This window comes from Triturus cristatus, chromosome 1_2, assembly GCF_964204655.1.
Source record: "Triturus cristatus chromosome 1_2, aTriCri1.1, whole genome shotgun sequence".
NCBI lineage: Eukaryota > Metazoa > Chordata > Amphibia > Caudata > Salamandridae > Triturus > Triturus cristatus.
The window spans coordinates 793,050,545-793,122,633 of NC_140580.1; positions in this window are offsets into that span (position 1 = coordinate 793,050,545).

Consider the following 72,089-nt stretch of genomic DNA (forward strand, 5'->3'; position numbering starts at 1 on the left):
ATGAAGACAACCTAAAGGAATTTATCATGTGGCTCAATCTTTGTGATGTTAACTTAAAATTCACATCCCAAATAAGTAACACCCAAATAGAATTCTTGGACATATTCATTAAACATGAATTTGGTCACCTGTATGTCGATTTGTTTACCAAAAGTACTGCTCGCAACACTTTGTTGCATTATGAAAGCTTTCATCCCACAAAAAAAAAAAACAGCATCCCCTTTGGCCAGTTCTTGCGCCTAAGGCGTAATTGCACGAGGTTGGAAGATTACGACAAAAGATCAATTGTTATGAAAAAGAAATTTCTGGACAGAGGCTACCCTCACAGACTCGTGAGAGAGTCATATAAAAGAGCAAGGTTTTACGATCGCCAGCTTTACTACTAGGCTCCAAACATACACAGGGATCTGACCTAGTGTTTGTCACTTGGCATTCACTTCTAAACGAGCAAATTCGTCAGATTATCTGTTCCAATTGGCACCTTTTGAATGTAAATAAAACAAAGGCAAATAATATACAAAAACCTCTTTTTGCCTACCGAAAAAACAGAAACCTTAAGGATCATATTGTCAGATCTCGCCTGCCTGTACCAAAAGAACCAATACAGAGAAGTATTGAAGGCATGCTCCCCTTAGAGGGCAACTTTAAGTGCGGTACCTGTAGAGTTTGCCCATTAGCAATTGAAACAAAACGATTTGTTTTCAATGGACAAACCATTCTGTCGAAAGGCATAAGTAACTGCAAGACAAAGAATATCATTTATTTACTGATATGTCCTTGTAATAAAGGATATGTGGGCGAAACATCTAGGTCCCTCAACACCAGACTTACTGAACACAGGTCTGCTGTCAGAACCAAAAAAATAACTTCCCCCATTGTTTCACATTTCCTGGAGAATAACCACACTGAGGATGACATACAATGGTTCATCCTGGAAAAAATTCTGGCCAAAGAAGGCACGAATTTGGATAAAATAAGAAAGAAACGAGAAGTATTTTGGATTTTTATTCTGGATACTGTCAGAAATGGCTTGAATTTGGAAATACCCTGGGATCAGGCCATCATCTAATTTCAGTTTAGATTTCTCTTTCGTCCGTGTTTGATATTAAAGTCTTCTTTCTACAGGAGTTCATCTTCTACATCACTTTAGTTAACCCTTGCGTGCCCGCCCTACCGTGTGTCTATCTTATCATATGTCCTTATGTACGGACTTCTTGACGCACGCATAGCTACATTCTTTATACTCACTGGTGGGCTTTCTTCATTGTTTGGATACTTTTGTTTCGTGTAACCAATGTTTTGGCTAGGCTGGTACTATTACCTTCTGTTATAAATTCAAGCTTATCTTGCTATGGCTGCCCCCTTCTTCAATTTTGAATTGATCATTAGTTATTAGTATGCTCTCGATGTCATTTCATCGATGTCGAGCATTACTGTCTGTATGGACTCTCTCCGATACCGTTGTATGGAGGGATTATTCATTTTCATTCTATGGTCCCCTTTCTATTTCATTACCGGCGCTTTCATCTGAAATGCCATTTTAAGAATATAAGTCTAGCGTCCCCCTGCTTCAGTCCGCTTTCTATGGCCATTCCTTTGCCATTACGTATCCGAGCGGCAGCTAAGCATTGCTCCAGCTGAGCTTGATTAGCTCATTTAACTAGAATGTTTGGCGCGTTTTCCGGCCGGTATTTAAACAGGTCATAGCCCCAGTACCTTTTGACAGCGTCGTCCATACTCGTATCGTGGGAGCCATTTTCAGCACCATAGAGCACTGGGTAAGTAACTATTGCTATGTCCATCAGCCAGTACTCCACATTGATAGCAATTTGTATTATTTTAAGTTATATATATTTTCTCTTCCTATTTAGATATACTTAGGCCAGGCCACATTTGCGTAACTGCTTACATCTTTGAGTTTTCTCTGCATTTACGCTGACAGACGCTATTTTCGGACAGCAATCAACAGAGGCACACCTATGTGAACATTGGATTTATATATATCTTTAGTAAGTAGCCATCGGGGGGTTTTGTCCACCTACTCCCATAAGTACGCCTTGGTTGGAGTCATCATATATAAGTATATATGTATGACTATTATCTTCCTCCCCTTTTTTCTTTCTACTCTTAGTCCCTGCGGTATTCCAAGCTGGTATGTACTGGGATAGTCGACTGTGATAGAGAGAGACAGCTGAGCACTCGGGGAGTGCCGCGCAACTATTCATTCAATCTGTATCTACCTTAGTGAGTATCATATAAAGCCGTTCTAGGCACACGTAGCTGTTGGGTATTTAAATGTACTTTATGCTTTTTTATTTTCTCTCTCCTTCAGTGAGACTGTGTTGTTGAAAACTAAAACAGCGATATGATTAAGCATTCACTAAAGACATGAATTCTCTCTAGTTAAAACATGTTTCTTGTCTTATGTTGACTAATGTCCGGACTCCATTTTGTATTGTTGTGTCTCCACGTGCTCAGCACATGAAGAGTCCTACCTTTTCGCTAGTTGCTCTTTATATGCCTAGTAAAAGTCTATAAATAGCTCCTTTGTCCGTCTGGCGCATGCCCAGACTTGACCACATCTGTAATCAGTTAGTCCTTGCTTGACCATGTTTTCGCGGACTTAAGGAGTGTGTTAACTCCGCCCACATATTGGTTCTGTATCGAAAATGACCATAAAAGGTAATGAACTCTGCTTCATGCTGTATCCACCCACTTATGAGCCCCTCTGTTGTGTATAAAAGGGGACTGTGTATGCAAGTTCTTTGTGCTACTCTATGCAATACTGAAGAGTGTTGTATAGGTTGTAGGACCACCCTTAAGGGTTAATAAACTCTGTCTTTGTACTTTGCAGTTTCCGTGCCAACTTCCTTCTAGCTTTTGTTACAGGAGAGCGAACCCTTGTACTCTGTGGGCCTAGCTGGGGCCTGTATTCATCAATTGGCGCCCGTCACGTGGGGCTCATCGGTGACTCGGATGCTCGAAGGACTGGTCGTGACGAAGGTGAGGAATTTTACCGGGGATGTGATCACTGCCAGTGGCGTTTTAGTCCTGGCATCCCGAGGTTTTCTTCCTTCCCTTCCGAGCTGACCTTCTGGGTGGCGCCGGTCCTCGACTGAGACCTCTTCTGTCGGTTTGCCGTGACAGCCGTTTGGGCGAATTTTGGAACTTGGCAGTTGGAACCTGGACACTCTTGATTGGTAAGAACCGTTGTACGGTACTTGCTCCGAGTTTTGATGCCTGGGTTGGCTATTTGAGTTTGATTTGTGATGACCGGTCATATTTTGTATTGATTACTGTGAGAATATATGCGTTGCAACACATATAGGTAGGTAATGTGGAGATATTTCTCCGGAGTTGTTTAAATCTGAACGGCGCAAAGTTTAAGTGCCATTTTTTTGATAATACTGCATATTTTGCATTATTTTTGAGCATGCCAGCTTTTAGCGCACTCCGTAAGTGGTGCTGCTGCTTTGGAAACCGGTTAAATCTTGAGGAATCTGCTCCAGCCCCCCCAGAGGTGACTCCTAATAGGGATATGTATGTGAAGCATGGTCTTTCCTCTATAATGTACAGCACAGTGTGGAGGAAATACACCAAAAAGGATCCTGAGTTACGATGGCCTTTGTATGGATCATTTGATATGCGTAAGATTGAGTATGTGGAACAGTGTATGTGTAAACGGCGTGCTCGGCAAGACATGTTTGAATGAGTACGGTTATGGGTGAAGGAAGTGCGTGAGCGAGAGAAACGTGAGAAAGCGCTGTTTGATAAAGAGCAACGGAAAAATGATCATGTGCGAGCACAGGAAGCGAAGCGTCGGGAGGGAAGAGAACTGGCGGAGAGACAAGAGAAAGAGCGTAGGTTGCAAGTCTCGGGTCAATATGCTGTCCGCCAGCCACATTATCCTGTCCTTACTAATCTTGAAGATGATTTTTATTTATTAGATCGTTCTCCGCCCCCTTATGTTGGCGCTTCCGCCCCGAGATCACAGGAGTCTGGATTGGTTTCGGATAAGGTAGACACGCGGTCTATGTTGTCAGTCGAGCGTATGAGTGAGCTTCGGAAAATTTCTCTTCGTGCACTTAAGGGCAAGTTATCCCTTGCCGAATTGTTGGACTCTTTGGAAAAGTGGCGGGATAGAGAGAAGTTGTATTTTCTTGAAACCTTTTCTGATGAAGTGATTACTGCCTTTCGAAAATATTCAGAAGTTTTTGAGCCTGAGGATGTAGTATTAGATGCTAAAGCATTGCGTAACGGTGTTTTTTCTCCCTCTAAGGCATCTGATGCGGTCCGGCGACTGTTTGCATTGCGGGACGCGGCGAGTGACCTTAAAGAGAGAGCGCGCCTAAAGGCAGGGGAGGAGGAGCAGTCGGATCCACGTATCAGCGATGACCAACCATCTACCTCCCACTCAGATAAGAGCGAACTAGTGCATGCTAAACCGATGCGAGAGGCGGCACCTTTGTATGTTCCTCCTAAAGGAGCGGGAACTAGTTCAGATATTACTTCCGCCGATGCTAAGGGATATTTTGTGTATAATTGGGTCTATACTCCCTGGCATAGGGCTGATGTTATGGCATTAAAGAATGCATTGCCTGACCCCCGCAAGAATCCAGCGGCCTTTTATGAAGAGGTCGAGGGGGCCTTGAATTCTTGTACCATGACTTTAGCAGATATAGACTTGTTTTTTGGGCTCATATTACCACCGGATATGTGGAGATCTGTGCGGAAGGTGGATGATGTTCCCGCTTTTAAGGCTAGGTGGTCCGAGATTGAGGATGAGGATAAGGAGAGAAAACCCGTGCAAAAACCACCGCGGATTATTTTAGATCTTCCTGCTGCTATTTTGACTAAGCTGAAAACGATTATTCCCCCTAAAAAGATTGACTGGAATATGTTAGCATCGTGTAAACAGAAGGTTGATGAATCAGTCTCAGATTTATTTAAGCGCTTTGAGGAGACATTTCATGATTTCAGTGGTCAGTCACTTACGGATGATACGGGTCGCCATCTTTTTGTGGATAAATATGTGGCGAACTTATTACCGGGAATAGCAGCTCGTTTAAAAGCGAGTGAAAGTTCTTGGTCCACTTCGTCTCCGGCATCCCTCCTGACTATGGCTCAGTATTATGAGCGTCAGGAGCAAGAAGCGAAGGGGCAGGAGGAGAAGAAATCGAAAGATTTGAAAACAAAGGTGATGTTAGCGCAAGTGTATGGTCCGCCTCATCGGGGTGTCGATAGAGGTAGGGGAGGATTCTATGGTCCCCCTTCGGGTCGGTCAGATGTAAATAGAAATCAATGTGCGTATTGTAAACAGTCGGGTCATTGGGCCAGAGATTGTCCGGTGTTGTATGCATCTCGTCCGGGACATGGTCAGGGACCACCGAGAGGTAGAGGGGGCTTTTCGAATTATAGAGGGAACTCTAATGATCGTACTCGATTTGAGCCTAGCGTACAGCAACGGGATAGGCCTAATGTGTTTGATAGGCAACATCATTATCAAATGTCTGGGAACGACCGTTCTGGGTATCATGACTCACACCATGCATAGGATTGCGTTGGATGGGGGTTAGAATCAGTTGAAGTGCCGGTTGATCAAAAGGGTCCTTATGTTTCAGCAAATGTTTTGGGTTCTACTGATCGGTTCCTAGTTGATACAGGAGCTACCCGCAGTGCGCTGTCCAAGCAATTGGTTCCGAGGGCTCCCCCATCTGGCTTAATGGTTACATCGGTAGGGTTTGATGGTACACTCTCTCGAAGCCCTCTTTCCCGACCCCTTGCATTCCATGTTGCTCCCTTTTCTGCACCCTGTCCGTTTCTGCTTGCCCCGCACACACCTGACAACATTATGGGTCTTGATATGCTCAAGCATTTCAGAGCTACGATCCGCTGTTCCCCCGCTGGAGTACGGGTGATTTTAAACGATAATCACCCGATGACAGACCGGATGTGTGTGGTTGCGGAGGATACTGCATTAGCTTCCCTCCCTCGTTCTTTGTGGGCCACTTCGGATACTGATGTGGGACAGATGGTGATTTCGCCTGTCCACATTAGTGTCCAGGAGGGTGCGGTGTTACCACGCCTCCCTCAGTATCGTATTTCCCAGGAGGGGGAGGAGGCACTCATACAGATTGTGCAGGATTTGATTAAGGTGGGGGTAGTGGAAGAAGTTCCCTATAATGTTTGCAACAGTCCTATCTTACCCATTTTGAAGAAAGATATGGATACTAGGGTTTATCGGTTTATCATTGATTTAAGGGAAGTGAACAAGATTGTGATACCTCAGTATCCAGTGGTTTCTGACATCACGACGTTACTCACTTTGGTCCCGCCAACGGCGACCACGTTTTCAGTTATTGATTTGAAAAATGCCTTCTTTTCGATCCCTATTCACCCTGATAGCCGATACCTTTTCGGTTTTACTCTGAATAATAGGTCTTGTAGATTTTGTAGAGTCCCCCAGGGCTATACGGAAAGCCCTAGCATTTACAGTCAAGCATTGAAACGGCAATTGGATTCCTTTGTTCTGCCCGAGGGTGTCGCCCTTATACAATATGTCGATGACATCTTGTTGGCGGCTGACACTCCTGAGCTGTGTGAGAAGAGTACGTTATCCTTGCTTTCCTTTTTGGCATCTCACAATCACAAAGTGTCGAAGAAGAAATTGCAATTCTGTAGACCAAAGGTGACTTATTTGGGTCACCTTTTGTCTAAGGAGGGGCGTGCACTCACACCAGATCGTATTCAAGCAATTTTGGACACGCCAGTGCCTTCCACATAGAAGGACGTGCGTGCATTTTTGGGTCTTGCTTCTTTTTGTAGGCAATGGATATTGGGGTTTTCACACATAGCTAAGCCATTGTTAGCACTTTTGACAAAAGACACACCAATTCCTCTTCCCTGGTCAAATGAGTGTGAAATTACCTTTCAGCAATTACGACAAGCCCTTTGTTCAGCTCCAGTGTTAGGGACCCCTGATTATACGAAGCCCTTTTCACTGTATGTGCATGAGAATGATGGATGTGCATTATCAGTTTTAGTATAGATGCACGGCGACAAGCAGCGCCCTTGTGCATATTTTTCGGCTGTACTTGATCCTGTTGCCCGAGCGTTGCCTGGTTGTTTTCGCTCGGTTGCGGCGACAGCTGTGTCAATACGCCAAAGCGAGGGAATTGTATTATCCCATAAGCTGTTGGTATTAGTTCCCCATGCTGTTGATGCCCTGCTTAATCAGACAAAGACGCAGCATTTGACCAGTGCCCGTTTAACGGGATATGAGTTGACGCTTTTGGCTCCTCATATTACGTTAAAGAGGTGTGCAACGTTAAATCCAGCCACATTGTTGCCGTTCCCGGAAACTCAGTCTGAAGCACGAAAAGCACATGATTGTATTCTTGTGACTGAGGAACAGACAAAGGGTCGTATTGATCTCCAGGATACGCCCTTTACAGATTTAGATGGAGAACTGTGGGTGGACGGATCATGCCTGAAGCTACCAGATGGTACGACTTCAGCAGCGTATGCAATTACCACATTACAAACAATAGTGGAGACTGCACGCATACCGCAGAAATCAGCTCAAGAAGCGGAACTGATAGCATTAACACGAGCATGTGAGCTCAGTGCAGGATTGTGTGTGAATGTTTATACAGATAGCCGCTATGCCTTCGGAGTAGCGCACGATTTCGGCCTACTCTGGAAGGAGAGAGGCTTTCTAACGTCCCATGGAGCACAGATAATGTATGGGGAGTTAGTTCGCAACCTTTTGACTGCATTAACATATCCAAAGAAGATTGCTATAATTAAATGTAGTGCCCATAAGAAAGTGGTTGATAAAGTTGGAGAAGGGAATGCTCTGGCAGACCGGGAGGCACGAGAGACTGCGATGCAGCCTGGTGCTACTGCAATGTATGTTGTGAAGTCACAGGCAGAAAGATGGCACGATGCTAGGAGAGAAGTGTTGGAAATACAGAGGACCGCTTCTGATAAATAACGGGAACAATGGTCCAATGATGGAAAATTAGATGACGAAGGGTGTTGGAGAAATAAGCAGATGGATAAATGGAAGTTACCCACAGCCTTCGTACAACCTATGGTTCAGATGGCACATGGACTAGCGCATGGCGGAGCTTCCGCAATTGTTAAATTACTCACACGAGTTTGGGAGCATCCGGAGATCGCTAGTACGGCAAAGAGGGTAGTGCAGACTTGCATGATTTGCCTGAGGTATAACCCAGGAAAGGGTACACGAACTCCAGCAGGAGGATTTGCAACACCTACTGCACCCTTTGAGGTTTTGCAGATGGATTACATTCAGCTTGAGCGCTGTAACAATCTGAAGTATGTTCTAGTAGTGGTTTGTGCCTTCAGCAAATGGGTTGAGGCATACCCTACGAAAGACAATACTGCAATGACTACAGCCAAGATGCTATTGAAGGAGTTCTTCCCTCGATACGGTGTTTGCAGATTGTTATGGAGTGATAACGGACCTCATTGTATAGCAGACGTTATAAAGTATATCCTGAAGGGTCTAGGCATTACCCAGAAGTTCCATGCAGTATTTCACCCTCAGTCTGCGGGATTGGTAGAGAAGTATAACGGTACTCTGAAGCTTAAGATCGCTAAGATCCAAGCTTCGACTTCTTTGACTTGGCCAGACGCTTTACCGCTGGCATTATTGTCAATTAGATCGATACCGCATTCTCGGACCGGTCTCACACCTTATGAGATCGTCTTTGTACGCCCAATGAATATTTGGGGTCCACCAAAACCTAAGTCACTGCATGATGTACCTTGTGTAATGATGAATGATTATCTGGCACAGTTAACGGATAATTTGGTTTCTATTCATCAACAGGTTCGAGAAGCGCTCCCTGATCGGTCCACAGGTGAGGGTCATAATCTCCGACCTGGGGACCAGGTGATGCTGAAGGTTTTTGAAAGGACGAACAGTCTGGAGCCGAGATGGGTTGGTCTGGAGCAAGTCTTGCTCGCAACGAGGACAGCTGTGCGGGTTTCTAATCGGAAGAACTGGATCCACTCCTTGCACTGTTGTAAAGTGCCGCCTGGATTGGTGGAGCCTGCTGTGTTGACCGACCATCGAGAAATCTTGACTGCGGAGAAAGGCCGTGCTGTGGAACCGAACGACACTGAGGAGCTCTTCCCGAACCAAACGATTTCTGGAGGAGGAAGATATCACCTCCGACCAAGAAAGTGATTGCTGTATCCAAAGTTGTCAGAACGGCCCTTAGGTTAGTGAAACGGAGAGTCAATGTGGCAAGGGGGGGGGATCAGCCCTGCATTAGTGTAGCGACACCCGTCTTGGCCCGCTGGTGAAGAAATCAATGGCTGCCTAAGGGGAAGAGTTCTGACAACCTTTTTAGTTTCAGGAAGATATTGACTTCTTACTACAAGATGGAGTAGAAGAAGATTCTTTGTGCGACAAGCTTTATTATCATTGTGGCTATTGTTGGTATAACCACATGGTTTGTTGAGGATGTGACTCCTGCCCGTGAGTTGCTTGTTTTGACCACCCCAGTGCCTGAGGAGCACTACTTTTATACCCTTCCGTATCAAGAATTGAAGCATCGTCAGTCTTATTTGAATAACACTTTCATCCAGATGTTGCATCACACCCATGTTGCTACTAATGCTACGAACTGTTGGATATGTGGTATGATGCCAGCTCATCAGAAGAAAGGAGGAACGCCATTCATACCTCTTCCCTTTTCTCATAATGGCTCTTGTAGAGCATGGTACACTTTGCTTTTTGCCACACGGAAGCCTACAGTGGGACGATTACTCTTTAGACTTAATAGGGAATGTCATCAAGATAAAGATGGTTATCCACAAGCGAATGGGACAATATGGGAATGGGAGGAATATCGACCAGACAATGAATCGATCCCCTACATTTTTACGAACACTAGAGACACTGTAGGGAGAGAACGGTTTGTGATTCAAGTGGCACAAGCTCAAGCGGACCTGTGTGTCCAGAGTGTGGGTTATATTCCTGTTGGTGTTAGTGACTGTATCATTATCCTGAACATTGACGGGTTGAATAATAGTACTTTCTTAGCTTCCCATAACACATACTTTGTATGTGGGAATAAGGGTTATTATCGTTTGCCAGCCGGTTGGTCCGGAGTATGCTATGTAGCATTCCTATTACCTCCTGTATTTTTGGCACCTGCATCTTATCATAAAGATTTGAAGTTGTTGAACAATGTGACTGTAAATAGGTATAAACGTACTCTATCTATTGATGATGTTGACCAAACTGATACTAGTTTGCAGCAGTATATTGATTTTAATTTAGGATTGTTTTTCTTTGTTGGAGCTGCCCTAAATAGTAGGAAAGTTCGAAGATTAACAAGAGTTGTAGAGGCTGTGACAAATCAAACCGCTGCTGCTCTTGGGAATCTTACGGAAGAATTACAAATTACCCGAATTGTTGCATTACAGAATCGTATGGTATTAGATGTTATGTTAGCTGACCGAGGTGGAGCATGTAAAATTATCGGAAGTAGTTGTTGTGTGTTTATTCCTGACCATATGCCATCAGTTTATAATGCTATCAATAAACTACATAAAATTGCAGCTGAAATCCATACAGAAAATGGCACTTGGACGTTGTCTGGATGGTTTTGGGCAATGATCCCCACATGGGGGTGGAAGGTTTTGACTGGTCTTTGTATTATTGTAGCAATTCTGTTTTCTTGTTGCATCTGTGTCCAATGTGGTCCTTTACTTTGTTCCCTATGTGTGTCATTCTGTATTCCTGATAAGAAAGCTATTGCCAATGTCACCTATCAGAAACATTTAACTAAAGAGGTAGAAGAGATGATGAAAATTGACATATATGATGATTATCCTAATAAGCCGAATGTCTTCAGTAAATGCTGAAAGGGTCGTCTGTTGAAAACTAAAACAGCGATATGATTAAGCATTCACTAAAGACATGAATTCTCTCTAGTTAAAACATGTTTCTTGTCTTATGTTGACTAATGTCCGGACTCCATTTTGTATTGTTGTGTCTCCACGTGCTCAGCACGAGAAGAGTCCTACCTTTTCGCTAGTTGCTCTTTATCTGCCTAGTAACAGTCTACAAATAGCTCCTTTGTCCGTCTGGCGCATGCCCAGACTTGACCACATCTGTAATCAGTTAGTCCTTGCTTGACCATGTTTTCGCGGGCTTAAGGAGTGTGTTAACTCCGCCCACATATTGGTTCTGTATCGAAAATGATCGATAATTAGCATTGGTGCTAATTGTATTCCCTTGACTGTGTGACTTTGTGTTTTTCTTTTCATTGTAACCGTGCCCGTGTTTTTGTTATAATTTTCTGGTAACTGTGCCCGTGTTTCGCTGTCTCCTCCCTGTCTGTCCGCCTACCTCGCCGAGCCCCGCTCACCCTCCCCGCTTCCCGCCACCGCCGCTTAGCCCCACCCCTTTTTCCTTCTGTATCCCTCCCCGCTCCCGCCTCCCAGCTGCCCCGCCCACCCGCGCACTTGGCCTTATATGGCGACCGTGCGACGCAGGTGAGTGTGACCCACTTGTGGGACACCCCCGCGCCGCACGGCCACCAGCTGCTGCGTGTGCTCCTCTGCCCTGCCTAGCTGCCTCGCTGCCTGTCGTGCTGCCGCTGACCACGCCCCCTCCTCCGAGAGGCGCGGTCCGTGCCTGCCTGCCGGCTGATCGTTTTGGTGCTAATTGTATTCCCTTGACTGTGTGACTTTGTGTTTTTCTTTTCATTGTAACCGTGCCCGTGTTTTTGTTATAATTTTCTGGTAACTGTGCCCGTGTTTCGCTGTCTCCTCCCTGTCTGCCCACCTACCTCGCCGAGCCCCGCTCACCCTCCCCGCTTCCCGCCACCGCCGCTTAGCCCCGCCCCTTTTTCCTTCTGTATCCCTCCCCGCTCCCGCCTCCCAGCTGCCCCGCCCACCCGCGCACTTCGCCTTATATGGCGACCGTGCGAACGCGCAGCGGTCACGCGCAGCGGGCGCGCCGATTGTGCGCCGAAGGCGCGCCAAAGGTAAGCCCGTCTGCGCCCGTCCGCGACCGGATCGCGACCAGCGCCAGGACCCCTGGCCCACGAAGACCCCGACCTACCCGCCTGACGTACTCCGCCGCCACCCTCATCGCACTCAACACCGGCCGACTCCCAGACTGCCACCAAGCCACACCACGACTCACCCACGGACCTTTCAGCTGCCACGCCTGCAAGTTCTCCTGCATCCGGACCTGCCCCGCACCAGCAGCCGCCAAGCCAAACACCAGCAGCACCCACCTCAAGTGCATCCTGCTCAACACCCGCTCCGTCCACATACACGCCGTGGAACTCTGGAACCTCCTAGACGCCACAGCCCCTGACGTTGCCTTCCTCACGGAGACCTGGATGAACGCCTCTTCAGCTCCCGACATCGCCATCGCCATCCCGGAGGGCTACAAGATCATCCGGAGGGACCGCAACGCCAACCAGATGGGAGGAGGCATCGCCATCATCCACAGGAACACCATCCGTCTCACGACCAGCACCGACAACTCCCTGACCACCGCCGAACACCTGCACTTCCAGATCCACACCGACCCAAACACCACCCTCAGAGGCACCCTGATCTACCGACCCCCGGGACCACGCACACAATTCAGCGAGGACATCGCCGACTTCGTCAGCCCGCATGCCCTCCCCTCCGCCGACTACATCCTCCTGGGGGACCTCAACTTCCACCTGGAGAACAACAACGACCGCAACACCAGCACCCTGCTCGACAACCTCGCCAATCTTGGACTCAAGCAGCTGGTATCCACCCCCACCCACCTCGCCGGACACACACTCGACGCCGTCTTCTCATCCTGCAAAGACATCGTCTTCAGCCACGCCACAGAGCTTCAATGGACGGACCACAGCTGCGTCCACTTCACCTTCAAGAGAACGACGACCCACCACCACCAACAACAGGCCGCCCGCAGAAGCTGGAACAAGATCACAGCAGACCAGCTCGCCACCTCCCTGAGCCAGCACCCCCCTGCCAGCTCAGCGAACCCCAGCCAGGCCGCCAACAACCTCACACAGTGGATCAGCAACTGCGCGGACGAACTCGCCCCGCTGAGGACCCCGCCCAGCAGACCCGGCAGCAAGAAAGCCCCGTGGTTCACCGACGAACTCAAGAGCTCCAAGAAGAACTGCCGAGCCCTCGAGAAAGTCTGGAGAAGGGATCCCACACCGGACAACAGGAACACCTTCAAGCTGGCCACCCGGAAACACCACCAGCTGATCCGCGCCGCCAAGAAAACTGCTTTCAAGGACCGGCTGGACAACAACGCACACAACTGCAAGGAACTCTTCAACATCGTGAAAGAGCTCTCCAACCCCAGCGCAGAAAACAACGACATCACCCCATCGCAAGACCTCTGCAACTCCCTCGCCTCATACTTCCACAACAAGATCGCGGACATACACAACAGCTTCAGCAACCAACCAACGCACACCAAGACCGAACAACCACCCCTCACCACCACCCTCCAAGCCTGGACTCCGATCAGCACCGAAGACACCATCCGCACGATGAACTCCATCCACTCCGGATCACCGACCGACCCCTGCCCTCATCACGTCTTCAACAAGGCTGACGCTGTCATCGCACCCCACCTGCGAGACATCATCAACACATCCTTCGACACCGCCACCTTCCCTGAGAGCTGGAAGCACGCCGAACTCAGCGCGCTACTCAAGAAACCCACAGCGGACCCCACCGAACTCAAGAACTACCGCCCCATCTCGCTCCTCCCGTTTCCAGCCAAAGTCATCGAGAAGACCGTCAACAAGCAGATGGCCGCCTTCCTCGAAACGAATGGATCCCTCGACCCTTCACAGTCCGGCTTCCGAGCCAATCACAGCACCGAGACCGCCCTCATCGCCGCCACCGATGACATTCGAGCCCTGATGGACAACGGAGAAACAGCGGCCCTCATCCTCCTAGACCTCTCCGCAGCATTCGACACTGTCTGCCACCGCACCCTAGTACAGCGCCTCAGCAACGTCGGAATCCAGGACAAGGCGCTGGAATGGATCATCTCCTTCCTCGACGGAAGAACACAGAGAGTCCGTCTACCACCGTACAAGTCAGAGGCCACCGATGTCATCTGCGGCGTCCCTCAAGGATCCTCGCTGAGCCCCACCCTCTTCAACGTCTACATGAGCCCCCTCGCGGCCATCGCACGGCAACACAACCTCAACATAATCTCCTACGCCGACGACACCCAGCTGATCCTCTCCCTGACCAACGACCCCGCCGCCGCCAGAGCCAACCTACACGAAGGGATGAAGGACGTAGCGGAGTGGATGACGACCAGCCGCCTGAAGCTGAACTCGGACAAGACGGAGGTCCTCATCCTGGGCTCCTCACCCTCCGCCTGGGATGACTCCTGGTGGCCTCCCGCCCTGGGCACCGCACTCAAACCGACAGACCATGCACGCAACCTGGGCTTCATCCTGGACTCCTCCCTCTCCATGACCAGGCAAGTCAACGCCGTCTCCTCGGCGTGCTTCAACATCCTACGCATGCTACGGAAGACCTTCTGGTGGATCCCCACCGAGACCAGGAGGACCGTCACCCAGGCCCTCGTCACCAGCCGACTGGACTACGGCAACGCCCTCTACGCCGGCACCACCGCCAAGCTCCAGAAGAGACTCCAGCGGATCCAGAACGCCTCAGCCAGACTCATCCTCGACATCCCACGAACCAGCCACATCTCCGGACATCTGAGACCTTCACTGGCTCCCCGTCAACAAAAGAATCACCTTCCGCCTCCTCACCCACGCACACAAAGCCCTACACGACCAAGGCCCGAGCTACCTCAACAGCCGAGTCAACTTCTACGCTCCCAAACGCCACCTCCGATCAGCGAACCCCGCCGTCCCCCGCATCCGAAGAGCGACTACAGGAGGAAGGTCCTTCTCCTACCTGGCCGCCAAGACCTGGAACTCCCTCCCGACCGACCTGCGCCTGACCCAAGACCACCTCTCCTTCAGGAAGAAGCTGAAGACATGGCTGTTCGAGCAGTAGCGGCACCCCCCCACCCCCAGCGCCTTGAGACCCTACGGGTATGTAGTGCGCTCTATAAATGTCACTGATTGATTGATTGATTGATTGATAAAAGGTAATGAACTCTGCTTCATGCTGTATCCACCCACTTATGAGCCCCTGTGTTGTGTATAAAAGGGGACTGTGTATGCAAGTTCTTTGTGCTACTCTATGCAATACTGAAGAGTGTTGTATAGGTTGTAGGACCACCCTTAAGGGTTAATAAACTCTGTCTTTGTACTTTGCAGTTTCCGTGCCAACTTCCTTCTAGCTTTTGTTACAGGAGAGCGAACCCTTGTACTCTGCGGGCCTAGCTGGGGCCTGTATTCATCAGTGTGTCATTCATCATTGTCATCATGTTATGTTTGCTCGGAGTCAATCACATATACGCTTGACCGACAGCCATTAGCTACACAGTTTCCCTCTCCTTTACCGTGCTACTTAGTAAGTGTCTTTCTCTTCTTTCAATCCATGAATGAAGTAATATTTTGTGAGCTTAGCAACATCTTTCGGGTATATTTACCCTTGCTGTTACACATTCACCTCTCTTCATTTTTCTCTCTCTCTCTACCATCAATTTCATCTATTTTCTTTTCTTCATTCATTTGTTTCTGCTTTTCTCGTTTTGGCTAATAACCGGCTATGTATAGACAGGACCTATGTACTATGGTATATATGAATAGTTAGCCATGTATGACTAGAAGATTGTATATATGTATAAATATGTAGATATGTATATTGTATTATCTATGTAATGTCTTTTGATTTATATCTGTTGTATTGTTTGTGGAACTAATTAGTCCTTTCCTTTTCCTTTTCGATAGGTTTTTTGCACCATTAGTTAGTTAAATTATCAGTATTATCTGTTCAGTGTTTATCCTATACAAGCAGCCATATATGGACTGTTTTGTCCTAAACCCTTTAAGGTTCAACCGTTCTTGTGTATGTTGTATATAATTTGTCTAATAATATAGTATGTATATTAACTCTTTGAATGTAACCACTTTTTTATATGTTGTATATATATTTTGTTTCAGTGCCAGCGCAATAGACGGTTTTTCCTGATGAAGGCTGTCATGCCGAAACGCGCGTAGTTCTCATCTACCGCATTGTGTCCCTTTCTACTACATTGTGTCTATCTTTTTGTGCTGTTGTTTTGTGATGTATATATAGTGTGCATATTTCTTTTCATTTTTTTGGATCAACTCTATCACAATTTGTCTATCGATTTGTATATATTGTTATATATATCCTAGAACTGCACGCTATATCAAATTTATAATGAATACTACAGAAAAAAACATCATTATATCAAGAAATAAAAGTATTTTTCTAATCAAGGTTTGTGTCTACATGATTAGCACTGAAGTGGTTACATTGCATGAATTATGGTGGATATATATTATTTTGGACATTCATCTACTTGTTATAGCACTTTACCTACCTGGTCTTCTTTTCCCTACGTATAGCAAGTTTATTATTTGTAGGGGTCCCCTTCTTCCCAAAGATTAAGGACCTTCCTCACAGAGTAATTTCATCTATGCCTCTTAGGCGTCCATGGAGAAAGCTGAAATTAGCTGACTTTCATCGGCTTCTTGGCCAATATCCTCTGGGCCCTTTTTTGGATGTTGAGTCAGGATATGACCTGTTTTGCAATTGGCTGTCTGGAGCCTTGGACTGCCTGATCCCAATTGCGGAGAGTAAACGCCGTCGTGCTGATCCTAGTCCTTGGTATGACGATTTGCTTCGGCTCCTTAGGAAAGCATGCAAACAAGCTGAAAGAGCCTGGCGTAAGTCTTATTTGCCAGGCATGAAAGCGATCTACCGTGCCAGGACGAAGAAATATCATAGAGCGGTTAACAAAGCTCGGGCTGCCTACTATTCTCGCGAATTCAACACCAGCACCAATCCTACTAAATTAGTATTTAAGGTGCTTAAGGATCTTACAGCCAGTAGAGCTCCAGTCGCTGAGATCTGTTCTGCTTCGCACTGTGAGGACCTGGCTGCCTTTTTTGTGGAAAAGGTTGAGGCCATTTATCGTTCCTTTTCTGTTCCATACGTCTCTGTGGGGAAGTTGGAACCTTGCCCAATGACTACTATGTCTTTGTGCTCTTTCCCAGAGCTTTCGATGGAGGAGTTTAATAAAATTGTGGCGAAAGTCAAATCTGGCTCTCCTAGTGATCCTCTTTGGCCTGCCCAATTTAGAGATTCAGCGTTACTTTGTCTTCCTCCCCTGCGTGATGTTGTCAATCTATCTTTGACGTCTGGTTCTGTCCCTGCTAGCTGGAAACAAGCTCAGGTGATGCCTATTTTAAAAAAACCTGCCCTGGATCCATTAAAGCTGGAGCACTATCGCCCTATATCTCTGCTCCCATGGGTCGCAAAACTGACTGAGGTTCATGTTAATGCCATTCTATCTAATCATCTTCATTGCGCTCACAATTTGGATCCCTCGCAGAATGGCTTTCGACCCGGCCGCAGTACTGAGACTGCTTTGCTCTTTATGGTTGAGCACCTGCGTACTCTGGTCGACTCGGGTCAAACGGCGGCACTGGTGCTTCTCGATCTCAGTGCCGCCTTCGACACCATCTCCCACGCCCTTCTAATACAGCGTCCGGGTGAGGCTGGTGTCGATAACGTGGCACTCGAGTGGTTTTGATAGTTTTTATCTGGTCGCACGTTTAGGGTTGTTACTCCTCCTTTTCAGTCTAAACCGTATCCTATCACTCAGGGTGTGCCGCAAGGGTCAGCTCTGAGCCCCACACTTTTCAATCTCTATGTGCAGCCGCTGGCTGCTGTCGCCAAGCGTTGGAACCTGACTATGGTGTCCTATGCTGACGACACGCAGCTGGCGGTTGCATTAAGTGGGGCGTCTGACCTCGAGGCTGCTGAGTTCCGTGAGGGACTGAGCTCAGTGGGCCGTTGGATGACAGATAATTGCCTGCAATTGAACGCTAAAAAAACCGAAGTGCTCATTGTCGGCAAGCAGAGTCATCTCTGGGGTGATCATTGGTGGCCACCCGAGCTTGGTTCAACTCCTCTTCCTGTCACCGAGGTTAAGAACCTTGGGGTCTGGTTGGACTACAAACTCAGTTTTGCCTGTCATACTAAGAAAACCGCTGCCACGTGTTCTGGGATTCTACGTAGGCTCAGACCTATCTTTAAATTCTTTGATGCTCCAACCAGACAGCTTATTGTTCAAGCTACGATTTTGTCTAGGTTGGACTATGCGAGTTCTCTTTTGTTGGGGGCTAATTTGGCCAAACTTTCTAGACTTCAACGCGTTCAAAATGCTGCCGCCAGGGCTCTGGTGGGCTTACCGCGATTTTGCTCGGCCAAAAATACCATTGTCAAACTTCATTGGCTCCATGTCGCTCAGAGGATTAAGTTGAAATCTCTGTGCCTTGTGTTTAAAATTCTGAAGCACTCTTCTCCTCAGATTCTGGAGCACTTTATTCTGCCTTATGTTTCCTCGCGCTCTCTAAGATCCTCGGGTCTTCACTTGGTCACAGTCCTGCGCTTTAAGAGAGCTAGGTCCGGCGGCCGCTCCTTTAGAGTACTTGCTGCCGGGCTCTGGAACTCTCTTCCTGTCCATGTCTGTGCAATTAACGAACTTTTTGCCTTTAGGAAGGCTGATAAAACCTTCCTTTTTCCTCTGGATTCTTAGTGCTGCTGTGTTCTTGTCTTTGGTATTACTTGTGTCCGGTACTTTGTCCTTTATAGCGCCGGGACGCCCCTTTGCTGGGGCAGCTGTGCGCTTTATAAATCCGGATAACATAACATAACAATGTGCATGGGGATGTTCTTGGCTAGGTCCCTCAGAACTGAGCCACAGAGTTCATTGAAGGTGGCTGCAAGCAGCTTTATTTGCTGAATTCTTTCCCTTACTTTAATCTTCATTGCAGTTTTTTCCACTGTGTCACCAAGAGTAACTGCCCTGCCTTTGCAATCGGGTGAAGAATACTCAACACACCACAGAAGCCCCCATGGGTACAGGTAATCTCTCTTTGCAATCAATATAGCAACCATACTTTAAGAGTCGATTGCCACATTTTGATTTAATATAACTAGCTTGTCTTGCATTTTTGTTTTACATTTTCAAAAGAGACAGAAAAAAAATATATGAGTATAACGTTATGGTATTGTGTATTTTTTTCTTATTTCTGATTGTTCCTGCTGAGAAATGAAAAAACTGTGATTTTAAATGATGGATTCTGTTTAGAAAAAAGTGAATTTGCACTGTTGAAATCTGATGAAATAAAAACAATGTTAGTTTCTTGTTTTTTTTAAATGTGGTTATTATTTTACATTTATATTTTATGTAAAAAGGTTTACTTGTTTAATTGTTCCTTGTTCTATTGTCCTCAGGGTTGTTTAGATGGTAGCCTTGGCTTTTTAGAGGTTTTCAGATCTGGTGTGGTCTTTGTTTCTTGGCAGTGTATCTAAGGATAGAAAGATATTTTAAAGCAATTTCTTCTTTTTATGTATTTCTGAAATTAATGTGTTTACTTGGAACTTTTAAATTGCTTAGCTTATTTTTGGTGCTGTTCTTTTGCTATGGATACATGTTTTTAGGTCACTTTCTGGAGTGTAAAAAGATTTTTCGTTTTCTAAGATTTGTTTCTGTCTTCTATTTTCTAAAAAACAGAAATACATCTTTAAATTTGCTCCCTAGCCACGGTCCAGCACCTTCCCAGAGTTAACATTTGGTGGAGTTAGAACAGTGAATATGACTTCAGACACTGTCCAGCACTTTACCTGAGTTTGCACTTGACGATCTTAGAATGGTAAATCTGCCTCCAGACACTGTCCAGCACCTTCCATGAGCTAAAACGTGGCAGTGTTAGAATAATAAATCTGCTCCCAGACACTGACCAGCACCTTCCCTGAGTTTGCACTTGACAGAACTGGAGGAGTAAATCTGCCCACAGTCACTGTCCACCACTTTCCCTGATTTTGCACTTGGTGAAGATTGAATAGAAAATCTGCCCCCAGCTACTGTCCACGACCTTCCATGAGTTTGCACTTGACGGAGTTAAAATAGAAAATGTGCCTACAGAAACTGTCCATCACCTTCCCTGAGTTTGTACTTGGCAGATCTAGAATAGTACATCTGCCCCCAGAGACTGTCATGCACCAACCCTGAGTTTGCACTTGGATATAGAATAGTAAAAATACTCCCAGTCACTGTCCAGCACCTTTCCTGAGTTTGCACTTCGAGGAGTCTGAATAGTAACTTTGCTCCAGTCACTGTCCTGTACCTTCCCTAAGTTTGCACTTGGAGGAGTTAGAATAGTAAATCTACCCCCCATCACTGTCTAGCCCCTGCCCTGAGTAGACTGCAATTCTTCAATCTGTATTTTAAAATGTTATCGATCTCACTGTTCAGGAAATATTACCATTATTTTTTTTTTACAAAGGACTAAATATGAAGAATAAAGCTGTCCCCTTGGATGAGGGAGCATTTTCCTCCTGTCGTCCTTTGCAGGCCTGCGGTCCAAAAGTAGACTCTACTGAATGGCTGGTGTAGGACTTGGCCCTTTTTGGCAGGTTCACCCCTGAACTTTTTGCCTTAAGCTCTGACATAGTGGTAGTGATTTGTGGCCTCTGCTCACTTTAGCACTGGGGTCCAGTATAAAGTGCCTGCACTCTCTGAGTGTGTGTGGTGAGATTAGCCTGCCCTCCCATAGGAATGCATAGGGGATATGTGTGTCCCTGGTAATTCCTGGTATGAGAGGAGTGCAGGGTCGAGTTTAGTATGTGCGGACTCGTTAGAATAAATGCTGCGCAATCGTGTGCACAGATTTATGGTGACTGGTGGAGAAGTGCCACTTTTAGAAGTTGGCATTTCTGTGTGCTATGTGTCTGCCTGCCTGATGTGGAGTGCATGTTTGGCTTGTGCTTGACAGGAGCTAAGAGGGCTGGGGAATTCCAGTAGCCAGGGTGAGTCTGCCCAGTGGTGAATAGAGAGATCTGCATCTAGATGGGAGGGAGGAGTTGCACCTGGGACCTGAATAGAGCTGTGCCTTCCCTCCACAATGCTGGCTCTTCCCCCTGTGGTGCGTCTGAGCACCTAGCCCCCACCTGAAAAAGGAGAGAGGAGCTGAGCACAACAAAGTGCTCCAAAGTTCCCGTAAACCAGTTCTGAACGGTATCCCAAGCCCTGTGCTGTGTCACAAAGGAAAAGGGCATATAAATATAGGGGCTGTGACCCCATAAAAATTTTCAGTGTTCTGTTCCTGATCCTGACGGAGGGGGGCTTGCTGCTGCTCTGGCCCAGGAGGGACCGCCATGGGGGCTGCCTCCCTGCTGGAGGGCCCTGTGTGCTGGCCCCTGCACCCAGCTCTGTCCCTAAAAACTGTCCTGGACTTTTGCTGTGGATCTGTGGCTCCTAAACCTGGGAGAGCGCTATATTTTGATGAGGAACCGGAAAGCCTGGGCTGCGCAGCGCTGAGCTGCAGCCCTTCAGAAGGGGATCCCCATGGTAGGGATTCCCCCGTGCTGCCTAGAGCGGCGGGTGCACACCCCGCTTATTTGGATATTTAATTGGTGGGTGCCCACCCTGCATATTTGCGCTTTTGCGGGTGCCCACCCCGCTTCAAAGAGAGATCACCGCCGCGACCCGAGCCGCACATCGAATCTCATCCGGGCCACTGCCCAGCGCGATCCGGAAGACAGGCAAGGCTGGGACTTCATGGTTGGGGCTTCCGAGACGGATGGGAAGCCCCGAGAGAAAGGATTCTGGCACCGGTAAGGCTCCCATGAGCGAGGGTGAGCCGCGTGGTGGCGGCCGCCGGAGAGGAAAAGTCCCGGGTCCCAGGAGGGGGCTCGGGTGAAGAGCAATGTGGTACGAGCGTCGCGGGCTCCACAATGAAGTTCCGGGTCCCGAGAGGGGGCCCGGGTGATAGAGGCAGAAGCACCGGTCCCGCCTACCAACGTGAGACCTCCGCGCCAGTGAGCCCCATGAGTGTGGGCGAGGGACATGGCCGCATTTCCCTACCGCTCCCACGAGAGGGGCAGCTTCTATTTTCAGAGCCAGTGGTTCCAACGAAGGGGGTATATTTGTGTTAAGGGCCAGATGGGCCTGTGTTCGCTCCCAAGAGGGCCCAATAGTTTAGGGGTCCCTGAGGGCCACAGTGCTTGGGGGCATTATTTGTTTACAGAGCCCTGTGTGGCTCCAACGTTTGGCATATTTGTTTTCAGAGCCCCGTGTGGCTCCAACGAAGGGGTCACATTTGTTTTAAGTGCCATTGAGGGCCCATGCCTCATTTTATCATTCCCAGCTGCCCAGCAAGTAGTGGACAGCTGCACTGTTTAGGTTATTCTTTACTGGGGGACATGTCTTCTAAGCTAGGAGTGAGATACACTCCTTCGCCCCCATCCATTCACAGCTGCGCAGCACTTAGTGCCAGCTGCAACGTTTAGGCCTGCGCAGATTGCGCACCCTTGACTTTCGCTGCAGAGGCAGCGCGCCCTGACTCTTGGGACATAGGGCATTTGAGCCCCTTTGAAATGGCCAGTTGGCCGGGGGACTATTAGATTTGTAGGGTGCCAGGCCCTGATGTGATTATGTGGTGCTAGGAAATGTGATTCATGTAGTATGATTTACGCACCCTGTTCTATACCTCTAAATGGGTTTCTATGATTATGAGGTTGTTTTGCATAATGTGTTTATAGTGGTGAGGTTGGCGCAGAATGCCATTCGCGCCTGATGTGATACTGTGCATAATGTAGTTTATGTTACAGGCTGATGCTAAGTACAGTGATTACCAGTGGTTACTGGTTGTGTTCTATGTTTATGATAAGTTCTACATCTACTAAGTTCACTTTGTGATGGTTCTGACAGTGGTCCAGTTGGCCCTGTCAGGTGTAAATAATCCCTTGTAAATATGACCTAGTGCCAGGTGGCACCATGTATAATATGTGTTTACTATTCTAATGTGTTATGAGAATACAAAGGCTATTTATGATATAACCTTGTGTGGAGTTCCTTTTGTAGTGTGCCTGGGATGTTGTTGCTGTGTGGGTGCGCAAATGCTTTACACATGGCCACCGGGATAAACATGACTGCTCGTGTCAAGCTACCAAGGGGGTGAGCAGGGGTTATCTTTGGCGTGTAACTCCCTTGCCCTGACTTGAGTGGTGGTCTCTGCGTGGCTTTGGCGCAAGCCTTAGCCAACCAGAGAACCCATTTCAAACAGCTGGCTTCAACTTAGAATTTTCTCTTGTGGCTGCCATTCCAGGATGCAGGGCATCATCCCCATATCCCCAATAAAAAGGCCACTTATGAGAGTAGAGTGAGCACACCATGACAGAGACCAAAATGGGTGGACCCTCTATGAGCCCTCTCCCCCAAAAATTGGAATGCAAAACAGCATTCTTCCGTATGCCAATGCAGCCTGAAAATTGCCTGGGGTTGCTGACTCAATGATCTAAAGTGACATAGTTGTCAAGGCTGAAGACTGCAATCGCTATTTTGGATGTGTCAAGTCCACTGCTTTCAAAAGTATTACGCAGACCTCCTACACATGTGGTGGCCATATACAATTTTTAAATCTCCCTTTGTGTACATTTCTAATGTCCTTCTAGGTATGCCATTGCACAAAATCCAATTATAATTTTTTAATGAGTGCCTAGTACACAGCTTCTCTTGTGAGACCATGACCCTGATGTCTTGCAGTGAGGGCTATACTTCCTTTGTGGTCTGCAGTTACCCGCTGACTATTTTACATTTTAAAGACCCTTCTTAGATTCTAATTGACTGCTAGCTCAGGTAATTGCTCCACATGAAAATTGGACTTTCCTTCGCAAGAAATAAAAGGAGTACCGTTCTATAAAAAGCAACAGACCAGAGAGGCTGTTTTTTTTAAAGTAGCTGCTCCATTTTACCCTGCCATGGCACAGTTGGGCGAGCCAAATCTGCCTGGACCATTGGTTGTAACTGCATAGGAGGAGGAGAAAGGCATGCAATGCCTTGGCATAGATGTTGACACAAACAAGCAATCTGACATGGAGAAAGGTTTCACCCACCCAGAAGGGGAGATGAAGGTCAATGCATAGAGAGGAACATGTAAATTCAGTAAAAGGAAGCCAAGCCAGAGTACAAGAGACCAATCCTCTGTCAGCACATGAACCTGGCAATGACTCCTAAGTCTGAGTATGAGAAGGAGTTCACCAGGTGGAAGAGGAAGAGATTGTGTGTGGACGTGTAGGAGGGCACAACATTGCTGAGCAAGTCTGAAGAGATGCTGCAGAAACAGCAAGATGAAACCGATCCCCACAAGAAAGTGTTCACTCCATCTTCCATAGCTTGCAAGGTGCAAATCTGCACTGGGGACAGAAGAAGCGGCTTGGTGAGGAGCAGATGGAGAAACACTTCTGCATTTCCACCAATAAAAAAAATTGATGTCATCAATGATTTCACTGCTGATGTCATCAGCGGTGCAATAAGTGATGTCATACACAATCCAAGGGGGTGGTATGTAGTATGGTTTGTGGTGTAAATCATAGCTGGTGAATTTCAGGGGTTTCTTGCGTGTGAGTCATAATTATGAGTAGTTTCTAAGACAGTGTTTTTTTTTCTATTGAAGATAAATAATCTACTTTGATTAAGCAAAGGAGCTGATGACTAGTGAAGCACCTGTCTGCTCACTTACTAGAGATTACTGGGAGCTCATTTTGTTGGTAGAGAGTCAGATGCTGTGTGAGGCGTGAAAAGCGTCTTTTTTTGTGCTAATAGATGGTGTCCAAAGGGCTCTGAGTGCCACTGATGGAAGAGCCTATAGAGAACATCTCCTGGACTCAGGTAGCTGGTAGTGAGGGGCAGGGGGTCTGTAGGAGTGGGCTGAGGGTCTTTGGTTTTAGCAGAGGATGTGTGATGGTCAGCTGAGGGTTCCTTGAGGGCCACATTTGGAGATCTGGAGGACAGCTAAGGGTTTTGCCTGGTTTGGAAAGAGTCTCTCGTAGCAAGCTATGTTTCTTTGGGGTCCTCTGAGGGTCAGCAGAGGTTTACAAATGGTGGTCTGAAAGCAGGTGGAAGATGTTTACGAAGAGGCTGAGGACTGGTAGAGGGGGTAGGAGAGACTCAGCTCTGGGTGAGTGGTTCTTGAGATCTGACAGTGTGGTCTCACTACAGTGTGTGTGTGAGGGAAGTCTGAATGACTAATGATTGTATGGTACCTGTTCAATGAGCGGGGAGCTTGCCTGCCTTGCTACTAGAGGACACACAGCACTTACGTTTTGAAGGGGGAAGTGGCTGCACTCACCAATTCATATCATATTTGTTATGTTTTTTAGAGCTGAGTCCCATGCAAACCTCCCTTATCATAGTGCCAATATCGGTAACACTTCTCAGTTCTCATACCACAACATACATAAATAAACCACAAGACACCTTCTCAGTTTTCGTACAGCAAAATACATAAATAAACCACACGACACTTTGTTAGTGGAGAAAATTGCTGCAGGTTTATTTGCATCACAAATATACCAACATGGTGGGTTATCTTACGGGCGATCCAAGGGCAGGCCAGCCCTTATGCCTCCTGCCTGCCTGATGAGCCAAATTCACCGTGGCCATCGCCAGTCGGTGGTTACCAATTTTTGGGATGGGCCACCCCTCCCATTACACTTACTCACGTCCCCCAAAAGGGGGGCTGAGCGTTCCAGGCAGCCCCCGGTTGCTCAGGCCCACAACTGCCCGTAGGACTAACGGGGCGCCGTCGATCTTCCAGGGGACAATGCTAAGACATCCCTGGGTATACTTGGCTTTGCACCCTTATTGTGCTGCTGCATCTAGCACCCTTCTGTACCTTGCAGACTCTGGATCGCCCTGTAACTCCTCCTGCAACACAAAACAATAAGTTAGATTCTTCCCCTTCCCTTACCACCTTCTGGCCGTCTGCCGGGTAACCGGTAGGGCGGGAAACAGCGAAACAGGCAGCAGACAAGAGGCTGCATCGTGGGCGGGGGAAGGTATTTGTACCCTTGCCTTCCCCCACCACGGCCGGAAGTGACGCGGTCGGCTGACCCCCTGGTCCATAGGCCAGGGGGCACTGGTATGCTGCTTAGTGTGCCTTCCTGTGGCACTAAGGAGGCCGCCCTGTGAGGTGGGTCCCCTATGTGGACCCCGGGCAGCCTGTCATAGTGCCAATATCGGCAACACTTCTCAGTTCTCATACCACAACATACATAAATAAACCACAAGACACCTTCTCAGTTTTCGTACAGCAAAATACATAAATAAACCACACGACACTTTGTTAGTGGAAAAAATTGCTGCAGGTTTATTTGCATAACAAATATGCCAACATAGTGGGCTATCTTATGGGCGATCCAAGGGCAGGCCAGCCCTTATGCCGCCTGCCCGCCTGATGAGCCAAATTCACCGTGGCCGTCACCAGTCGATGGTTACCAATTTTTTGGGAGGGGTTTCCCCTCCCATCACACTTACTCACATCCCCCAAAAGGGGGGCTGAGCATTCCAGGCAGCCCCCGGTTGCTCAGGCCCACAGCCGCCCGTAGGACTAACGGGGCGCCGTCGATCTTCCAGGGGACAACGCTAAGACATCCCTGGGTATACTTGGCTTTGCACCCTTATTGTGCTGCTGCATGTAGTACCCTACTGTACCTTGCAGACTCTGGATCACCCTGTAACTCCTCCACAGCTCTGGGGGTGGCCACCGTCACAACCAGGGCCCCCCACCAAGGTAGGCATCTTTACCTTCATCCTGCTGATTATCGGGCCTCTCCCCGGTCCAGCCAAAACAAGTCTAAGCCCATACAGTACCAGAGGCCAGCATGCCTCTTCTGGACAGGTGCTCCCATCCTTTCTAAGCTCCCTGTGGAGTATAGACTGATAAAACCGAAACCCCTCAGTTCAGGGATGGATGCATAACTTACACTAGGGGGAATTCAATTCTGGCAGTAGGACCCTCCTACCCTGGAAAGTCAACTCACTACCTCCCAGCTGTCAGACCCCAGTGGTGAGAGGGGAGACACATCCCCTCCCGTCCGGTCCGCTCCTTCTACAGAAGCTGTTCCAGTGCCTGCTCAATTACACCATCCCTCCCAGGCTGGCTGACGGCCGGCTGTCCCCTCATACGCCTTGGGATTCCCACCGCCCCACCTGTTAGCATGTCCTGCTGAGTCTGCAACTCGGAGGGGGACACAGTATCCGTGGTACCCGTCTCGCCCAGCCCTTCATGTATATGCACCCACGATTGGTTTGGTGTTGGTTCAATGTTAACATTGCCTGGCTGAAGAGCAATACCTTCGACAAACCATTCCTGACAAGAAGTGCCAATGTGGGTGGAAGTAAGAGTTATCAAGCCCGCCTTACTTCCTCATTCACCCAGTTATCTGTGTATAGCACTTGTCGGAGTATGTCCATCGCATTCCGCCAGTCACCACCCTGGGTGACGCCTCGCCCTCCCAAACTTCTGCTAGTATACCAGGGAGAAAACAGGACAGTGTGAACCCGAGGGGAACCACAAGTATAAATGCCTGCTCTTTTAGAATACTGGGAATGCCAAGTGTTCTTTAATACTTTGTAGCCCATTTGTGCTTAACCTAGGGGTTTCCCCAATCTTATGGCCCATAGCACACTTGTTGGATGACAACTTCCACAACTTGCATGGCTGCCAGCCAAGGCTATAGGGTGGGAGAATTTGCCCATGTTATTGTTACTCAACTCAATGGTACTTGTTTCATTGACCTCAGAAGGATGAACAGCTAAGAGGACCTACCAGGATCTGAACCTGTGACCAGCGGTCGAACCCAAGCCCTTTTCAGTTCGCACGCTCCACCTGCCTGTGAACTTATATCCCAGGGCAGACTTCAGGCCCATAACCCATACTTGGACATGCCTGAGCTAGAAACACAAATCTAAAAGGCCTGCCAACCGGCTAACCACCAACATTGCAGTCCGAATGTTCGCTGACAACTCCCAAGGAAAATTCGCTTAACTGAAGCAAATGGTAACATGCCAACAATTCAATCAATTTAACCTTAAATATTATTGCAAAAAGTGCTCTGGTAGTTTGTCCGTATTAGTGCTCCATCCCCTCCATATCAACAACAACAAGGCAACCCGCACCCTCTTGGGAATGGCACACTAACGCCCCAGCTGACAGAAAGTGCCTATTCGTGTGTAGCCCATGACCTTACGTTTATCACTGACGGTATACCAGGATTATGTTGAAACTTACCTGGCTCTACTGCTGAGTGCGCGTTGCCCCATCACAGGTATGTCTTTGCCTCTTCAATTTCTTGGATGCAAAATTTTGATGACATTGCCAGCCCCAATTCCAGGCGAAATAAAAGGAAGCTTACTGCTACCCATGTGAGCCTCTGCTGGTGCTAATGAGGTACAAATAGCACCGGTAAACTAGATGCTATACTATAGCATTAGAGGTCCATTGTAGCACTTCTTAAAGTCCATGGCTAACTTACTCATAGTATGGCTGAGACAAGAGAGGCTGTAAATTTAAAGCCCAAAGAGATGATCATTAGATAGACCCAACAGGGAATGATCCTGTGAAATGAGGTAGGGACCACCACCACCACACCCCACCTGTGAATCAGTCCCGGTTTACTTAGTCATGTAAAGTAGAGTAGCCACAATTCGCCGGCATCTAACCTGTGCAGTGTCCTGTTCTGTGCAATCCCCCTCCTCCTTCCACTGGTCACCTCTGCCTGATGTGCATGACCTAGGTACATAGTCCCCTTGCATGGCGGACTGCCATTGAGACAATACATCACATATCCCATAAGTACCGCCACCTGCCTTCGCTAGAATCTAGCCTGGCATCCCTTCATGCCCAGATATCTCAAGTGATAATGGTTCAACTCGGTCAAATGACCCGACCACACATAAAACCCACAGAGACAGATGCGGCCCGTTAACCTGCACCGCTAACCTGTGGATAAAAGCACGCAAGTCATCAAAGTATCTCACACTGTTGGAACGTAGCCGCAGCTCCCTGATATTACTGCAAAGAAATATCTGACACCCCCCAATTCTTCTTAATTGCTGTCTTTACTGCTAGGTGTGCCCAGTTCCTACACTGCTATTCCTTTACAATTCTTTTCTTTCTATAACTGCAAAATTCAAGGAGATTGTATGCCCCAATTCCCACGTTGAAACGACTACAATGCAAGCCGGACTTGTCAGGAGACAGTCAACCTCTGTCTATGAAGCGCAACAACGTGGCCAGTCCAATACAGAGTTAGCACGCCCCCCCCTAATTACCCTGAACTTAGATGCCCCAGACTGCTTGCCCTATTACCTGGAAAAGTGGGGTTCTTCCCCCCACTGGTAACATGTGTGTGCCCACCGACCCCTGCATCATCTAACATGTGAGGCCCAAGCTGTTTTAGCAGTCCACCCCTAGTTTGCCAAATATACTTTACTCAAGGTGTCAGGCTCTTCTCATTGGAGATGCTGCATATCTTTCTATAACTGCAAAATGCCAGGAGATTGTAGGCCCAAGTTCTAATGTTGAAACAAATCTAATGCAGCCGAACCTCTCAGGAGGCATTCACCTGCCTTAGAAGCGCAGCAACATGGCAAGTCCAAACAGAGTTAGAGCGTCTGCATCATCTAACACGAGGCCCAAGCTGTTTTGCAGTTCACTCTAGGTTTGCCAACTATACTTTAAAAATCAGAGTCAGGCTCTTCCCATTAGCGCGGCTGCATATACCCTTCAAGCATGCCAAGGTTGTTGAAAAGCTTGTAGTACTCCCAGCCACTGGGTGCCACCTCCCCTTTCATCCTTACATTCCACACGTGTCACCACCTATGCACTTGCACAGCGTATCCTCTTGTGTGCTTGCAAACAGTGTCACTTCCTGAGTCCTGGCACCTCGTGTGTACCTGCACCGTGTCCCCTCGTGTGTAACTGTACCGTGTCACCTCGTGTGTAACTGCACCGTGTCACCTCGTGTGTAACTGCACAGTGTCACCTCGTGTGTAACTGCAGTGTCACCTCGTGTGTAACTGCAGTGTCACCTCGTGTGTAACTGCAGTGTCACCTCGTGTGTAACTGCACACAGTGGTAATAGCACACAGTCACCTCATGTGTAACTGCACACAGCGCCACCTCATGTGTAACCGCACACAGCGCCACCTCATGTGTAACCGCACACAGCGCCACCTCATGTGCAACCCTGCACAGCGCCACCTCATGTGCAACCCCGAACAGCGCCACCTCATGTGCAACCCTGCACAGCGCCACCTCATGTGCAAACCCCGCACAGCGCCACCTCATGTGCAACTGCACAGCGCCACCTCATGTGTACCCGCACAGCACCACCTCATGTGTACCCGCACAGCGCAACCTCATTTGTACATACACAGTCACCTCATGCGTAAATGCACACAGCGTCACCATTTTAGCGAACAAACTGAAGATGCCCGGGCTGCGAACCAAACAAGCGTGCCCCTGTTGTAATGGAGAAGTGTCACCCCTAGTCGTTGAAGCGTCACATATTACACTGAAATTTGGAGCATGTCACACATAGCGCTCTGCCTTGGCAGCTGTGTTGAATCAATGAAGCTTACACGCAGTACACACCAGGCGTTGGCAAGAGAGGCCCGTGTAGGGCGGCGTGTGCACCAATGTTGAAAACATGGACGGGCAATGCGTGTTGGGAACTGTAGTGCTCTCCGAAGTGCCCTAGTCCAATTGCCAGTTGAGCACCTATTCACCCTGTGCCTTTACCAGCGAGAACATTATCGCTGCAAACGTACCTTCAGTGTTTCCTGGAGAAAAACTACCCCTTCCCAACCTTCTGATCAACGTATCCTCCCTATCGCTGTGGGAACTGAACCAATATGGGCAACTTTACAGCACCATGAGGCCCTGATACTCAAGCGTGCCCCTGTTGTAACGGTGGAAGTGTTGCGCTTAGTCGTTGAAACCTCACATTATTACACTGAAATTTGGAGCATGTCACACATAGTGTTCTGCCTTGGCAACTGTGTTAAATCAATGTAACTAACACGCAGTACACTTGTTGTCATGCTCTTGTTGAAAAGCCTTCTGCATTCGGGCCAAGTCCACGCTATACAAGACTGCAAGTAAATTAAACCATCTGGATGCACTCATTCAAGGGTAACCACTCAGCCAGCAGTTGCCCAGCTTCAACTGGCGCTAGCAGCGCGCCTGCGCATTACAGGTTCTACCGGGCCAGTTTGTGCAGAGACTTGCGACTAACCTTCTGGGCCTCGTCCCCTTGCGAAGAGTGGACCTCGGGTCCCTGGCAACGCTCGCCGCGTGCTCCTACGAAACAAAAACTGTGCAAAGAACTACCAGCACCTGAAAACGATGGAGGGGTGAGGCCTTTGCCCCCATGCAGTCCAGTGCCAATATCCTCACCCACACCGACGACAGCCATAAACACATAAGCCTGAGCCCATCAGGGAGTTCATTTAGGTTATTGTCTGGCATGGACTTGGCCCATCTAGATTTGGGTGAAGGAATATTAATTAGCTGGAGCTGGGACTGAAACCTCAGCCCCCATTCCAGGACAAAGGACCGGCCCGTGGGACACCTATACCTCTTCGAGATTTGGATCATGGTGCTTTACGCGCAGTACCCTATGCATGGAAACACGCAAAATACTATCCCCGCATAACTGGGAATCTGCACCGTAAATCTGCCTTAAAGAAGGGGCCTGCAACAACAGACTGTGAAGTGCCCTTGTTTACTTGCCAGTTGAGAAACTGTCCCACCTGTGCGTTTACAAGCGAGGACATTATCGCTTCAGTCATGGACCCTCAGCCTGTGTTTCTTCGAGGAACACTACCCCTTCCCAACCTTCCAATCAGGGTTACCTTCATATTGCTGTGAAAACAGAACCAATATGGGCAACTTGACAGCACCATGAGGCCTTGGTATGAGGAGGTGATACGGTGTTCATCGGAGGGCTTCCCCACGCACAACAGGAGCACAAGAGTTTGATACCCCAGGGGGAAAAAAACACCCTCAGCCTTATGACACTGTCTACAATGGGGTACCTGTGTTGGTATGATGTGGTCAATTACCACGTACGATCCGGTTCCTGGGTCTTTGCATGCCTTCAGGGCTGAACTAAGAATATTTATTTATTTTAGTTCTTTGTAGAGTTTTATATAGCGCAAACTAAACCGAGACGTCGGGCATCAGAGCGCGAACATGAGCACCAGTTCCGTTACAAGAGAACACATTCATTATAAGGACCTTGGAGATTAATTGATTTGCCCAGAATCACAATATGTTGAACTCGATGTAGAGACTCAAACCCGGTTTCCCAGCTTTGAGGTCGACCGCTCTAACCATAAGGCTTATCCACTCGCCTTGTCATTATAAGTTTTCCTGACGGCGGGTGTTCCCACTCCTTAGCGATCACTGGGAACACCAAACATAAATGAGACCTGCACATGGGGCCAGTAACCCCTAAATGCTGCTGGTAACCCAATGCCCCTGATAGAAAGCATGTTGTATCCACTCCCGACTCCATAGTAGAGCCCCTGTGAGAGGGAGAGCCCCCAAACCACAACAATAGGCGTGGATGCCGCCACGGAGCAATAATGAAACATTGTGGGCAAGGAAACATAACGGATCAGAAAACATACCCAACCCCAGTTAAACAAATTACCATGCTATACCCCTGAAATTTGCGAAACAGAAACATTGACTTCGGGTAGCAGAGCGCTTACATGAGCACCAGTTCCGTTACATGAGAACACATTCAATTTGTAAGGCACAGGGAGATAATAGATTTGCCCGGAAACACCGTAAGTTAAGCCTCGTTGCCAAGACTCGAACCCGGTTCCCCCGCTTCGCGGTCGAACGCTGTAACCGTAAAGCTTAACCACCCGCCTTGTCAATCTAGGTTAGTAGCTGATCCTACGGTCACGTCAGGTGGTGATTGTCCAGCTCCATGCTGCCCCGTACCCCCATGACCGGCAGCAGCGCAGGAGAGTTGCGCGGTGCCCAACCGCTAGTTGCTAAGGCAGAAATGCTCCTGGTAAGAGTGCATGGGGGCAAGCCACGCCTCTGCATTCACTGCCAAGCGGCCGGACTCGCGCCTCAAGGTACCCGGGGCTCCAGTCTCTGCCCCTCACCGCGCCGCCTTCAACAATGAACTGGCTCGCCGCAAGGCGCCCTCTGGGGTGCAAACCCCAGAGCCACCCGGGGAGATGAGAGATAGACCAGAATTGCAGGATGAAAACGGACGCTGTGCTCGAACCTGGCATTCTGTTCCCAGTTGGCAGCTCACAGCAAGACATGGGTATGAGGCGTAAACATTATAGCTGCAGGACGGATTCCTATGCAATGCTCTATACAGTGCCTATGGTGCTAGACTTGTTGAAAGCGGCCCGGCCAGAACGCCGCACATCAGACTGTTGTTTTGCAAGCAGCCCCTGCAATGCGAGCATGCGAACCCAGTCGCCCAGTGGAAGGCGTAGATCCGGACAGCAAGCGCACCTGTGACCCCAACTGAGCCGGCCCTGCCAACCGGTAGTGTCGCCTGTCGTGGGCAGCATAGGGAAGACCTACGCCCAAGCGGTTCTAGTGCCTGATGCCCTCCCCAAACGGAGCCCAGCCGCCGAAGGCACCGCGTTTGAAGGCCCCATGGCCTGCTCCCTCCGCCGAAGCCGTCGGCTCCCAAGCGCTAACCGGGCCGGGAAGGGATCATGCTCCCGAAGCGTGCGTCCCAGACAGTGGAGGTTTACAGGTCTGCCTCAGCCCCCACGAGCTCCATTGCAACCCTAGAAAGAGGGGGGGGCGCAACGGTGCTACCTGCTCTCCTCCCTCTCCCACGCATTGGGAGTCCCAGGCCCTGATAATCCCAACCTGGACCTGGCTCTAGCTACACCCCAGGGGACCCCAAGACTTGGATGCCGAGGGTCGGCTGCTCTCTTCCCCGTTGGGGAAACCCGCCAGGTGATCCCCCTCGCCAGCTGGCCAGGCCAGTCTGACGGCTGCCACATGGGGGCCCAATAGGACAGACCCCACTCCCCCGCTGCCCCCCAATGAACAACCACTCGGGTGGCCGTGTTAAGGGAGTAAATTACCCTGGGAGGCCGCGACCTCGGCTACGGTCGGGCAGCGCGTCTGCTGCCTCGGGACACACACGCACTCAACCCCCCCTGACACCCGTCCCCTTCCTTAGCCTCAAACCCCACCGGTACCGGCAACGCGGACCTCGCAGGGGCCGAGCTAACTCCAGGGTGGGACGGAGTCCCTCCCGGGCATAACCCGGGTGGTGGGACCCCAATAGGGGGGAGGGGGAAGGCGACTAACTTCGTGGTCCGCAGCAGTCCCCAGCACGACCGAAACAGCGAGACGAGCAGCAGACAAGAGGCTGCATCGTGGGCGAGGGAAGGTATTTGTACCCTTGCCTTTCCCCACCACGGCCGGAAGTGACGCGGCCGGCTGACCCCCTGGTCCATAGGCCGGGGGGCACTGGTATGCTGCTTAGTGTGCCTTCCTGTGGCACTAAGAAGGCCGCCCTGTTAGGAGGGTCCCCTACGTGGACCCCGGGCAGCCTGTCAGAGTTCACTCTAAAACATTTTAGCAGGTTTTTTTATTCAACTAATGCTCCTTCTGCAGGGAGGGAGGAAAGGAACGGACATTAATGGAAAGGAAAGGAAAGAAAAGGAAAGGAAAGGAAAGGAAAGGAAAGGAAAGGAAAGGAAAGGGAAGGGAAGGGAAGGGAAGGGAGAGGAGGAGAGGGGAGGGAAGTGAAAGGAAGGGAAGGGAAGGGAAAAGTCTTTACTTTGAATTCTCAGACCCTCCACACATTGTTTGCCATCACCATTATGAAGTGGATTCACCTTTGCAGAAGCGCTCTGTAAGCGAATACTTAAAAAATACAAGGCTAGCTCTGCAAAGCTCTTCATAAATATACTTGACCCTGGGTGTTGGGACTTGGCGTTCAGGTTTATGAGAGATGGAGCGTTACGCTTTTCACCTCTGTGTCCATTTACAGTCGACATCGCAGGTCTTTGGAAAACCTCTTTCCTAAGTTGTAATATTTATGTATCTTTGCTAGGAATGCATCTGCCTGACAGCTGTGAACAAGTAATCATGTGAGTGCAACATTCATTTCAGTTAGGTAAAGTGTTTTTTCTTTCAGTTGCATCTCTCTCTGTTTTTTTATTTAATTTAAAATGGGGACAAATGATGCGGTAGCCAGGCTTAGAGCCATCTTTCGCGCTCTTTCCTCATCTTAGGCTGTGAAGCACAGCTCCGGGCCTAGAACAGCGCACCAGATCGACGTATCCCTCTAATGACCTTTATTTTAACCCAGCGCGCCCCATAGATCTTCATTTTGTGGCAGTTCCTCTATGCGTTTTCCTGTTCCACTCGTATATTCATTGTCTGCTCTGGGTTATTTGTCTCAGTTATCAGCAAAACGCGAATGATTCGTCTTATTATTATCACTGATGCATTTTACTGAAACACGTTTCCCATAATGCTCTCCAATGTGGCATAATGAGTCATTGCTACAAATAAACACTGTACAACCGCAGCGAAAAAAGAGCAGATGCGACAATCAGGGTGGGAGCTGGACAATCGCAGGAGCTATGAGATATCGGGAGGCTTTTGTTGGATGGAGAACAGAAGAGCTGGATAGTGACCGTGCTGTTTCTGAAGTAACTGCTCCATTGTCTACATGTCCCCTACTTGGGCACGATGTATGTGCAAGCAGGTCACAGATATTGGTCGAAAAATGTACACAAACCTTTTTGCGATTTGCATCATTTTGTGTTGCGTCCTAGGTACTAATAGGTTTTATCACAAAATGTACATTCGCCGAGAATCGTAAAACTAGTTGCCTATGGATTATCAATTTAGCAGTTTGTTTTTGTGACTCTGTATCTGACTACGAACATAGCTATGGCAGTACTTAATTTGAACCGGTGGTTTCTGGTGCTCAGCACCAGCACTTGATTGTCGGCACTGGCACTTATGACAGCTGCTGCATGGTGGCGCTGTTTCTATAATTTGGAGATGAGCAGAACAGCAATTGCTTATTCATTCAGTATGCACTAAAAACAACTAATACCTGCCGCCCAAGCTATTTTTTTTATAGCTTTAGGGGCCTTGTGTGCTGGTTAGTAGTTGTGTAGGTAATATCATTGGCAGCGCTGGCAGTGGCAATGTGTGGTGCAAGCTGTAGAAGCCTCCTGACTAGAGTCTTGGCACTTTTCTTTTTTACAAATTAAGCACTGACTGCTATGGTGCCCTTCAAGGGACAGCAGATCTCCCGTACGTCATTTTCGCACTCCCCAAAAAACCCAGAACCTGCTTTTTTTCCATTCTAAGCAACAGTGACCCACAAAGCCACAGGTGCTGCTTTTTTCTATTTAAAAAAAGTCACCAAACATGATTCACAAAGGAAAAGGTGTCTCCAAGAGACTTCATCCCCTTTTCAAATCACATGTCTCCCCAACTAGACTGTCAGTTGATGATCAATGATTTGGGTCATTTTGAATCGCACTTAGGACAGTCAGCCTCTGCATTTTGACCAGAAAGAAGATCTTGAGGTCAAGAAGCTATGTGAATCTTTAAACATTTTCAGTATGGCTCCGTATGTGTTTACTCAAACTCATGACAAAGGCCATATTTTAGACCAGATCTTTTCCACACACAACATTGATTTAGAAAATCCTCAAGCGATTGCTTGGTCTGACCACTTCCTGCTCACCTTCTGGTTAAACAAAGAGCGCTACAAGTCATGGTCTCAGAGTACCAGACAAAATAAGGTAGTTAGATCTTTTAAGGCTATTACTCCCGACTCCCTAGCAGAAATAATAATTCATCATCCCATCCCTCTGGAAGGACCTTTAGAGGATGCAGCATCTGCGTTAGAAAACTGGTTTCACAATTTGACATTACACCTTGCCCCCCCTAAGGTTCATAGGGTCGCTTGGGGAAATCCCTTGGCTCCTTGATTTTCCGAGGCGCTGAGGAAGTGCAAAAGGGCTTGTAAATGCCTCGAGCACTCATGGAGAAAAAGCTATGACCCGCAGAGCAATCTCAACTACAAACAGGCACTTAAAACACATTATATGAAGGTCCGCAATGAGAAAAAAAGATTTCTGGCTAACAAAATTGACTCTGCCAATAACTGTAGCAAAGAACTATTTAAGATAGTGAAAGATTTCGTTTCCCCTAATGCTACACAGAGTCTTTTCACCCCCACTCTTGAATGGACTGTTTGCATTGCAAAGTTCTTTTACGACAAGATTAAGTCCATTCAGGATTCTTTTGATCATTCCTCATGTCCAAATCTGTCTGACGTTCCGGACTCTATAGGTTGTTCCAGGGCGGACACTCTTGTGGAGTTCCCACCTATCTCCTTGGATACTTCCCTTACCATCTTGCGTGCGCTTAAATCCGGGTCGCCTTCAGATCCGTGCCCTGCTAAAATAGCATCTGTCGCCGAGATTTTAAATCCCGGTGCTAAGATTATAACCTATGCAGACGATTCACAACTCCTGTTCACATACGGAAAGGATGAACCTTTTAATGAAAGCGAAATTAATCAATGTCTGTCCAACATCTTTGACTGGTTTCATCGGAATCAGCTTTCCTGTAATTCGGCTAAAACCGAAATTATCTTCTTTGGACATTCTCCGGGGGTTGAATGGAAGAACTGGTGGCCCCAGGACCAACCGCCTCCCCCTAGCCCTGTCACCACTGTGAAAAATCTTGGAGTCTTATTAGACTCGGATCTTTCTATGAAGTCGCAGGTGAAATCTGTGACTGGTACGGGCTTTCGGCTCCTAAAAATGTTGAGAAATTTTCTCTTACTTCTGCCTCTGCCTCACAGACAGATGGTAGTTCAAGCCTTTATCACCTCTAGACTGGACTATGCGAATGTCCTGTACTTGGTTATTCCGAAATACTTAGTAAATCGCCTCCAGCTGGTGCAAAATGCGGTGGCTAGAGCTATCTTAATGGTCGGGCCTAGGACCCATTTGGCAAGTCACCTAAAACCGTTACACTGGCTACAAGTAAAGAATAGAATTAACTTCAAGGCATTGGTTCTAGCTTTCAAGGCCTTGCACGACAGCGGGGCCCTGTATCTTAGAAAGAGAATCACTCCCTATTGTCCGGACAGGACGCTAAGATCTTCGACCCAACATCTTTTAGTGGTGCCAAAATTTCTTCTAGTAAGGAAGGGAGGACGTTCCTTCCAGGTGATCGTAAGCAGATTATGGAACTCGCTCCCTCACTCCCTTCGAAGTGAGCCTGAACGTCTCAGTTTCAGACGTCAACTTAAGACCTGGATGTTCCATCAATAATCTTTGACGTGTAGGAATGAAAGCTTGTCTGATCTTTCTCTTCTCGAGGTATTACCTTAGCGCCGGGACACTCTTTTTGAGTAGCCGTGCGCGCTACAAATCCCCCATAACATAACATAACATAACATAACATAACATCCCTTTGATGTCCGCTCCTAATTAGCATTTGGAATGTGTTGCAGAATATTTTAGCGTAATTAAAATTTCCAAATCATAAGATTACTGTTTGTTAATCATAAAATAATATTTTACAGTTGCAAACCCTGTCCTTTTGCAAATTGCAGGAATATCGACAGCAACACTGTTTTTTAATCAGGCCCTTAATACACAATCACTATATAACTTACTGTCATTACATTCATATCAAGTCATCTACATTCCCCTAAAGTGAAAATAGAGGCACCTTATGGCACTGGAATGTGTGCCAAAGTAATTGTTAATGTTCGAGTCTAAGGGTAGGCGTAAGTACGCAGACAAAACAATGACTGTAAAGAATGATTACTTGGACTCTGCTAATCAGCACCCTAAAAATACTATGGTCTGGTTCATCCCAAATGTCACAGAAGAGAAACACAGCTGAAGACATACAAGCCAAAACCAGAGTTGAAAGTTGAGCCCACTTTGTGCTAGAAATCCCCAAACCCTACTTACTTTTCATGAGCTCACGCTGGAGGACCTTTTGATCTGTGTTTGCTCATTTAAATGTGCATGACTGTGCTTTGCCATTTTCTATTCCACCCTACTCAAGAGGGACATCCAGGACTATCGCTCCAGCTCACTTTCACTCTCTTCCAGCATGGTATCCTGAAGGCCCCCAGAAGACAATCACAGTCTCAGACGCCATGTTAGATTATTAATACACCCCTTTCAGATCATCCTTTCACCTTTAATTCAGCTTCCCGCTGACGTCTTCAACACTTTCATTACATGCCACACTGCGGTTGAGGGTCCCATCAGAGCCCCATAAAAATGCCCTTCCCACTCCCATTGTACTCTTTCCCTCATTCTCTTTCTTCTTATTCATTGTCACAGCCTCTGTCAGGGGCATGGCTAATCTGTTCTTTTTCTGGAGTCACCCTCCTCTTCAGGACAGTCCCTATCCCATAAGAACAAGCCTTACAGGGTAGCCCCACGTCAGGACCCATCTTTTTTCAGTCGAACACTCAGTATGCCACATAATTTCCTCTGGCTTATCAGGTCGGCACATTGCTCCTTTTTAGGTCTCGACTACGCAGCATGCATGCGCTGCATAGACCTTTAGCCGTCGTTCTGCTCTTTTTCGAAGCACATACTCATGCTTGTGGCGGCATACATCTTGCGGGAGCGCGCATAGCACGAGTATGTGCTTCGAAAAAGAGCAGACTGCTCTTCCAAGCACGCGCGCTTCTCTCCTCACCCACTCATCCTGGCCACTCATTCGCACCGCCCTCTCCGCCTCCTTTTTGCTCGCGCTTCTTTTGTTCTTGTTGCAGCGCCTTGAAGCAGGGCTCCTCACTTTTCGGTGAATTATAAATACATATAAAGTAACCATCGTGCTCGTGGCTTATGCTTTTTTAATTAGGGCCTAAGATGTCATTGAGAGACAGACTCGCATCTTTACTAGCCTTGCAGTTGGAACGGACAATGAGGTAGTTAGGGTTCCGGTTAAATTGTGCGAGGCTCTGCCTCCTAGTTTCAACTTCCACCTCCAAAAACGTTCAACAAAAATCAAAAGCTGCCAAGTACTGCACGCTTGAGCGTCTGTCTGCTATGTGCATGTCAAGCCATGGAAGAGAGAGCAGAGGGTGGTAAGACGTGGGAGCTCGTGGGCGGTGGGGTACATGAGGGGACAGGACCGCTGGAGGAGGAGGTACTGCCCCACAATCTGTCTTTCGTTTTGCTTTAATATTTTGCTTCAGATAAACGAGTCGCCGCGTTTACGCCAGGCTCTCTTGTTTACCTCTGTGTTATACTTCCTTGGCTTCCCGTGTGATTGATACCCTGCTTACTTACGCTAGTTTGAGTTCTGTGACTAAACACAAATCTACCTACCGCGACTGAAAACACCAATTCAGGTTCAGCTGGACCATACCATGTGAACACACCCCCCCCATCAACGCGCGCCCTCCTCGCCGGGGTCGTGAGAACGTCCTTCCCTCTCCCGCGTTCATTCTTAATCTTCTGCAGTAGAGCAGTCCCTAATTACACACATACATATCAATCAAGCATTTGTATAGCGCGCTACTCACCCAGAGGGTCTCAAGGCGCTAGGGGAGGGGGGTCCGCTACTGCTCAAACAGCCAGGTCTTGAGCAGCTTCCTGAAGGCGAGGTGGTCCTGGGTAAGGTGGAGGTGGGTCGGGAGGGAGTTCCAGGTCTTGGCGGCGAGGTAGGAGAAGGACCTTCCTCCTGTGGTGGCTCTTCGGATGCGGGGGATGGCGGCGAGGGCGTGGCTGGTCGATCGAAGCTGGCGTTTGGGAGCGTAGAAGTTGAGGCGGTTGTTGAGGTATCCTGGGCCTTGGTTGTGTAGGGCTTTGTGTGCGTGGGTGAGGAGACGGAAGGTGATTCTCTTGTTGACCGGGAGCCAGTGCAGGTCTCTCAGATGTCCGGAGATGTGGTTGCGGCGGGGCATGTCCAGGATGAGTCGTGCTGAGGCGTTCTGGATCCGCTGGAGTCTCTTCTGGAGTTTGGCGGTGGTTCCGGCGTAGAGGGAGTTGCCGTAGTCCAGACGGCTGGTGACGAGGGCCTGAGTGACCGTTTTCCTGGTCTCGGTGGGGATCCACCGGAAGATCTTACGTAGCATGCGCAGGATGTTGAAGCACGACGAGGAGACGGCATTGACTTGTCTGGTCATGGAGAGGGAGGAGTCCAGGATGAAGCCCAGGTTGCGTGCATGGTCTGTTGGTTTGGGTGCGCTGCCTAGGGCGGGGGGCCACCAGGAGTCGTCCCAGGCGGAGGGTGAGGATCCCAGGATGAGGACTTCCGTCTTGTCCGAGTTCAGTTTCAGGCGGCTGTTCTTCATCCATTCGTCTACCTCTTTCATCCCTTCGTGTAGGTTGGCTCTGGCGGTGTCGGGGTCGTTGGTGAGGGAGAGGATCAGCTGGGTGTCGTCGGCGTAGGAGATGATGTTGAGGTTGTGCTGGCGTGCGATGGCTGTGAGGGGGCTCATGTAGACGTTGAAGAGGGTTGGGCTAAGCGAAGAGCCTTGAGGAACGCCGCAGATTACTTCGGTGGCTTCTGATCTGAACGGGGGGAGGCGGACTCTCTGTGTCCTTCCAGCGAGGAAGGAGATGATCCACTCCAGGGCCTTCTTCTGGATTCCGACATTGCTGAGGCGCTGCACTAGGGTACGGTGGCAGACCGTGTCGAAGGCCGCGGAGAGGTCTAGGAGGATGAGGGCCGCTGTTTCTCCGTTGTCGAGCAGGGTTCGGATGTCATCGGTGGCTGCGATCAGGGCGGTCTCGGTGCTGTGGTTGGCCTGGAAGCCAGACTGCGAGAGGTCGAGGGAACCGTTCGTCTCGAGGAAGGCAGCCAGCTGCTTGTTGACGGTCTTCTCGATGACTTTTGCTGGAAACGGGAGCAGCGAGATGGGGCGGTAGTTCTTGAGGTCGGCGGTGTCGGCTGATGGCTTCTTTAGTAGAGCGCTGAGTTCGGCGTGCTTCCAGCTCTCCGGGAAGGTAGCGGTGTCAAAGGAGGTGTTGATGATGTCTCGCAGGTGGGGTGCGATGACAGCGTCGGCCTTGTTGAAGACGTGGTGAGGGCAGGGGTCGGTCGGTGATCCGGAGTGGATGGAGTTCATCGTGCGGACGGTGTCTTCGGAGCTGATCGGGGTCCAGGCGCGGAGGGTGGTGGTGGGGGGCGGTGGTTCGGTCGTGGCGTGCGATGGTAGAGTGCTGAAGCTGTTGTGTATGTCCGCGATCTTGTTGTGGAAGTAGGAGGCGAGGGAGTTGCAGAGGTCTTGCGAAGGGGTGATGTCGTTGTTTCCGGCGTTGGGGTAGGAGAGCTCTTTAACGATGTTGAAGTGTTCATTGCTGTTGTGTGCGTTGTTGTCCAGTCGTTCCTTGAATGCTGTCTTCTTGGTGGCGTGGATCAGTTGGTGGTGTTTTCGGGTGGCGAGCTTGAGGGCCGTCATGTTGACAGGTGTTGGGTCTCTGCGCCAGTCTCTCTCGGGGGCTCGGCAGTTCTTCTTGGAGCTCTTGAGTTCGTTGGTGAACCATGGGGCTTTCTTGCTCCCGGGTCTGCTAGGCGGGGCACTCAGGGGGGCGAGGTCATCTGCGCAGTCGCTGATCCACTTCGTGAGGTTGGTGGCCGCTTGGCTGGGGTTCGTTGCGCTGGTGGGTGGGTTCTTGCTCAGGGAGGTTGCGAGCTGGTCGGCTGTGATCTTGTTCCAGCTTCGGCGTGCAACCTGTTGCTGGTGGTGGTGGATCGTGGTCCTTCTGAAGCTGAAGTGGACGCAGCTGTGGTCCATCCAGTGGAGTCCGGTGGCGTGGCTGAAGGTGATGTCCTTGCTGGATGAAAAGATGGGGTCGAGTGTGTGTCCAGCGTAGTGGGTGGGGGAGGTCACCAGTTGCTTGAGTCCGAGGTTTGCGAGGTTGTCCAGCAGGGTGGTGGTGTTGCGGTCGTTGTTGTTCTCCAGGTGGAAGTTGAGGTCCCCAAGGAGGATGTAGTCAGCGGAGGGGAGGGCGTGCGGGCTGATGAAGTCGGCGATGTCTTTGCTGAATTGTGTGCGTGGTCCCGGGGGTCTGTAGATGAGGGTGCCTCTGAGGGTGGTCTTGGGGTTGATGTGGACCTGGAAGTGCAGGTGCTCGGCGGGTGTAAGGGAGTCGTCGGTGTTGGTCGTGATGCGGATGGTGTTCCTGTGGATGATGGCGATGCCTCCTCCTATCTGGTTGACGCGGTCCCTCCGGATGATCTTGTAGCCGTCCGGGATGGCGATGGCGATGTCGGGCGCTGAGGAGGCGTTCATCCAGGTTTCCGTGAGGAAGGCGATGTCTGGGGTTGTGGTGTCGAGCAGGTTCCATATGTGCCTCTCACCCTGGCTTCATCTGTATTCCCAGCGTAGCACCTGCCGACCACACACTGAAGGACTAAATGCCCCCAGTCACCAGCACCAGATGCGAAAAGCACTATCAGTGCGTGCAGGGTTAGAGGAGGAGGTACTGCGCCATGATCTGTCTTTTGTTTTGCTTTAATATTTTGCTTTAGTTAAAACGAGTCGCCGTGTTTTCTGACACCCCATTTACTATTCGATTGAAACGTGAATAGCCACCGCTTGTACTTGCACCTTCCTTTCAGCGTAAAACCCCTTGATAAGGATGTGACTGAGCGTGTATCTATTAACATGTGCGTAGCCAAGCCTGCTACTTTCATTCCAGGCGCCCTGCTGAAAGGGCCACTGGCTGATAATCCTTGAAAATGTGATTAGCAGAGTCCCCTCTTTGTAGCTTCTCTCTGAGGCCACTGGTCTATGCCATCGTTTATTATGTTCTTAGATAGACAAACTGATGGTCGGATGTTTTAATGTTCAATATCACTCAGAATAATGTGTAAAAAACACAGGCAGCCACGGAGGAAGACAACTTTTTAGGCAAGTGGCCGTTCTTTTCTTAGCCGGAAGTGCAACTCTACAGCAGTGCTGCACAGGATTCCCCCTGGCTCCATGTCATCAGGATACAATTTTCCCTTAACCATTTTTTCATATGACAAACTGATGTATTCTGGGAGTTGTTGTCTTAGTGTGCTTACATTGATCCAATCGAACCAATGCCCTAGATGTCAATGATATGAAACAGAAAAGCCCAGGGCATTAAATAGAATGTACTGGCACTCCATGTCAGCAATATCTCCAGGCCTGGATGTTCATTAATTAAAACAGCGCATTCTCGGAGTTTCCGTCTTTGGTAGCTTTACATCAACCAATTAGACCAAGGCATTTGGTGACAATGATTTACAAAAGGGAAGTCCAGCAACAGAATTAAACATTTTTTTTTAAACTTTTTTTTTATTAACATTTTTCACAACCATAAACTACAACATGGACCTGTAGGTAATATGACACAATTAAGCTATAGCAGTCAAGATCGGAATGCGGTTTCACATCGTCGGTCATGCGGATACAATTTGGAACATATGTGAAGTAAACAAGTTAATACCCAAATTGGGGTTCGCCGTCCCGGTTAAACATTAGACATCTCCCCCTAAAACAGTGTGGCATAGCTTCGAAAGAGAAACCTCGCTGCCTATGGACCATGGATTTATCAGACAGGGTAACAGAATTAGACTTTACAACATGACCGCATGTTGCTGTCCTGGCAAAAATTGTAAAAGTCATAAGACAACACTCGCCCCCACCTGACTCCAGCCAGTATGAAAACCTAACATATTAGAGGGAGTTGAAGAGACCCGCCTCATTCGTTCCGAAGGCTACCGGTGTTTGCTAGAAATTGTGGATAGATTTTAAATAAGTATACATAATGCATTTTTTCCGTTTTAAGCCACACAGCCTTCTTGTTCCTGTCTCATATGTCGACAGTGCTGACACTTTAGTCTGGAGGACTTTTCTGTACTGGCAGACACGTGAGCAACAGCACGGATTTTTGACGTTTTCCCAACAGCCAGAGCTGCCGACTTTGGAGCTCGGGAACCGGATTCAAGTCTCGGCGTCGGCTCAACATCCTATAATTCTGGGCACCTCACTTAATCTCCCCTGCCTTCCCGAAACAAGCATTGGCATAGCCAATAGGTCTCACCTTTGGGACCTTATAAGTGTTTAGCCATGCAATAGGTGATGTTGCTGCACCAAGGATATTGTGCTGCATAACTAAATACTTATAAGGTCCCAAAAGCGAGACCTATTGGCTATGCCAATGCTTGTTTAACTTCATGCCCTTCCAGTAATTTAAAAAGTTCACTCAGCTCACATTTTAAATCATTTTTAAGCTCCAGGTAAACATGCTGGTTTTTCAACTATAAACAGGTATAAGGCCTGCTTTCTACACTAGGATGAGGTTGAAAGTCATGCTGGCTCAGTCATTCAATTTAGCATTTGGAAGAAAATGAAATTAAGGACTATAATTACAATATAAACCTTGATTTTTCCACCTTTGGAATGCCACAGATTTCTCTTAATAGAAGCAATATGCAATATTGCTATCTGCCCATCCTCTCCACTTGAAATTGTATTTGTTTTTGAAGGCTACGGGGACTTTGCCCACATTTAGCGATGGCTAGTCATTTTTAAACATTAAGCCATTTTACGGTAGCACAGTCCTCGGTTCTCTACCCCTCTATTATTTTGACTTATATTACATAATGTGTTGCAAATGTACTTTGAACGTTTTGGATAAATTACAGACTGGTATATTAGTGCACAATATTAACACGTGACCAAGTATATGATGGCATCACAATGGTACCCATATTTGGAAACTGCCTTATATCCGTCGATTTCTCTATGGAAATGCTCAGGGGAGACATTTGTAAAGAATATTCCTTTTTGCTTAGAACTTTGAGAATGGATAGAGGTTTTCTTCTGTAAGGAAATTGATTAACCATCACTTCCTCGTATACAACTAAGGGGTGACGCTCTCCTGCTGCATTTTATATGACTCACATACTTTTGATAGGGTTGATACAGAAAAGTTATAGAAAACATTGAAGATCTGGGATGTACAGAGTATGCTATGACGATATGTAGTAGTCCTAGACAGGCACATGGTGCCAAATAAAGCTCACCACGAATAGGATCAAATCAGAAATAGGCAGAACACATGATGGATGGTTTGAGAACGGGTCCAATGCTTAATTTGTGCCGGTTTTGCGGGTGCTAGGCGCCCATATAATTCTTTGAGGGAGGTGACTTTTTTCTAAGGGAGAGAGTAAGGATCAAAAACAACCTGCAAGAGTGAGCTAAAGAGACAGGACGGATGAGGTGGAATGAATCAAGATAAGACTGACTTGATATTTGGCAAACTCAGAATTTGGCAGCACGTGCTGCGAAGTGCTGTGAAAAGCTCTGGGTTCACCCACCATTTTTGTTTTTTACAAATTAAACAGAGGGTCACGTTTTATCGCCACTGCTCTTTAATCTCTAGGTCGTTGATTTACCCAGATATTTAGCCATAGTAAAAGTCCTGCAGCGTGAAAGAGGTTTGAGTGGACCGGACCGTGATGTCGGAAGTGTGTGCGATTTTAGCAGTTCAGTGTAAGCAGCATAGTGTAACAAGCATTTACAATGCAATGGTCTCGGCAATATTATAGGTAGAGCTATTGGTATTGCTCATTATTTTTTTATCATTATTGTATCCCTAAATAAATGGCATTGTCATTTCTATTGGCATTAGCTTTTTTTTTGCATATGTGATACCTATTGCATTAGCAGAGAGAGAGTGAGGTAGTGAGATAGAGAGAGTGAGGTATTGAAATAGAGAGTGCGGTAGTGAGAGAGAGTGAGGTAGATAGAGAGTGAGGTAGTGAGATAGAGAGTGAGGTAGATAGAGAGTCGAAAAAGAAACAGCATAGTTGGGAGTTCTCTTTAATAATACAAATTGATTTCTAGCCAAATTAACCCTTTTTGCAACATTAATCAATGTTCTAATAATGTATACTTTGCAGTGTGTATGAAGTTCTGGGATGAAAGTTAATAGCTCACCATTCTATATTAGGACTTTAAGTTATAAATGGTAAGTAACAGAAGGATGTCTCTTTTGAAAGCAGTAATCTGTTTACATCATATGCACCCTGTAATCTACTTAGTACACGTTCTATTAACCCTCTGCACTAACTTCATATGAGTCAAAACCTCAACTATACAAAATGCTGCTCGCTCTCCCGGAAGATAATTAATCACACGAGTTTTCTCGTCATTTATGTGAGGCCTGGTAAATGCCGGTGGAAAGAAACGCTGCAGCAGGTGCTTCAAAAGTTTAATAAACTTTTGAACACGGCGCCGCCAGGAAGCCAGCACCCGGTGTGGTGGCAACGGTCGCACAAACGCAGAGTCGAAAAAGAAACAGAATAGTTGGGAGTTCTCTTTAATAATACGAATTGATTTCAAGCCAAATTAACCCTTTTTGAAACATGAATCAATTTTCTAATAATGTTTACTTTGCAGTGTGTATGCAGTTCTGGGATGAAAGTTAATAGCTCACCATTCTATATTAGGACTTTAAGTTATAAATGGTAAGTAACAGAAGGATGTCTCTTTTGAAAGCAGTAATCTGTTTACATCATATGCACCCTGTAATCTACTTAGTACACGTTCTATTAACCCTCTACATTAACTTCATATGAGTCAAAACCTCAACTATACAAAATGCTGCTCGCTCTCCCGGAAGATAATTAATCACACGAGTTTTCTCGACATTTATGTGAGGCCTGGTAAATGCCGGCGGAAAGAAACGCTGCAGCAGGTGCTCGTGGGGCTGTCTGGTCTCGTGGACGGGCCATGTGCCTTGTTCCAGAGCCCAGCGTTCTGTGCTCAGCCATTACAGAGAGACGGTTTCCCTGATGTGCTGGTCGGGTTTGCTCCAGCTCCTATCTTGAATAAACGTATCCCGATAACTGCACCGACATCGGCTTCATTATTTATTTCATTTTGGCGACAATTGTTATCAATGGAGCAACCCGCCAGCAAGTGAACCCACGCCACGCAAGAGAGGATCGACCCCTGCTTACCAGGATGTATGTATGTATAGCAGCTGTCAACTCGGGCAAGGTACATGACAAGTTCCCGCTACGCAAATATCCTGCTTCTACTGCTTACTTCCGTGTGAAGCCTTTCTGATGTGTGGGCGGTGATTAGCAGAAACCCGCTTCACTTAAAGTGGCAAGGGGCACTTTGACTTAAAGTTTACGGGGCGATCCCAAGTCTTCCGGGGGAACATTGATATTGGCATTACTGATTTGAATTAGCACTTCACACAACAAGCGCATACCTCCTTGCAGAGCTATTTGTTGCTACGAGAAAACTATAGCTCATCCATTTAAAGTGGCACCAGTTTCTGGGTCCCACCTTCAACGACCCTTAAAGTAACTGTTTCAGTTAAAGCAGCAACGGCAATTCTGGGCACCACTTTCAACTCCTTAACATTGAAAATCGCTGGGGAGCCTCAGTTAGGCTACACTGGCACGGACACCTTAGGATCCTATACGGCTCGGTCAGGGGGGACGAGACCAGAGCAACAGCCAACACGGGAGCCAAGAGCAGGGGAAGAGGACGCCATGAACACCGCCGCCTTTCTCCGAGGCAAAGCAGATATGCCTCGGAGAAACGCAGCAGCGTTTTCAGATTCGGGGGCGTGTTTCTTTTTCTCTCCTCTTGCCATTGGCTGGAGGAGAGAAAAACACGCCTGAGAAAGGGCTTGGCTAAAAAGTGGAAAGAACAGCACGGAACACGCCCCCGAATCTGAAAAAGCCGGAGCCTATTTGGAGGGACGCCTCTCTACTCCAATGGCTGGCCTCCGTTTAGGAAGCCAGCCAATGGAGGAGAGCCAAAAAGAGAGGCGGGCTAAAGAGCCACTCTCAGAAACATTAAATCTCCGACTTCCGGTTCTGCCTTCGGCAGACCGGACGGTCCTCGACCTAAAAACAGCGGTGTACTGTGCATAGTGACCAGTGAAATGACAGCCGTTCACTGTGAGCAGTGAAAGTAGCTAAGAGTGAGTGTAAGCAGTAGAGCGTGAGTGAAACGTGACTGCTGAAGTGCGAGTGTAGCAGAAGAGCTAAAGTGTGAATGCACTTTCACCAGTGCAGTGCTTATACTGTAGTGTCTGTGCAGTGTGAGCAGCACTATGAAAATGAGCGAGTTCCTTTCAGTATGACAATTGAGTGTAATATCAGGACTCTAGTGTGTACGCAGGGTGTGCTGAGCACCACAACTGCCCTCATCTGAGCATAGTTCGCCTTATTTTTGAGAAGTGTTGCATCGTTGCGACAAAGCAGAGGTGCAACACTTCTCAGTGAGTCGTCCTTGCGACACCATAGATGCGCCATATTTACAGTATGGCGCTTCATTGCGTTAAGGAGTCACAGATACGTCAGTACGTATCTGTAGGTGCAAAAGTGACATATTGCTGGGGTGTGTCTGAAAAGAGACGCAAATCCAACAATCTGTCCTTTCACATGGGGCAAGCCCACTTGTGAAAGGGCCTGGGTCACCCTTATGCCTGCCATGAGGCAGGCTTAAGGTTTTGACGAAACGGCATCCTTGAGGTGGTGCACTGAAATCTTATAGATTTCAATGCGCCACTTCTACGAGGCTTTGATGTGGGGGAACGCCCACCCTGCATACATTATACCTGGTGCAGGTATTATGTAGCGCAGGGGTTTATGAAGTGACACATCTGCCTAGATGCCTCACTTTGTAAATATGACGCAACATGGTGCATTATTTATGTCGCCTCAGTGTCACAAAAAGTGACGCAACGGCGGCGTAAAAGTGGGCTTCATTAATAAGGCCCCACGTGAATAGAGTTACGTGCAGTAAAGTTCACTGTTAACAGCGTCAGCTTTTATATAAGATATCTACTCTGGTGGTATCCAAACCCGACTTGATGAGTCCCTAGCCTTTTCACTGTGGCAGCCTCCCCCATCGTTATAAATTATGCAGTGCTGAACAAACCTAGAGTAGAGTATCTGTGCGCTACATGATTCAGCAGGAAGAAATGTCTTATAATCAGATGGTCTTCATCTTCCTGAAATTAGATCTGTAATCAGTTCTTATAAATGCCAACGAGGAGCCACCTCCTTTCTTTTAGCTCCTGATACTTCAATAGAAGTTTCTGTAGGAAGTCCCTTGTAGTTATAGAACCTTCCAGTGGATACAGGCTTACAAACAGTCTTTTTAAGGTGGGTGAAACGTGTTCCTAGTGAGGCGTTAGCCATTGCTCTTCGATTAGTACTTTGAATTTGAATTTGAATTTTTAAAAATTTATAAAGCACACGTTCACAATGCAGTTTCATGGCGCTAGAGGGATTCCTGGGCAAGAAGAGTGCGGAGGACTATATGCTGAAGGCCTGCTTGAACAGGAAAGTCTTAAGGGCCTTGCAGAACTCCATGTAGGAGGGGGAAAGTCTGATATAAAAAGGGAGGGTGTTCCAGAAAGTGGGCGCAAGCACCGCAAATTTCTGGCCTCCTGATCTTTGCTTCTTGAAGCGAGGAATGACTAATTGGAATTTGGTGGATGAACGAAGAACTCTGGAAGGGCAATAGTTGATAATAACGGAATTTATAAAGGCAGGGGCCGTGCCCATCCGGGCTTGGAAAGTAAGACAGCCAAGTTTGAACAGGGCCTGTTGCTTAATGGGGAGCCAATGAAGGGCGATGAGAAGGGGTGACGAATGGTGAAATTTAGAGGCACCCAAAGGTTCTGGATGGTCACTTATAACAACCTCAGCGGAAGAAAGTTGCTGTGATCAAGGTCAGAGGTCAAGGTGAAAGGCTCAGCCAGAATTAGCTTGTGGTGCCCTTGGCTCTTCATATAGTCAGAGGAGGGTGAGGGCCTGCTTGTCCAAAGACACTGTAGAATCTGAAGTCATCCCTAATGTCTTCATAAATGTTTTGAGTTATGCCCCCGTTAGGAATGGAAGGTAATTTACACGAGTGATCAGCACAATCAAATTTATATATTTTTATATTTTTTTGTGACAGCAGCACAGCTCCTTGGAGTTATGCTTGGAAATCTCACCCTGCTGCAAGCAGGCACAATCTCTGGGCAAAATACTGGGAAAAAACATGTGGAAATCGCCACAGTAAATCTGATTTTTCAAAAACGTTTGAGTCCTCATTCTTTCCTCCTTCTTTGAATTCCCGGTATCCCATAATAGTGACAAAAATAACATACATTCTGGGCCACTCCCAATGAGGACCAGCTCGTGGTTCAATACGCTGACCCTTGTCTTTAAAGGAAATGAGCATAACTCTGCTTTTTCTTCATTTAAGAGGGTAAGCGAGCCAGGGCAGGAGGGTGCCCTTTCCCTGCTCTTGCTCTTAAACTCTGGAATTCCCTCCCTGTGAACATCAGAAGCATCCACAATCATGTGCCATTCCAAAAGGCTATAAAAACATATTTATTTCCTAAGTAATCTGCTTCCCTCTTCAATAGCTCCTTTTGCTTTCTGTCTGTATTGAGATCAGCGCTGGGACGCCCCTCTGCTGGGCAGCTATGCACTTTACAAAATTAATAACATAACAAATGAATTACATAACAAAAGTTTGCATTCATCAAGGACTGTAAGGTATTTACCACATGAGCAATGCAGCACAAGTCCGCCTTAGGATCAATAATAAGCTTCAAAACCACTTGGATGGTGTCTTTGTAGTTGTGAAAATCAACATCCATAGATGATATTAGCTGGTGAAATAGCTCGACATATGTTAATGTGCAAAAAGCTAGCGCAAGAACTTTGGGTATGTAGCACGCAGCCGCGGTCCGTGGAGGGAGTTCCGTGGGGCGGAAAGGCGGGGCAGGGGAGGGGCAGGGTGGGGGGTACTAAACACCGGAATATGGATGTTTGGAGGTAAGTAAACAATTAAATAAATAAAACGAATTCCGTAGCGCGCGCTGCATCGCATTTTGTGATTATGTCTGAGTTGGGCTGGTCCATTGACCTATCCTTGGTGCAGTGTTCAATCAGAACACTTTGAGATCTTAAAGTGCTTGAGCAGGACAAACACACGTATAGGGAAGAAAGCCATCACATCAGTAACAGGGAAGTCAGATTGACAACATAGCCATTCAATCATAACCAGCGGACTGATCCAAAGTCCACTATATGTATATGTAATGTATTGGCGATAATATGCATTGCCAACTAGAAGAGAAAACATTAACAGCTTATAATAAACATAACAACCATTCTAATAAGATTGCCATTTACACTGATTATATTTTAAAGTCATTAAGCATTTTCCTAGGGAACTTGCTATTTTCAAGGTTTTGAGACAGAACAATAACATGTTTCTGTAGAGCTAGTGTGACTACCATTTGGTCTGACAATATGCTATAATGACAAACCCCCCACACACAGACCTTGGACTGCTTTCAAATCAGAAGCAATTGAAATTACTTACCTGACAACTTTAACAAAGAAAGTACCTCATTTTAGGGTGTCAAAGTGGCCGCAAGTGAAATAGAATCAGAAAAGAAGGGTTTTGGTTATCAGTGATGAGACAAATGGATCATTGCACATCAAATAGCACAGTCTCTTTGTCCTGGAGGAATCGTCTAGAATCTAGAATGAGATTTGCCATTTATTTAACTACTCCAAGCAATTCCTGTAGCTCAATGGCAGCAGTTTCTGTTTTTGGCATGCACAGCACATTCATTGCAAACATATAGCATTCCATACCTACTTTAAGAAAATGTTGGTCATCTCCTTCAACCATTGGCTTCATTTGCACCAGGACATAAAGCCATTCACTTGAGAAAATGACAGTCACATCTTGGATCAGTCCACAAGACTGATCCAATATGTCGGAAACAGATCTCTGACATATTATCGAAAGACACATTATCGAACTACACAAATTTCGCAACAAAAATATCGACATCAAAATTATCGAGATTGTATACTTAATTAAAAAACTACACTAATATCGACACTACAATATCGCAATACAATTATATCGATCACACAAAAATCGCACACATCAATATCGCAATACTAAATATCGACATAAATAAATAAATATAACACATGTAACAAATATCGATAACCAAAATATAGACATCAAGAATATCGTTTTTTTTACATATATCGACAATTCTAATACTAATAAAACCAATACTTTAAACAACATAAATACAATATTTTCCTAAAACATACATTTTCCAATTCTATTCAACTTAAACATAAACATAACATTTATAACTATATAAATATTTAACAAAATAATAAAAAAACACAGAAATAATTATCACATGGGCATTTCGAACACATTCAAAAAAATTAAGACACATTATAAACAATCTTTTTCTATATAATTATTTAAAACTCTCCTCTTTTAAAACTAAATATACTCTTACTTAGCATTTTCCATAAAGGGAAACCAATTAAATAAAAAAAATTCAAAACATCCAATAGAAAGGCCACATACAGAAAGCAACCAATCACATTCAAGAAACAATTTAAAACCACTATATAAACCAATTAAAACAAGTCTTCTACTGTGCCTTAAACCAAAGCATTGAACGAAGAAGAAACTCTGCTAAACAGAAGAAACCTACATCCTACTACTATTCTAAAAACGTAAGCAAATTACCTTTTCTAACTAAACTGCCAAATTAAACTAAAACACTAATTTATCTTTCTCAAAAAATAACTAACTGATATATTCCATCTCTTTATGTTTCCACTACAGATATTACTCTAAACAGCTAAAGAAAAGATTGAACATTGCCAGAAAGGACTCACTAAAAAAGTAAGTATACTATCAAAATACTTTCTAAAATATTAATTAAATCCTACTCAAACCCCAAAACATCCTAAACCCCAAAACAAATCCATGTTCTCTTTTTTAAGTTTTTAAAAACCTGTATAAATTAACACCTATAGTCTATACCAAACAGCAATACCACCCCACTTAAAAAAACTAAAACTACCAAAACAATATATGTTCTTTAACTTTCAGAGACTACATCAACTAAACAGCATTTTGTCTACAAAGAACATCTTCATTCAAATACAACCAAAAACACTTGGGTGCCAATTTCGATCCGGTAAAAAATTTCCCCGTACGACTCGTATCCGGTCTTTTTACCGTACGAATCGTACAAGTGCCGTACAAACTGCCAATTACGATTCGCATGGGAAAAAGACCATACGAATCGCATTAAGAATAATTCCCCACACGTCCTCGTGTCGTAAAATGTGTCCGACACGTCCTCGGACGAATCACCGTACAAATGTGAAAACTGAAGTCCGACCGCGGAATCACGATCCATCCCGTGCGTCAGAAGTTACAACCGTATGGAAAAAACACCGTCCGCACCGAACACCCATAGCAACCATGGAGACATGTGCCCGCATATGCGCCCAACACCCACCCAGCCCCGTACGTTCGAGTCATACCCCCCGTGTATGTACACCCCCGTGTATGTACACCCCCCCTGTATGTACACCCCTGTACATGTCGTACCCCCCGTGTATGTACACCTGTGTACGTTTCGTACCCCCCCTGTATGTACACCCGTGTACGTGTCGTACCCCCGTGTATGTACACCCGTGTATGTGTCGTACCCCCCCTGTATGTACACCCGTGTACGTGTCGTACCCCCCCTGTATGTACACCCATGTACGTGTCCTACCCCCCTGTATGTACACCCCTGTACGTTTCGAACCCCCCGTGTATGTACACCCGTGTACGTGTCATACCCCCGTGTATGTACACCCCTGTACGTGTCGTACCCCCCCCTGTATGTACACCCGTGTACGTGTTGTACCCCCGTGTATGTACACCCGTGTACGTGTCCTACCCCCCCTGTATGTACACCCCTGTACGTGTCGTACCCCCCGTGTATGTACACCCGTGTACGTGTCGTACCCCCGTGTATGTACACCCGTGTACGTGTCGTACCCCCGTGTATGTACACCCGTGTACGTGTCGTACCCCCCCTGTATGTACACCCCTGTACGTGTCGTACCCCCCCTGTATGTACACCCGTGTACGTGTCGTACCCCCGTGTATGTACACCCGTGTACGTGTCGTATCCCCCGTGTATGTACACCCGTGTACGTGTCGTACCCCGTGTATGTACACCCGGGTATGTGTCGTACCCCCTGTGTATGTACACCCGTGTACGTGTCGTACCCCCCCTGTATGTACACCCCTGTACGTGTCGCACCCCCCCTGTATGTACACCCGTGTACATGTCATACCCCCGTGTGTGTACACCCGTGTCGTACCCCCCCTGTATGTACACCCCTGTACGTGTCGTACCCCCCTGTATGTACACCCGTGTACGTGTTGTACCCCCCGTGTATGTACACCCGTGTACGTGTCCTACCCCCCCTGTATGTAGACCCCTGTACGTGTCGTACTCCCGTGTATGTACACCCGTGTACGTGTCGTACCCCCGTGTATGTACACCCCTGTACGTGTCGTACCCCCCCTGTATGTACACCCGTGTACATGTCATACCCCCGTGTATGTACACCCGTGTACGTGTCGTACCCCCCCCTGTATGTACACCCCTGTACGTGTCGTACCCCCCCCTGTATGTACACCCGTGTACGTGTTGTACCCCCCGTGTATGTACACCCGTGTACGTGTCCTACCCCCCCTGTATGTACACCCCTGTACGTGTCGTACCCCCGTGTATGTACACCCGTGTACGTGTCATACCCCCGTGTGTGTACACCCGTGTACGTGTTGTACCCCCCGTGTATGTACACCCGTGTACATGTCCTACCCCCCTGTATGTAGACCCCTGTACGTGTCGTACCCCCGTGTATGTACACCCGTGTACGTGTCGTACCCCCGTGTATGTACACCCCTGTACGTGTCATACCCCCCCTGTATGTACACCCGTGTACATGTCATACCCCCGTGTATGTACACCCGTGTACGTGTCGTACCCCCCCTGTATGTACACCCCTGTACGTGTCGTACCCCCCCCTGTATGTACACCCGTGTACGTGTTGTACCCCCCGTGTATGTACACCCGTGTACGTGTCCTACCCCCCCCTGTATGTACACCCCTGTACGTGTCGTACCCCCGTGTATGTACACCCGTGTACGTGTCATACCCCCGTGTATGTACACCCGTGTACGTGTCGTACCCCCGTGTATCTACACCCGTGTACGTTAGAGTCTTACCCCCACCCAATGGACCAATAAAAAGGGCCCACACACACAAACCATGAGCCTTTGCAACAGACTCACTGCTGCCAGACACCACAGAACCATACTACAAGCTTCACCACACCTTACACTTGCACACCTTCACACAACCACCTTCACAAACACCCCCTCATCACATTCACACACACACATACACCTGCACAACCACACCCACACACCCACAACCATCCACACACACCCCCCACCATCCACACCCACACCCCTCACCATGCCCACTAACAAGAATCCAAAAGTTCACTAGCCGAGAGTTGGAGGTCCTTGTCGATGAAATCCTCAGAGTCGAGCCACACCTCTTTGGAACATTGGTCAGACAGACCAGCATTTCAGCAAAAACAGCCATGTGGCAGACCATCGTCGATGCTGTGAATGCTGTTGAGGACACCAGAAGGAACAAGCAGGAATGCCAAGCCAGGTGGTACGATCTGCGGAGGAGGGTCCGAGCCAAGATGACGGATGAACACAACCAGGCCAACGTCACTGGAGGAGGGCCGTCCCGCAGACCCGTTCACTACCATCCCTGGGAGGAGAGGGTGATGGCCATACTGCCGGTGGAGGCAGTCGAAGGATTAGGAGGACTCCGAGACCCGGGTGAGTACACGAACAACGCACCTCACATGGGGGGAATGTCATCCACAACCAAACTCACAAACAGGCACGCAACCACCCCAAGCTATCGCATGACTCAACCACACTCCATGAACACGCACATGCCACTGGCGCCACCATGCCCCATGCACCCAGCTGGACAATGTCAAGTCACAGGCCACCAACACATGACACGGTAAGCCGGATGGCGGGAGGGTGGGCCCCAAAAATCACATAGTGCAACTCAGAAGCAGACAACAATGCCCTCTGCCCATATGGCCTAGGTCACAGCCAGACAAACAGTGTGTCCCCACACAGGAAAGACTTGCCAGCAAATGGCGGACGCCTTGCATTAACACATGGGGGTGAAGGCACGTTTTTGCACATGACAGCAGCTAATGAACAGCCAACACTGTGAAAGAGTGGCAGCACACACCACCACAGCAGCAGCGCAGACACAGACACTACACCCAATGGGTGCCTGGAGATCAGAAACAAACTCACAGCAACAATCCAAGGGCCATTCAAAGAACTGCTAACAGTGTGTGCCCAGGAGGGTGACACACAGAGAGAGGGAGAGGGGGACAGAGAGGGAGGGAGACACAGGGAGATGGACAGAGGGAGGAGACCGACACACAGAGGGAGGGAGAGGGGGACAGAGAGGGAGGGAGACACAGGGAGACGGACAGAGGGAGGAGGCCGACACACAGAGGGAGGGAGAGGGGGACAGAGAGGGAGGGAGACACAGGGAGACGGACAGAGGGTGGAGGCCGACACACAGAGGGAGGGAGAGGGGGACAGAGAGGGAGGGAGACACAGGGAGACGGACAGAGGGAGGAGGCCGACACACAGAGGGAGGGAGAGGGGGACAGAGAGGGAGGGAGACACAGGGAGATGGACAGAGGGAGGAGGCCGACACACAGAGGGAGGGAGAGGGGGACAGAGAGGGAGGGAGACACAGGGAGACGGACAGAGGGAGGAGGCCGACACACAGAGGGAGGGAGAGGGGGACAGAGAGGGAGGGAGACACAGGGAGACGGACAGAGGGAGGAGGCCGACACACAGAGGGAGGGAGAGGGGGACAGAGAGGGAGGGAGACACAGGGAGAGCAAATCAGCCTTGTGGTGTGTGGGAATGACTGCTCGTCAGCAGGTGGACTGCGTGCATGTAGACAAGGGTGGCCAGTGCCAGCATCCCCCCGCTCCTCCATGGCAAAATACAGGGCCATGTCACAACCTGTGCACGAGCACAATGACAGCTACCTGCATCACTGAAGTGTGTGGAACAACTTCATGTGCCCACGTACAGTGCAACACGGAAGGTGCCAATGCACGGCTCGCCACACCTGCCCACTCCACTGCTGACTGCAGTCACACTTGACGCAGCAAGTAAGACTGTGCCACACATAGTTAAAGTCGCCAAAGCTGTGCCCAAGGGACATACCCATGCACAAGTGCACTGTGAGTGGAATGCTAGACAGATCCAAATTCCCAGAGGAAATGTTCCAACTTTGAAACTAATGAAACATGGATGTTGCATGGAACAAAATTAACATTGTCTCTCTCACACACAGGTCAACGTCGTGGTTCACCCCCCAACACTGGGGGGGAAGACTCACAGGACCCGGCTCTGCGGGAGGCCGATCCCACCGGCAGCGACGACTATCACCACTCTGTGGACGACCCCGACCAACCTGGCCCCTCTGGTGTCCAACGACCTGCAGCACCTGCGTCAGGTACAACGGGGCCAACCACCACCCCCACTCCTGCCACATCCCAGGAGACACCCAGGATCCCTGCCCCACCACCACAAAGCAGCCAGTCTGTCCAGGAGGGACAAGGTTCTCCGGGCACCCAGGAGGAGGCAGGCAACACCGCAAATGCCATCCCTCAGGGGTCCCGGAGACCCGATGTGCCCACAACGGCAGGCCAGGCGCAAGTGGGCAGGGGTGGTGGGAGTGGAGGACGGCGGAGGCGCCAGCCTGACCAGTTGGCTGGGGAACCGGTATATTCCCATGTCCGAAACATCCTGGACACATACCGGAAGGACACCACGGGCATGGCCCAGGTTGTGTCCGTCCTCGAGGGGATCAAGACCCAGCAGGCCCAGCAACATGCGGAGCAACATGCCTTTCTACTGCAACACCAACGGAGGATGGAGGACAGACAGGCTGAGCTCGTGACGGTGTTCACGGGAATTCACAGTACACTCCGTCGGATGGCCGACAACATGGGCAACCCTCCCTGTGCCAGAAGGCGTCGAACATCACCACCCACAGGGAGGGATCAGGAGGAGGAGGAGGAAACATCCGATGGAGCATCCCAAACATCGTCACGGCCTGCTTCTGAGGGTCCCCGCAGGAGGGCGGGTCGTCCACGGAAAAGACCGTGAGGGTCGGCGCTACAGCACCATCTCCCAGGACACCTGGCCTGGCACCTGGCCCACTGGAGCAACAGCAGCACAGCATCAACAGACATTCTCTGCCACATGGCCTTGCTGTTCACTGTCTGACCGATGTTGACAAAGACTGTGGCATGGACTCTGAGGATTTCTAATGGCAAGGACACCTACTCCCCTAGTGAACTTTGGATTCCACACACCCGGAAAGCCCCTCATGTCAAACCCCCCCCCCCCCCCCACCCCCCACTAAAAGAAAAAGTCACACCATGAAGAGAAGATGCCTGCTGGTTGCATTATTACCTTACATGTGTCTTGTAAAGTCTAAACATGCCTGAGTTCTCTTTTGACTTCAACCATCCACACCCTGGGGCCTGAGTCTGGCACAGGACACACATGGGTCACAGTGTATTAGGCAAGACAGACATGGAGCACCAGACACACCCGTGATGGGCCCAACCAGCTGAGGGGGTGGCCGCACAACCGTGCCGACAGACATATTGAGTACAGCGACAGCCATGCGCAGAGGTCAGGGATCATGTGGAGTGTCCTGGGGGGCACCCAAGTATGTGTGGACAGGTGGCAGAACCATGTCCTGCAAGCTTGAGTCCGGTGGATGCAGAGAATGGTGGCCTGGCCAACGTTGGATGCATGGGGATGGCACATGTCACAATACCCACACAGTCATCGACATCATGCACAATACACAGTCTAATCCCACACAAACAGCTTGCATCTTGCTACTCGACACATAGACACATAGCCACTATCACGGAAAACCATGCCAGACATGCCGGATGCACCGTGGCAACACACCAGCATTGATTGAGAAGAGGCACCTTGGAGGCATAGGGACACCTTTATTAGTCATGTATTCGGGATTGCAGAGGCAACTCGAAGTACACATGAACAGTTCATGTGGAGTAACATGTGGGTCCAACACTGGCACCCCCCTTCTGCAGCACAAATGCGTGATAGCCATGGAACTGGCACACAAGTGTCGGCTAACAGCTAAACACCCCGAGCTGCTCACGGAGAGCCTGCCATACACCATTGATCCGCTGATGTGGAAGTCCCACAGCATGTCAAGCCAATGCAAACCGTATGTGTCCGAGGGCAGTGTTACACACATTGATGCCATCATCACATTCCACAATCCCATCACTGATGACTGTCAACAAGTCTGACCATCTATTCAGGTGTACCCAGCTGCATGTAATGTGTACCATGGTGATGCAACATGTCTGCAGAGGAACCAAACATCGACAGGGGCAGTGCGCATACATCGTGAACAACTGCCACACCCAATACACCCCTGATGCATCCCTTACCCTAAGGAGACTTCCAAACGTGTCCGTGCCTGTAACGCTGAGTCAGCACACGATGACGTGTCCATGAGGAATAGCAGTGCCACAACAATGCAAGCAGCAGACGGCATGCGCAAGTACCTGGGGAAGAGAGACACACAAGACGTCAGCCACAAAAAGCACAGCCACTTGCATGTGCATGTACTCGACACATGTATGGATGACAACATGCTAGGTCACAATTATGACTGGGGAAATACAACCATCACTGGCACCATCACTCCAGTGACACACCCACACACACCTCTGACTCACGTGCCATACATGCAGGTGGAGACACACATCGCAACACATGCCACACGGGGACCAATGCGTGCACACTCAGACACTGGTACTCACCACTAAGCAAAGAAGTCGCGTATGAGCCGAGTCCGGATGTCCTCTTGCAGCTCCACATCCTCCACATCACTAGCCCCATTGCCAAGCCCTTCGTCCTCCACGGGTGGATGGTTCTGGTCATCTTGATCCAGGATGAGTGGCACAGCCTTCTCAACTGCCATGTTGTGCAGCATGCAGCAGACCATGAAGATTTTGCAGACCTTCGCCGGGGCATATGGGAGGGCGCCGCCGGTCTTGTGGAGGCATCTGAATCGGCTCTTCAGGAGGCCAAATGTCCTCTCTATCACTCGCCTTGTCCGGCCATGGGCGGTGTTGTAGCGGAGCTGGGCCGGTGTGATGGGGTTGCGGAGAGGTGTGATCAGCCATGGCATGTTGGGATAGCCAGAGTCCCCTACATGGAAAGGACATGGACATAAGCAGGACAGGAGAAGCGGTCGTGCTGGAAGTCTACGCAAAATACAGGACAGACAGAGTGTACCCACCAACAACACATGCTCGTTCATTGCGCAGCTGCGTCATCATTTCAGGCACCCTGCTATGCCTCATGATGTAGGCATCGTGTGCTGATCCTGGAAAACGAGCACAGACTTGTGAAATCACCATGTTGGACAGACACACCACAAGGGCATTGATGGAGTGGCAGTGCTTGCGATTCTGGTACGCTACCTCCTGTGCCTGTGGTGGTACCAAAGCCACATGTGTCCCATCTATGGACCCAATGACATGGGGCATCCCTCCCAGGGCATAGAATCCACGCCTGACCCCAGTCAACATTTCAGGGGTAGGAAAATGGATGAAGTCATCCAGGTGAATCAACATGGCCTCTAAGAAATCATGCAGCACACGGCAGAACATGCTCTGGGACATGCCACCAACATGAGCTATGGTATTTTGAAAGGTACCCGTGGCTAGAAAATGTAGGGCTGCCATTACCTTCAGCTTGGGTGTCAGTGCCGTAGGATACCTGTGCAGCGGTTGCAGGTGTGTTGCCAGTCTCGCCGTCAAATCCAGAATCAACCGTTGGGGGAAGCGGTAGCACCGGATACAGTCATTCTCCCGCATGGCAGCCAAGTCCGGAATTGGTCGGGGAAGAGGCGGCGCTCTGCAGTAATTTGGAAGTGACAAGGAAGAGTGAGTGCACCACAACAACAATTAATTTGTACTGAGTACATGTTAATCTGTCTATACACATATGCTACATACGGAGTCAGGTATGTGCCACATGCCCTGGACACATATGGCTGCCAGGTGACACTCCTACCAAGACCAAGATACACATGGAGATTGTGAACCTCCACATGCCATGGCATGGGATTAGCTGTGTCCCAGTGCAAGTGAACAGCCAGACGCAAGACAGGAGTGACATACATCCACACATCAGCAGAAGTAGGATGTCGATTGCAGAGACTGGTAGCGGAACACTAGAGCCACAGGTCACATGACATTACACTAGGACAGCCCACACACCTTGCCATGAAGGTGTACATGTCATAACTCACCACACATTCATAGAGAGGATGCAGACATGTCCTTGTTACGCTACTCCGTGTCCCATGCATACATACGCACCTCACATCCGATACCACATGTGGCATGGTGTGCGGAACAGTGTGCAATGTCAATCTACACACAGACACATGTTGGTTGCTGCAACAGCTGCAGCTTTTGAGGGAGCTCCAACATCAACCTAATGGGAACCCCCCACACATACATGACATAGTCACATCGTGCACCGTGGGTAGTGACATGTCAGGTGTGGTAACCCCTGTACCGGGCACCAGGGGACACCTCCGTGTGTTGGTGTCCGTGCCATGCCAGTGACGCTCATCACAAGTGTGCAGTGCGACATGCACACATGTCAAAGGAGTCAAGGGCATGCCTGGCACACATTGCACCGTCACACATTACATGTGTACACATCTCATCATACATCTGGTGCCTTCTCGACTCAGGAGTCATGTGCCACATCACAGCCTTTCGCACCTGTGCCCCACACATGTAGTACTGCCCAGACAATGCCTTGATGTCCATCCATGGACAAGTATGTCAGCCCTATTCCTTCCTGTGTGCTGCATGTCACCACTGTGATGTGTGAAAACCACCATACTGCTGCTAAGAGGGCCTGTGTACGTTCCCATATCACTATGGGAGTGCTGCCGTATGTGTACCCATAGTGATGGTGAGCGTACAGGCATGTGTACGGTCAGTAAGTACGCATACGCAAGAACACCCATAGTGGTACGGCCCGTACACGCGTGCGTACGTTCACTATCACTATGGGTGTCCTCGCCTATGCGTACTCGTAGTGGTACGGCCCGTACACACGCCTGTACGTTCACTATCACTATGGGTGTCCTCGCGTATGCGTACTCGTAGTGGTACGGCCCGTACACACGCCTGTACGTTCACTATCACTATGGGTGTCCTCGCGTATGCGTACTCGTAGTGGTACGGCCCGTACACACGCCTGTACGCTCACTATCACTATGGGTGTCCTCGCGTATGCGTACTCGTAGTGGTACGGCCCATACACATGCCTGTACGCTCACTATCACTACGAGTACGCATACGCGAGGACACCCATGGTGATAGTGAACGTACAGGCGTGTGTACGGGCCGTACCACTGCGAGTACACATACGCGAGGACACCCATGGTGATAGTGAACGTACAGGCGTGTGTACGGGCCGTACCACTGCGAGTATGCATACGCGAGGACACCCATGGTGATAGTGAACGTACGCACGCGTGTATGGGCCGTACCACTATGGGTGTTCTTGCGTATGCGTACTCATAGTGGTACGGCCCGTACACACGCCTGTACGGGCCGTTGCTATGCATTTGGGGTGCCCTAGGGCCCCGGAACGCACCGTACCTGTGTGTGAAGCTCAAATTTACATAGGGGACACATGAGGGACAAGTATTAAGGCCTACATGCATGCTGGTTGTCATGGAGACCACGTTTTAAGTTTGAATTTCTTCTGGAAGGTGCACAGCAGAAGTCAGTTGGAATGAATCTACTTTGTTGCAATGTGTTTGTGGGGTTGACATCATGCTGAAGAAAAAAACACAATAAGAACCCACTGACTGTGCTAGGTTTGAAGGGATTGGAGGAAACATAGGATGCAAATGTGAGTGACCAATCACTCTGTACTCCTGTGCATGAAACAGGACAGCAAGGCAGATATAAGGCAGCCAGGTCCCATGAGGGATCACCTGCCTGCACATATTTCGATTCTACCACACTCCTGCTGCTCCTGATTCCCTTGAACCATGTCAAGGTCTGTGGAGAGGTCACAGCCATTCACCTTGGAGGAGAACCTGGCATTGCTGGATGTGATCCTCCCACAGTACCCCCTGCTGTATGGGCGACCATGGTATCAGGTGAGTGCAGAGGCTACTAGCACGGACTGTGTCCCTTTTTTGTGACTGTGACTTCTGCCATTGTGTCCAGGTGTGACACACATGCTATATACTGTAGGGGGGGTCCCAGGGGGGGAATGCCTGATGTCTCCCAGCAGTGCCCAGACACAGGAGGGGTGGGTGCAGAGTCCTCCCAGCAGTGCCCAGAGACAGGAGGGGTGGGAGCAGAGTCCTCCCAGCAGTGCCCAGAGACAGGAGGGGTGGGTGCAGAGTCCTCCCAGCAGTGCCCAGACACAGGAGGGGTGGGTGCCTAACACTCCCAGCAGTGCCCAGACGCAGGAGGGGTGGGTGCAGAGTCCTCCCAGCAGTGCCCAGAGACAGGAGGGGTGGGTGCAGAGTCCTCCCAGCAGTGCCCAGACACAGGAGGGGTGGGTGCAGAGTCCCCCCCAGCAGTGCCCAGACACAGGAGGGGTGTGTGCAGAGTCCTCCCAGCAGTGCCCAGAGACAGGAGGGGTGTGTGCAGAGTCCTCCCAGCAGTGCCCAGACACAGGAGGGGTGGGTGCAGAGTCCTCCCAGCAGTGCCCAGAGTCAGAAGGGGTGTGTGCAGAGTCCTCCCAGCAGTGCCCAGACACAGGAGGGGTGGGTGCCTAACACTCCCAGCAGTGCCCAGACGCAGGAGGGGTGGGTGCAGAGTCCTCCCAGCAGTGCCCAGACAGAGGAGGGGTGGGTGCAGAGTCCTCCCAGCAGTGCCCAGAGTCAGGAGGGGTGGGTGCAGAGTCCTCCCAGCAGTGCCCAGACAGAGGAGGGGTGGGTGCAGAGTCCTCCCAGCAGTGCCCAGACAGAGGAGGGGTGGGTGCAGAGTCCCCCCAGCAGTGCCCAGAGTCAGGAGGGGTGGGTGCAGAGTCCTTCCAGCAGTGCCCAGACACAGGAGGGGTGGGTGCCTATCACTCCCAGCAGTGCCCAGACACAGGAGAGGTGGGTGCAGAGTCCTCCCAGCAGTGCCCAGAGACAGGAGGGGTGGGTGCAGAGTCCTCCCAGCAGTGCCCAGAGACAGGAGGGGTGGGTGCTTAGTCCTCCCAGCAGTGCCCAGACACAGGAGGGGTGGGTGCAGAGTCCCCCCAGCAGTGCCCAGACACAGGAGGGGTGTGTGCAGAGTCCTCCCAGCAGTGCCCAGAGACAGGAGGGGTGTGTGCAGAGTCCTCCCAGCAGTGCCCAGACACAGGAGGGGTGGGTGCAGAGTCCTCCCAGCAGTGCCCAGAGTCAGGAGGGGTGTGTGCAGAGTCCTCCCAGCAGTGCCCAGACACAGGAGGGGTGGGTGCCTAACACTCCCAGCAGTGCCCAGACGCAGGAGGGGTGGGTGCAAAGTCCTCCCAGCAGTGCCCAGAGACAAGAGGGGTGGGTGCAGAGTCCTCCCAGCAGTGCCCAGAGACAGGAGGGGTGGGTGCAGAGTCCTCCCAGCAGTGCCCAGACACAGGAGGGGTGGGTGCAGAGTCCCCCCAGCAGTGCCCAGAGATAGGAGGGGTGTGTGCAGAGTCCTCCCAGCAGTGCCCAGACACAGGAGGGGTGGGTGCAGAGTCCTCCCAGCAGTGCCCAGAGTCAGGAGGGGTGTGTGCAGAGTCCTCCCAGCAGTGCCCAGACGCAGGAGGGGTGGGTGTGATGCACAGTGTGAGCCTTGATAATTGATTGTGTCTTTGCCCTCATTCCACCTGTGTACTTTCACTGGCACGTACTGCTTTTGCCCTTCCCCAGAGGAGTATGTCCCTATGGCAAAGGTGCAATGCGTTGGCTGCATGACATGCCTTGTTGTAACCAGCTAATTTGTTCTCATATGTGTCTCTGTGACATGTTGCAGGTGTATTGATGTAGTGTCACTTGTTCATCCTCACAGTTAGGCGCCTCTGCCAAGGAGCAGATCTGGCTGACCGCCGTCAGTGCCGTGAGTAGTGCGGATGGTCGCAAGCGGCGCCTGTCCCAGGTGAGGAAACGCTGGCAGGATATCCGGTGCTGGACACGGAGGATCGCACGGGTCCTGATGGGGGACTCACCTGAGAGCCATAAGAACCGCGGGCGCCACCGTCTCTCCCACATCCACAAGCGTGTGCTGGCGGTGGTATTTCCAGACTTGGACAGGCGCTTACAGGAGATGCAGCAGCAGGAAGGGGGTAGGTACATGTGTGTTTGTTGTGTTTCACCAGCATTTGTAAGTGCACTGTTCCATGGATACACTGCCAGGGTTTAATGGTGCTGTGCAGATCCTGTTACCCACAGTATTGCAGTGCTCACCTGCCTCCCTTCCCCTCCTTGCAATGTGTTCCTTGGTCTGTGTGAAGTCACTCCGTCACAAGGTTATGTAGCCTGGCACCTTCTCCACGTGTACAATGCCTGCAGCATCATGTGTGGGGGTGGTGTGTAACAGGTTTTGGGACCTTGCCTGTGCCCTGTCCAGTTCTGGTCTTGTGGGTTCCATGTCAGTTGGCACTAATGCTGAGTCCAGACATGGGAGTTAGTCTCTCAAGTGTGAGGCCTTACAGCACGCATGTCCTATGTGGTGGCCTGTGACATGATGTGCATGAGTGTGCGGTACGCATAGTGCGGGGATGGTAGCGTGTGTTGCAGTCATTCCCATTCAGGAGCATGGAGTTGTGTGGCCACTACTGTCCCCAGGGGCATATTTTCCTAGGTATCATGTGTGTAATCCGAATATGTCGACAATCTCTGTGTCTACAGCATAGGTTGTGCTCTGTGCCATTGTCCGCTGGCCAAATGTATATTGACGTGAAATGTAGTACAAGTGTCCACTGTACAGCCTGACCTGATTTTCCTTGTTCATACTCACGGTGGACATTACCTGTGTGTCTTGTTACAATCATCTGATGATGCCCATTTGTACATGATTATTTGGACAGGCGCACCTTGGGTATTTTGTGTGCAATCTTGAATTGTTGCATCCCATGTGTATTTCACCCAGACTAAGGGATGTAAGTGCTTCCTGTGTCTCCAAATAATTGTCTCATGTAGGGGGTGGGTGGTGCGGGCATGGCCTTCATGTCACAACCTGATATCTCCTTGCTAGGACTGGCCAGTGTGTGATGTTTGTCTGGACATGCACTCAAGGTGCAGTGAGCCAGTCATGGTGGGCATGTTTTCAGTATAACCTATGCTGCATGTGCCTCTTGTTCCTGGATATGATCCCTGCTCATCCCTATTTCCTGCCACGCTGTGTGGTGCAGATGCAGTGCTGGATTGTCCCCAGGGCCTTGCTCCTCAGTCAAAATTCCATTCCATCTCATTTGCTATTGTGTCATGCTCTCCATAGTTTTTCAGTGGCATGGTCGGTCAAACAACTGTGTCTTGCATGCCCTACATATGTACGTTGTTTTGTAGATGTAACTCTTCTTTTGTTTCAGGCTATGCACTGTGACCTATGTAGATTGGACTCATGTGACATATGTATACAGGTGTATGATTAATTTCTGTCTCTTCACCCTGCCCACAGCATCGTCGGGGGACACGGAGGGAGACATGGGCACAGACGGAGCAGAGGGACCGAGCACCAGTGCCAGCGGTGACATCGGGGCTGGCACATCAAGTGGGACTGAGGCGGAGGAGAGTGAAGCCGGGGACCTGTCGACTGGCACAACAGAGTATGAAGCTGACGGGTCCGAGGATGATCTCTCCGAGTGGGCGGAGGCTGCACCAGCAGCTGACAGCGGCACTACATCTCACCCCGCCCCCTCCATTGCCATCAGCCGCCTCCCACTTGCTCGTGTCCCTTCCCAACGTGCCCGGTCACCACATGTCTCCTTCCTGCCAGGCACCGCATCCCCTGCCCCTGTCTCCACTGCTGCCGCCAATGCCGAGTCTGTGGACATCCAGCGGCAGTTGCAGATTGGTCAGGCTGCGATCCTTAATGTCCTCCATGGCAACAGCCAGGTCCTCAACAACATGGAGGCATACTTGGAGGGCATTAATTCATCGCAGGCTGACCAACGCAGCTTGCCGAGGTCGATAGACTCGACACTGACTGCAGCAGTGGGTCTCCTGCAGCGCTACGTCCCTCCCCCTACCCCTGCCCCATCCACACTTCCCACTCCCATGCCTGTCCCACGTACACCCAGACGTCAGCATGCACCCACCACAACACACACAGGCACCACACCAGCAGGGAAGGTCCACCGCACACCTCCTGACACGCACACACAGGGTGAAGTAGGCACACCCACTGGGTCGAGGGGCAAACGTGTGACACGCAGCCAGAGTGGGAGTCCGCATTCCACCAAATCCACTCCCTCCAAATCCCCTCCCCTCAGCTCTCCTGGCCACATCTCCCCCAAAGACTCCTTCATGGCCGCTCTGTCCCTCAGCCCCACAGTGACACCAGCACGCAAGCGGTCAAGGAAGTCCCCGGTCAGGGTGGTTGATTCCCCCCCTGTCTACACCCTCCCCCAGTGGCGCTGCGACCCATCCCTCTGAGCCCCCCCCTCCTTGGGGCCTGTGGTTCCTTCGGGTGCAGGGGATTCCCTGGAGGACCTTGCTAAGGTGTGCAGGGAGATCCTGGCCTCCGCCTTTGGCCCTGCCCCACCCCCTGTGTTGGAGTCCTCCATCCCTGCACCCACGATGCCTACCCTTCACCCTCCTGTCCCTGCGGTGCCTGGTTCTTCCCCCCCACATGATGCCCCCACCCCTGTGGAAGACGACGGAATGTAACTGTGCAGGCAAGCTAGGGGACACGCATCCCACTGTGTCCCCCATCCAGCTGTGACTTCTGGACTGCCCTATGGGCTTTGTAAATATTGAACTTCCTACAAACAAGATTTTTTGGTTCATGCTGAATAAAGCAATTTATTTTTTTCCCCTTGGAACACTACTGCTTTGCTGGTATTGCTGTTGGTGGGGCTGCTACATGGTTTTGGGTGGTGTTCATGTGTTGGGTGTGTGGGAAATGTAGTAGTGTGCTGGTCATAGGGGGGACCCTGGGATTAGGGGTGGGCGTAATTTGCGTAATTGCGTTACGCTAATCTCCGCGAAACGGTAAAAAATCTCCGTGAACACGCAGAAATTCCGCGAACACGCGGAATTGCTTGTTCGCGATGCTTTTTTCCTGTTCGCAATTGCTGTTTGCATGCTCGAGGAGAAATATCTCGCGAACATGCATTTTGAGAACGCGAACAAGCAAAAATTGCGCGATATCGCGGAAAGCAGACTTTTGAGCAATTTCGCGTTCTCCGCGGAACGCGAAATTACGCAAATTCCGCAAATTCCGCGAGCGGAACGGAATTTGCCGCCCAGGCCTACCTGGGATCTGTGTGCCATCACACGGTGTTAGCTAGGTTTCTGTGTTCATGTAAGCAGTTGCTGCATGCTGATATTGTCCAAAGGTGTATTCCTTCCTCTGTGTACCCTGCCATCTTCCCTGCAGGGTGTTCCCAATATTTAGCTCTGAGCTGTGTGTACATTAGCTGGGTGTGTGACGGACTCCTTCAACTTTGCACATGCATGCTGAGCGATGTCTCCACCTGCATCATTCGTGGCATCCTTGGTAGTCATTGTACTTGTGTATGTGGACTATTGACATGACTTCATGTGGACATGTTTTCTTTTCTGCGCTATGCATGCGTATACTTCCAGCCTCGCACACATGTGGTACATGTACTGCAGGGTCTTTGTGCACCTGACTGAAATTTGTGGGCATGGTATCTGTGGCTACTCCACCCTTTGCGTTCCATGGGCACTGCTGTGAGTGTTAGGCACACACCCCTCTTGTGACTGGGCACTGCTGGGAGGACTCTGCACCCACCCCTCCTGTGTCTGGGCACTGCTGGGGAACTCTGCACACACCCCTCCTGTGTCTGGGCACTGCTGGGGGGACTCTGCACCCACCCCTCCTGCGTCTGGGCACTGCTGGGAGTGATAGGCACCCACCCCCATGTCTCTGGGCACTGCTGGGAGTGATAGGCACACACCCCTCCTGTGTCTGGGCACTGCTGGGAGGACTCTGCACACACCCCTCCTGTGTCTGGGCACTGCTGGGAGGACTCTGCACCCACCCCTCCTGCGTCTGGGCACTGCTGGGAGGACTCTGCACCCACCCCTCCTGACTCTGGGCACTGCTGGGAGGACACTGCATCCACCCCTCCTGACTCTGGGCACTGCTGGGAGGACTCTGCACACACCCCTCCTGTGTCTGGGCACTGCTGGGAGGACTCTGCACCCACCCCTCCTGTGTCTGGGCACTGCTGGGAGTGATAGGCACCCACCCCCATGTCCCTGGGCACTGCTGGGAGTGATAGGCACACACCCCTCCTATTTAACAATATGTACGCTTAGAACATACACGAGTGTGGGTTCGCTCCATGGGGGTACGGTTCGTACTTACACTGTTGGGGTGGGAGTAGGCTCCATACGTACGCGGGTGGGGTACGGGTCGTACTTACACTGTTGGGGTGGGAGTACGCTCCATACGTATGCGGGTGGGGTACGGGTCATACTTACACTGTTGGGGTGGTGGTACGGTACGTACATACACTGTTGGGGTTGGGGTACGCTCCATGCATACGAGGTGGGGGTACGGGTCGTACTTACACTGTTGGGGTACGTTCCATGCATACGCGGGTGAGGGTACGGGTCGTACTTACACTGTTGGGGTGGGACGTATACGTACGCGGGTGAGGGTACGGGTCGTACTTACACTGTTGGGGTGGGACGTATACGTACGCGGGTGAGGATACGGGTCGTACTTACACTGTTGGGGTGGGACGTATACGTATGCGGGTGAGGGTACGGGTCATACTTACGCTGTTGGGGTGGGACGTATACGTACGCGGGTGAGGGTACGGGTCGTACTTACACTGTTGGGGTGGGGGTACGGTCCGTACATACACGGTTGGGGTGGGGGTACGCTCCATATGTACGGGGGAGGGTATGGGTCGTACTTACACTGTTGGGGTGGGGGGTACGCTCCATGCATACGCGGGTGAGGGTACAGGTCGTACTTACACTGTTGGGGTGGGGGGTACGCTCCATACGTACGCGGGTGGGGGTACGGGTCGTACTTACACTGTTGGGGTGGGACGTATACGTACGCGGGTGAGGGTACGGGTCGTACTTACACTGTTGGGGTGGGACGTATACGTACGCGGGTGAGGGTACGGGTCGTACTTACACTGTTGGGGTGGGGGTACGGTCCGTACATACACGGTTGGGGTGGGGGTACGCTCCATACGTACGGGGGTGAGGGTACGGGTCGTACTTACACTGTTGGGGTGGGGGGTACGCTCCATGCATACGCGGGTGAGGGTACGGGTCGTACTTACACTGTTGGGGTGGGGGGTACGCTCCATACGTACGCAGGTGGGGGTACGGGTCGTACTTACACTGTTGGGGTTGGGGGAACGCTCCATGCATACGGGGGTGGGGGTACGGTCCGTACATATCCGTCCCCACGCTATGTGATGCTTGTGCGGGCCGTACCCAGGCCTTTGCCACGTGGGTACGAGCCGTCCTGCCATTGTTGGGGTGATGTATGTGTGGGCGTGGTACGACTCGTACCCACGCTCTTAAGGCGTGGGTACGGGATGTACCTGTATAGTTGTGTTGCCGGTTCGCGTCGTCAGGCACTTCCTTTGTGGCGGACGCTGGCTTTGCTGGACACTCCCCCACCCCCTCGTAGTGACCAGGGCATGGGGGTCAGGTATGTCCAGGGCATGTGTGCTCTGTGACATTGGTGGTGGTTTTGTGGCCTGCCCCTGGCCCTGCCCCTCCCCCTTTTCCCCCCTCCCTTAGTTGTTCTGACCTTCTGCGGCATCTG